Source organism: Aquila chrysaetos, chromosome Z (genome assembly GCF_900496995.4).
Source record: "Aquila chrysaetos chrysaetos chromosome Z, bAquChr1.4, whole genome shotgun sequence".
In the NCBI taxonomy this organism is placed as follows: Eukaryota; Metazoa; Chordata; class Aves; order Accipitriformes; family Accipitridae; genus Aquila; species Aquila chrysaetos.
This window is the reverse complement of record NC_044030.1, coordinates 59,431,313-59,502,695: the sequence shown is the minus strand read 5'-3', so window position 1 is coordinate 59,502,695 and position 71,383 is coordinate 59,431,313. Positions and strand designations below refer to the sequence as shown.

Sequence of the window (71,383 nt, the reverse complement as noted above, 5' to 3'; positions counted from 1 at the left end):
GCTTCTCTTTAAGCTATATAAATCCCTTTGTAATAAATAATTAAGCGTTCAATGGGCCAGACAGGGGAATGGGAAATGTAAGGGAGTGATTCTCCAGCCTGCTAGTTAGCATGTTCATCTGGGATGTGGGCAAGTCAGGTCCAAACCACTGCTGCAATGACTAGTTAATTATTCATAGAAAACAGAACTGCTTCTATGGGAGAGAGGCGTGCAATTATCCAACAGATTGGCAGTGGATCTACTCTCCTGGGATGTGGGAGACCTGAGTTCAATCTCCACTCCAAATCAGGGCAAGGGAAGTTTTGAGAATGGCCTGGTACTTTGCAAGTTAGTGCTAACTATTTGGGTGTTGGGTGGAGGGCATGCACACAGGTAATTCTGGTAACCTCCAAATTCTCCTCCCCTTGGTACAACTGCTCTCCTACCATGAAAACTCATGTATCAAGGGTGAGACTTCTTTGTTGTATAAAAATAGGTTGTACATCAATCAAATAATCTAGATTTCCTTTACAGTAGTGGAAAAAAAAAGATCAAGGACATTTTCTGAATGCAATTCATCTCAATAATAAAAAAGCAGTGAGAGAATTTCTTCTCCAGAAGTTTTAGTTAACTATAAAGGAGCCTAGAGGTTCAGTTTGGATGCAGATCTACATCTGGGAGGTATCCAAAGTCAGCTGAAAGGAGCCCCAGTCAGTTTTCCATGATGCATCTTGCACCATGATACAGCCAGTCATGCAGCAATGGGAGTGCCCTGACGCTCAGCACTAAGCAGCCACAGAGCCTCCTCTGGGGCCATGAGAGCCCCAGGCCTCGCTAAGTGGCACACACTCTCCTTGCAGTGCTATCTCCATTAGCCATCTAAAATTGCTCCTTCCTCTGTGCTCCCTTACTTCAGTCTTTGGGGTTTTTTAACTGTGCTTAAAATACACATCACAATAGCTGCCACTTTTTCTAGGGCTGACACCTAGAACTATAAAACATTGTCAGCCTGCAAAAAGACCATATAGCTGAACAGTATGTGATTTGGTTTTGGTTTTAATCAGTTTATAAATTCCAAACACTGGGAGATCCTAATTTATATGGCAATGTCAGTTAATGGAAGGACATAGTCCCTCCTTGGTGCTTGTACTAAAAACGCCAGTAGAATCAATAACTGATAGTGTGCACATCCCACTGACATTAACAGGGATCTTATCCACCCAATATGCTTGTGGCAGCTCTCTCAGTGAGACTTGCTCAATGCCCTTCAGATGGGGAAGCCACAAGTGAGTAGAATTAAATTTTTTTCTAGGTTGTTTTCAAGTTAAACAAGTAATAAAGTTACATGACTCTGTAGCCTGCATCGTGTCTTTTTTAAACGCAGTATTAGAATGTCATTGTCATCTCACAGCAGATGGGGCAGGAGTTCCTCTGCACAGTGAAGCTTCCTAGGGAAGCACTCTAGGGAGAACGTTTTGGCAGTAAAGCCCCCTGTACAGTAATGTTATCCAAATGTAGAGGTATTGCAGGGTGAGAAGCAGGGGAAATGCTTGAGTCTTACCAGTGGCAATATGGGTGCAGGATGTGGGTCAGAAAACACACTGGGCTTTGAGCTGTTGCCTGGTCTGACCTCCACGAGACAGTGCACATGTAGCTGGAGGTGCTAATGGGAAGGAGTAGAAAGGCTAATCTGACATGCAAAATGACACTTAGCAAGTACTCAAATCCAAGAAAATAATCCAGAAAACCCACACTCTGGTAGCTGCAAAGCTTGTCTGATCTTTGAGTAATTGAATACCAACTTATTCACCCTAAAATGTCCATGTCCAGTTGCCAGTGTGCACAGAATCTCACAGTTCTGGCTCTACAGTGGCTACACAGGCTGTATGCTGCTGCAGCAGATGTTAAAGTTCCTTTCTGACACTTCATTGCACCAGAGTTTAAGAGATGGGCCTTTGTCTTCACAGGCTGCACATAAGTATCTCATTCTCTGCTCCAAGGAACAAACTTGAAGGCTACCAAAAGACAGCAGGCAGTAGCTTTGGTGGCTGTGTTTTAAAGAGAAGGAGCCTGGCTCAGTTTGGCAGCCAAAGACTCTGAATCCCAAGTAATAAAAGTGCTGTGCTACAGCAAGGAACAGCAGCTTAGGCACAGCTTTGCTCCACAATTGATGCTGGTGATCTCTCCGTAAGGACCTCCTCAGTGTGTGTGTCATTGTGGCTCAGCTTCCTGCTATGCCTCACTCTTTCCAGTCACTGAGCCTGGGCTTTCATTGTGGGACTCTGATTCACCCTGCTGGGGCAACAGGCTTCACTTTCAGCAGCCATGAAACAACCGCCTTGCCTTGCCTTTGGTGATTTCTCTTCATCCATGCCATGCAAACAGGCACAAGGCAGTTCTGTGTCTCTGGTCCTGATGCTCGGTGCTTAGCATCCCACACGGCGATGCGCACTCCCTCCATCACTCACATAGAAAGGGATGTTATGGCAACTTTCTCTCCTTCTTCTACACTTTTTTTTCCCCTTCAAAAATTGTACAAGCAGTAGAAATGCACAATACATACTTTTTGCTTTGGAGCTGTATAACATAAGCTGCGCAGCAGATGTGTTCAGGAAACAGTTTGCAACTTTGCTTAACCTATAAATTTATAAACATTGCCACACAATTTTTGTGCCAATAAATAGTTAACATGAAAATGAACTACACAAATGCAGGAGTATGTGTATTTGATTTATAGAACTAGTATACATATCTTTTCCTATACGAAGCTGAACACATTCGATTATCAGTGCAATTACAGGGCAATTCTCTCTCTTCAACATCATGCGATTTTATTTTAGATTTGAACAATACACATGTATGGTTTGTCTGGTTTTTAATAGCTACCACATTGCTCATCCATTCTGTTAGTTGTATAACTTTATTTAACATTCCCCATCTCCACATGGTTCTCAATTTGTTTTTTTAAGTTTCCTCTTGAAGAAAATTGCCACTCATTGGTGGCAATTGTATTGGTTTCAACTCAGAGCCGATTTCCAAGTGCTGTTCTTCAAGCAGGTATGAACTGCCTCTAAAAGCATCCCTGTATAAATGAAGTATCTCTTCTTACATGGGGTGCACTAAGCTGGAATTGTGCATGGCATGACATTATCATTATGTTACACTGTCCACAGCTTTTTACTCTATTCACTCCATTCCCTGCCTTCAAAAAGCAGGGAAGGGGCTCTCTGTGCTTCCCAGCTGTGCTCTGAAGATATTCTCTGTGGGACCTACTTTTGGCTAGATTTGTCAGTGAATATCACCCCAAAACACCTGCCCTCAAGTACCATCAAGTAATTTTTGCCCAGAGCACCTTGCCGGGTCACAAGAAGGATTTCTTTCACAAATCCATCCTGCTGTTACTCTTAAAGCTTGCTGCACTACAGTCTGAACTACTTGCCTTGGTCATGGCTGAAATTGTACTTGTATGTAATATTCAATCTTCTCTTTGCATTTGCAAATTTAATCTCTCTTAGCTGGTGTTTATGAAGGCAAGCCCACCAAAGGATATGTTACTCTCACCATCCACTTAGAGGGGAATCGTTCTTGCATGTATGTTTTTGCGGTGATTTCTTTCCTGGAGGCAAGATTATGAAAAAAGTGACTGTCCAATGCTTTCCCACAACATCTACATTGCTTATCCTTCTGTGCACAAAACCTACCTTAGTTTGTTTCAGTCTGTGTTTATGTCTTTACTTGACCTTGTGTGATTCATCTGTTATTTCAGCTGGTTTTGTCCTGGGCTTTTTTGCCTGTTTGTTTGCTGATCAATACCAATGATCCAACTAAGTCCAGTTCCAGTGCCATGACAATACAAGCTTGGTAGCTGTATTGTTATTGATTCTTAGCACTTTCCAGTATATGAGAAGTTAATCTGTAAATCTGCCAAACTTCCACAGAAACATCATTCTTTGTTCTGATTTCAGTTTTATTGCCAGTGGATGTAATAAGAAACATTACAATTCTCTTAGGTACCTATTACTTTTCCAAACCATTCAAGATTTTGTTGGATCTTTCTTTGGTTTGGCTCTAAAGACAAAGCATACTTTGCCATATGTTCTATATTCAGTGTGGCATCCTGATAGCTGTCCTTCCTTTATCTATTTCACATAGTTTTCCATGCTTCCCTGGAAAAAGTCCATTTTTCATAAATAACCAATATATACAGATTGCACCAGGGAATGAAGTATTGCTCACAGCCATGCCTGAAGTCATTCAGTCAGCCACAGCAAAGAAGTTAAGCAGTGAAATTTATTTCACTTCTGGCGCCACACTAAGAGATGCACTCAAAAATACATTTGCAAGAAATAACAGCAGCTTTATTGAATCTACTAAGTTATGAGCAGTTCTGCATACACTAGTAGACATTGCCATTTATGATAATAAATAATTGTGCACACACAAAGCCTACACCAATGCAGATATATGGAACTCACAAGACTACTGTTTCTTCCTTGCTTATGAGAGAGAGGTTTCTGGCTGCTTGCTCAGATTATTAAAAAAGATAGAGGTGAAACAGAAAAACAGTGCAAACTGGCAAGAAAAATAACTTCCTCTGAGGGCAGTAGATTACTGCAGGAGTTTTCATTTGCTCAAACCAGTGCCATTTTTAAGCAAATATTAATCTTGAGGTGATAACATCTACCCTGTAATGCCAAGTGACTTTGAAGCTAAGTTCACCAATCATCTACACTGCTTACCTGCTGCAGATTTTGGTTCTGTTTGGGGCTGTTCAACTAGTTTGCTCAGGGAAAACCCCACGTGTGCACATACTCTAGGACACGCTCTTCTGCACTGCGGATAAGCCTCAGAAGTGTCTGCCTGGCCAGTCCCACCTGTTGTTGTGACATTGCCATGACCTGGGGGAGCAGAAAGTCACTTGCCACTTGGGCCACAGTGTTTGGTAGGAGCCTGCTCTTAGACTGTGCTTATGCTGTCCACCAGGACATTGCGAAGACACAGAGCAGGAGTTGAGAATGCTTCATGCCTTTTCCAGGCTCAGATAAAATCAGGCATAGGCAACAAGACCCAAAGCTAAATAAGAAGAGAAGCATTACCTTTGCTTTCTGGACCTGCCACCTCTCCATCTTCACCAACAGAAATCCCCTGGATTTATGTGGTATTACTATGAATAAAATAATATTCCCTACTGTATGCACAATTTTCAAACAAACGTATCATCGTTTCCTAGAGTAGAGAGTATTAGCAGCAAGCCAAGAAGGAGGTCCCTGGCGTGTCCCCAGAGCTCTGCCAATTTCACGTGTCCACTCACACACACACAAACACACACACACATGCACCCTAGAGGCCACCCAAACTCAGTCTGGTGGTAAACAATAACACGACATCCACTTACTCCACAGGCACAATTGCATCTTTCAGTGCTGTCATGGTTTAAGTCCAGCCAGCAACTAGGCACCACACATCCACTCTGATGGGGGAGACAACTGGGAGAAAAAAAAAAAGTAAAACTCATGGGTTGAGATAAGAACGATTTAATAACTAAAGTAAAATAAAATATAATACTAACAACAATAATATAGAATAATAATAATAATACATAATAATTTTAATGAAAAAGAATATAAACCCCTCCCCACAAAAACAAAGAAAAAGCCCAAATGAACAAGGAAAGCCAGGTGATGCACAATGCAATTTCTCACCACCTGCTGAGCGATGCCAGACCAGCGATCCACCCCTCCCAGCCAACTCCCCCCAGTTTATATACTGAGCATGACGTTCTATGGCATGGAATATCCCTTTGGCTAGTTCACGTCAGCTGTCCTGGCCATGGTCCCTCCCAGCTTCTTGTGCACTTTCTCCTTGGCAGAGCATGGAAAACCGAAAAATCCGCAACTTAGGATACACACTACCTAGTAAAAACTAAACCACCAGTTTGTTATCAACATTGTTCTCACACTAAATCCAAACCACACTGTACCAACTACTAAGAAGAAAATTAACTCTATCCCAGCTGAAACCAGGACAAATGCAAAACTCATTAGCAGTGATTCAGTTTCCAGACACACAAATCATGCAGTGACTTCTACCTATTCAGAAATTTAAGTGTGGTTGAGTCATTGGAAATAACAGAGTGCTGTGACTGGCAAAACAGCACAAGATATCTTAAAAGTAATTGTATTCTTTTCTTGGTGTTTGAATTATGTGAAAAGAACTTCAGCCCGAAAAATAAAACAGTCAAAAATCACCAAATTTAGAATTATTATGATTGCTTGTTACATCCAGCCATTACCTCCATGACTGACACCTTTTTCCACAGTCAAACCTGATCCTGAGGAATATTTTGATGAAGGGAGCAGAAGCTCTGATGACAGTGTCCAAGGTCTACATCTCAGAAAGATAATAAAAAAATAAGAATATTATTCACCTATTATTAGAGTGTTGCTCTATTATTGCAGTATTGCTCACCTATTATTAGCCTATTACTAGAAATACTGAAGCCAGATGCCAAGGTTGTTCAGGAGGCAATGGAAAACTGAAATCAGTTTGCTTAGTATTTTCTATCATCTCCATTCAACACGAGGAGACCTGAATTTGTTTTTTGCTGAATCTTTCTCCTCAGAAATTTCTTAAAATGTTACAATGACACACTGACATTTTGTGCAGAGAATTTAGCAGGCCTTTAAAGCACAGGGAAACTGAAAGCTTTATGTATTTTATGCAGCCATTTATCACAGCTGACAACATTTCTGACTGACTGGAAATAATTCTCTAATGACATCAAAAAATCAGGGCTGCACTGTCAACCCTGGTTGAGTATACGGACAGCTAGGATTTGAGGCTTGGTTCAGCATCAGTCCAGAAAAATACCGAAAGGGTGCAAAGAGAGGGGAAGTGATCTGAAGCAGTCATGGCTAGGCAGAACAAATTATCTTCATTAAAGATTTCTCTAAAACTACCACTCACAAAGAAAAATATTGGGTCAAATGGGCCTCGCATGGGCAAAACTCTCATTTGCTTCAGCAACTGCCTCTTAATATAAACCATTTCCACACATGGACCTCTCTCTCTACATCTGTGTTTTTAATACCTTGCCATTTGCACTCATGTTCCTTAAGGCAAAACTCTGCTTTTGGTTACACAAGTGGAAATGCAGTAGCTTTTCTCCGTATTAACATTAGCATAGCGAAGAGCAAAATTTGACCTAAAAGTCTGAAGCAGTTTTTATATATATTTTTACTGGTGTGTCAGCAAAGTCTAACAAATACACTCCCAGCAGTCAGGTAAGTGGTATTTTCAAAATTCCCATGGAAAGAACAAGAATACAAAGTCTGTTCTGAAAGGGATTGTTTCCAGCACTGTAACCAATTTCACGGCTGATAACACACACATCTACCAGCAGATAAGCAAAGAAAATATGCTTGTGTGATTAGCTAAATCTCTGATGCAATGCGCAGTGCATGAGTTGCACTTTTCCCTTCTCTTAACTTTACAGCTACTTAGCAATATTGTTCCCATTGGATTCAACAAATTTCTATTAGCTTGTTGTGAATAGGTCTTGTATGCAACTGGGCATTTCAGATTGCAGGATGTCAAAAGTGATGCCTGAAAATCCAGTGGGAGACTATACAAGCATTTCAAACAAAACATTGTTCTCCTATGTTCTTAATCTGGAGTCATCCCTAAGTGAAGTGGGGCCATCATAAGCAAAGTTTTGGCCACCCAGCTCACAAGAAGCAACTTTCCAACACCATAAAGGTCCTTATGCTTATATATGACAACTAAATTGCTTCAGCCACTTCTGACACAATGCAGAAGCAGCACTTATGAACATTCCCTAGGATCTTCTCAAGTTTTCTCTTGAAGAATTTTGAGAATATCACATATAATATTTAATTTTAATTTTAACTTTTAATTTAACTTTAAATAGTAGATTTCACATAAAGTTATATAAGATTTTCTTCCTAAAGAAAATGATGTTCAGTCTTTCATTCTGTTCTGTTAATTTGCATAAATCTCCATCAGATAATGTAAAACAAAACTATCAGTAAAACTGTGGAAGTGACAATGAAAAGACAATAAGCAGCTTTATGAATCCAGTCTAAGAACATCTTGCAGAGAAAGGGAGGAGGTTTATCTGAACATACTATTCTGGTTTAAGCCTTTTTCCAATGACAATGACAAAGAAAAAAAGATCAGAAAATCCATGCTACATCCCACCACTTACATTCCGTTAGCCAAGGATAGTGGTAAATGATATGAAAAGAGCTGACAAATGTACTTCTCACAAATGATGTCATTCTCTGAATATAAAAACTGGACTCTGGGCAGCTTCCACTGAGGAAAACATACTATGTTAGCACCAATTTCTGCTGGATGAAACTGTGTTTAGGATTTATTGTCTTTTTAACATTGCATTTTGGAAAATACGCAAGCAATGTTCTGGTAACTAAGGCTAATTATTCCTAATGTAGAGTCAGCTATGCCAGCCAAGTAGTTTCTTGCTCATAAAGCCTGTTTTGGTCATGAAGGTTAATATGTACAATAACAGTATAAGTGCTTGTTAGCAGTTTAAGTTGCATCCAACAGCTCATTGTCAGTGGTACAGCTTTACCACTACACTTGTCTGCTCACCTGTGGCCACTATAATTTTCTAACAGTGCTTGCCCAGCACACACTTCCTATCACCAAGTTACTACTGGTGGCCCACTCTAGGCCACTGCATTTCTGTAACACTTTCCTCACGTAGAGCAGTGAGCTCCCTGCTGCTGCTATCTGTTGCAGGAATACAGTGCTGAACAGGAAGAAAAAATGAAATAGGCCTATGTTGATGATCTGATAGAATATATTTCAATAACCAGCGCATAAGCAACATTCATAACCATCTGTCATGCAAGAAATATGACAGATAACTGATTTTATGATTATGCAGGACATCGGAGGGGTTAGGACAGTGTCCTGAGAAGTCCTAGATATTCCTGAATTTAAGCCAAAGTCAGACTTTCTGACCATGATGATCAATGCAATATATGCAAAAATAGCTTGTCTTTTTTGAATCATCTTTCAAGAATGAATAATAGGACAATCACTATATGAAATTATTTAGTTCAACACCCAATATCATATTGGGTGAAACAAAATCAGTCATAGCAGTTTAGAAAAGTTTGGGGCAGAAAGGATATGTGCACTGTAACCAGCTGAAAGAAGAGAAGGAGACCAGAGAAGCAGAATAGATGATGTGCGTGAATGGTCACAGTCTTATTGCTGTGCTTTAGCCTGAGATGTCATCTTTCATCTTCAGCAAGACTTTTAGGCAACTCACTTTTGGTGGGACATGCGTATCCAAGTACCTTTATACCAGATGCCCTCCCAGAACAGTTCTGGAGTACTGGTTTACTTTTAATATGTAGAGAGGAGTGCTGCTTGCTGAATCTTTCATTATCAGCTTAGTGTAACCCAGTAACTCTTCACTGCAATTTCTTCCCAGCCAGGCACTGCTCCACACTAAATCCATTTAAAATGGAGACTAACAAGACCACCCTCCAGAGAAGTATTTGCCTGTTTCAATACACAGTGTGATCAGCATCTTTCTGTGCTATCTGAAGAAATGTGGCAATATATACTAGAAGATCAAAAACTGCTCACACTGCACTTGATATATTCAGACACCATATCAGTGGCAAGGTATAAAAATGAAAGATAAGTGCAATTTTACCAAGAGGGTGAGATTTATTGTAAGGTAGACTTAGAGAGACTTCTATCCGGAGCAGATTTGCTATCCCTGTTTGCTATGCCTGTTCTACACAGTTTTACAAGGTAAAAAAGAAAAGGTGGTAAGACTATTATCCCTATCCTCAGGGTGAAGTAAAGTTCACTGTCAGTAGTTCCTGCAAAAGTTACCAGTTAACATAATCAATGATACAGGGACTGAGAGATACATTTGATTCTGGGAATGAAAGACTGAAACATATAATTAGCTGCCTCAGATAACAGTTTCAGCAGATGGGTAGGAGAGCAATGCTTCTAATGGGCCTTTTTTTGACCCAAGGGAGGTTGGCAATTGCTTTTGCTGACTGGATGCAGTATTCAGGGCATCTGGGAGATGAGTCCCTGATAAGTGGGTTTATGCAGTTTGTCAAACAAGCACATTTGTGAGCAGCGCTTGTGTGATCATTCCCAGAAAAGAATCACAAAAATCACTAATTGTTGTAAGCCACCTCTCATGTTCTGCCAAAGACATGCAGGTGTACAAAATCTTCCTTTAGTTCTCAAATAGATGTACACCATCTCCTGTGTATAGACGTTTAGCTGTCACCTTCTCCCTCTCTATTCTCTGTGCTGTTTCCCCTCCTCCCTTTGTTCCAGTTATACTACCATTTTTTAGAGGATCCTTTGTCAATTCAGAGATGCATTTTGAAAGTTCCTTACATTTTCTGTATCTTACATCTTACTTTTTAGTACTTAAAGGCTTCATAGGGTCCAAGCAACATTTAAAGCCAGCTGGCACTCAGAAGTTTCACTTTATGGAGATTAGTGAGACTTTTAGTTTTGTTTCCACAGAATTAGAAAAAAAATAGATATTTTGAATTCCCTGAGAATCAGAAATGTAAAAATACTTACTGAAATTGTTTATAAAAATGCATTTGCTATTTAATTTCAAAATAATTTGTTGATTCAGAATTATTTTGTTACTATCCTATCACTTGCTTTATTTTCCTTTACTTCATGCTTGTCACTTTTTTACAGATTAATAATCAAAATATTCTTTTAAATTTTGTTTTTGAATGTACTAAGGCCAGCTGCTACATAATACTGACTGAATCATGTTATCTTATCTTTAGATCAAAGTGTCTCCAGTTCATGCAGTAATTGTAAATTTTGACACTGATATTTTGATATATAGCGCAAGAAGATAAGCATCCGGTACACTAACAGGAGAAACAGCTGGTTTCAATATCTTTGAGTACTGTTCTCTAGGACACCAAAAACTAACATAGCAACATCTGTAAACTGAGCATGCCTGTAATATTCTTCTTTCTAGGTTCTAATCTACACCACATCATCACTGCAGCTGATCATAAATGACTTAAAGTTCAACAATTATTTCAGAAGACATGCTCCAACTGGATTTAAAATGCTGACATCTGCTGAAGTAAATCCAATAGGATTGAGATAAAAGGGCAAAATTCATCACATGAATTATTTTTTGAGATTATTCATGCAGTTAGCTATATATCAGGGTTCCTTTGTCATGCTTGTACATTTGTTGGAGACTGAAGTCAAAGACCAAAAAAAATTTTAATAGAAGTAATGCAATTGTGTGAATCACTTCCTACTGTCTACCAGGAGCATTTTTACTTTCTGGACCTGTAGGTCATTTGGCACTGGTTTTGCAGTCTTAAAACTGTTGTCATCCATGCACTTGGGCATTTTTTTCTGAACCACGGACTATAGAAACAGGGAAAGTGGTCCCTCATCTTGAGGTAAATGAAACTCAGCTGTGGTGGGTTGACCCTGGCTGGTCACCAGGTGCCCACCAAAGCCACTCTATCACTCCCCTCCTCAGCTGGACAGGGGAGAGAAAATATAACAAAGGGCTCGTGGGTCAAGATAAGGACAGGGAGGGGATCATTCAGCAATTACTGTCACAGGCAAAACAGACTTGACTCTGGTAAATTAATTTAATTTATTACCAATCAACCAGAGTAGGGTAATGAGAAGTAAAACCAAATATTAAAAAACATCTTCTCCCCGTCCCTCCCCTCTTCCCAGGCTCAACTCCACTCCCGATTTTCTTTACCTCCTCTCGCCCAGCAGCCCAGGGGAGATGGGGAATGGGGGTTGCGGTCAGCTCATCATACACTGTCTCTGCTGCTCCTTCCTCCTCAGGGGGAGGACTCCTCACTCTTCCCCTGCTCCAGTATGGGGTCCCTCCCACGGGAGACAGTCCTCCACGAACTTCTCCAACGTAAGTCCTTCCCACAGGCTGCAGTTCTTCACGAACTGCTCCAGTGTGGGTCCTTTCCATGGGGTGCAGTCCTTCAGGCACAGACTGCTCCAGTGTGGGTCCCCCGCAGGGTCACAAGTCCTGCCAGAAAACCTGCTCCAGCATGGGCTCCTCTCTCCACGGGTCCACAGGTCCTGCCAGGAGCCTGCTCCAGCGTGGGCTCTCCATGGGGTCACAGCCTCCTTTGGGCACCCACCTGCTCCAGCGTGGGGTCCTCCACGGGCTGCAGGTGGATATCTGCTCCACCGTGGACCTCCATGGGCTGCAGGGGCACAGCCTGCCTCACCATGGTCTTCCCCACGGGCTGCAGGGGAATCTCTGCTCCGGCGCCTGGAGCACCTCCTCCCCCTCCTTCTTCACTGACCTGGGTGTCTGTGGGGCTGCTTCTCTCACATATTCTCGGTCCTCTCTCCCAGCTGCTGCTGTGCAGCAGTTTTTTCCCTTCTTAAATATGTGATCCCAGAGGCACTACCACCATTGCTGATGGGCTCAGCCTTCACCAGCAGCGGGTCCATCTTGGAGCTGGCTGGCATTGGCTCTGTCGGACATAGGGGAAGCTTCTAGCAGCTTCTCACAGAAGCCATCCCCGTAGCACCGCCGCTACCAAAACCTTGCCACATGAACCCAATACAATGACACACATAAATGACAGATATGCATCTTAGTTAAAATCCAAGCATACAAGTATTTATTTTTCTTTTTAACTATGGCCTTGTTCTTGAGTTATATCTTCAGTGGTTTAAGTGACAGTATCTCAAATGTACAATGCATTGAAAAGATTTGCCCAAACTCAACTGAAGAAAAGCATGTTGTCTTATGGCTTCAGCTAGGAGCCTGCAAAGGGAAAATAAGGTATTTTTTCCCCTAGCACCTTATACAGCATATGTATTCTATCTGGGAAGGTTGTCACTTGTCTCTAAGACTGGTCACAGGTGGAGGCTGGAGTAAAGTCTGGGCTGGTGCTCTCAAGTAGCACAGAGAATGCTTTTCCTTTTTGCTGCTTGCTGTCAGATTTTGATTATATGCCACCATTTCAGAACCAGAGGAAACTATCAGGTTAATTTGTCAGGCATAGTAAGACTCTATCCCTTGCTTTCCTGCAGGGAATACAGGTTGCCATGTATACATAGGAAAGTCAAAGCCTCCCAAATTTTAGTCCAGGAGTGATCACCGTCTCGTATGACAAGCTGTATGCTGGGATCTCCAGGAACTGAGACATGGAAGACATACATCACCTGCTTCTGAAAAGAGGGAAACACAGAGCACCTGAGATATGGCAAAGGCTAGCTGAGGTCCCACTGCTCCACTGGGAGATGTGGCTAGGCTACAGATGAAGCTACATTGCAAGGTGACCTGATGTTTTTTAGGCTCTTCAGCACATATTGTCATGCAGTTCATGGGGTATTTGGCCACAGTCAGCCACAGACCATGAGGCACAGGAGCTGTACTTGCTGCTTACAAACTACACAGTTTGTGAGTCACAGATTGGTCACTCTGCTAGAAAAGTCATCTGTTTCCAGGTCTCACTCAGTGGTTTTTCAGGTGATGTTATAATCAGAGAGAGAGTTTGATGTCTATGACGTCCTCCTGTGTTTCTAAGTTCTCACTTCTGTGGGTATGGAAGCCCTGGTGCAGACACCATCTTGATTTCAAAGCTTGAAATCTTGATTTCAAATTGCATGCACAAATACATTTCTTTGCCTAATGCAGCTAGCTGCATAAGCTTGCAAAGTCCAGCTCCACTTGCTGTCATTCAGCCAATCACTCACTCAGCACTTGCCGCAGCTCCTTTCTCAAGTCCTTGATGCTTGGATGCCCCTTGCATCCCATTCTGCTCTCACACATGCCCAGGGAAATCTGCACAGGTGTGTTTTGAGGATGTGGTGTGAGAGGAGAGCAAGGCCTACTATCAAAACAAAAAGTAAAGACAGAAATAAAACGTTAGAATTCAGACAAACAGTTCAATAAATATTACACCCATTAAAAAAAAAAACAAACCCAACCCAGAACAAAACAACAAAAACCCCAGAAAAACAAAGAAACAGATGAAATTGTCTCCTATGGTCCTGGTGATTTTAAACTGAAAGTGCTTGTCATCCTCCCAACTTTTAAAAAGCAAAAGACTGCTTAGCCATGTTAATCACCGAACAGGTTAGAAGGGATGTCTAAGAAAGCTAAGGCCCTCATGGTGACAGACTATTCAAAACATCAGCCAAAGGGTAAGATGCCTTTAAATAAATCCTTTAAACCTGTGTTCCTGTTTGCATCTATGTCCATTTGTGTATGGTCAGTAGAGACAGTATGTTTGCAGCTGAAAGGAAGGCTGAGAGTTGATACAAGTTCTGCAGTTGAATGTACAGGAGTGTCAAGGGGATCTGCATAGGCAAGCTGGTATTGCATTTAGGGTAAAAGGCAGGCTTTGGATAAGATCTGTAGCTTTGTGCTGGGAAATAAGCATATTCTTTAGAGAGTTCAAGGGGAAGAGATTTGATTTTTAAGAACTATGTATTTAGAGGTATTTAAAAACAAGTACTATTTCACTCAGAGCAACAGTGGAATAATAAGTGAAATAATTGGTAAAAATAATAATATAAAGAATATAATGGATTTAACTGAGCTATATGTAAGGGACATTAAGCAAAAGGCTCTGTACAAAGATTCCATTCTGATATGGCTATAGAAAGCAGAGTAATTAAAGTGAGCTAATCCAAGCTTCTGCCTCTGTGAAGAATACCTGATTTCGTACATGTTACATTTTGTACGCATCTTAGAAAGATAACCCATGACAGTGTGCCAGAATGACCTAAGTACCCAACACCATGTCAGCAAAAGGTCTTTTAGCCACTGAGTGACGTCTGAGCCCATTGTTGTGCATCTTCACTTGCCTTTGCCTTTTTTTTAACTCTACTGGCTAGCATTTCTTTCCCTTCTGGTATTTGCCTGCAACTACTCTTTGTGATTTCTTCTCTGCAGCTTGTGGCACCTGCTATAGACTGGAACATTTTTGAGTTTGGCTCTCATAAGGCATAAAAAATGATCTGCTATAAAAATCCTCTCTTAACGGTTTGCAGATTTCCTTGAGCTGATTTTTTTCAAATCCTGCTATATTATATCAAGATATACAGAATTATAATTCTCTTATCTAGGAAAACTTTCTTTAAACAAGTAATAACACTCTAAATATTTATCTTTTACTTAAAAAAATAACCTTGTTTTTAAAAAAAATGTGAGTCATAAACCAGAATTCACTTATGGCTAAAAAAGATTTAATGCTTGGCAACTAGGTTCCGGATACAAACATTGCTCTCTCTCTGCAACACCATATATTAAGTACTTTACACAGCATGTATGGTAACTATTCCCACTATTTTTCATCCTTTGATGGTAATAAAAGTTGAAAACAATTACAGGGAGCAATAGAAATATTCACAAGTAAGTAGTGTGTATAAAAATAAGGACTGTGGGATTTGGCCCATACAGTACTTTCACATAAGAGCTCCCCTTTGCTCCTGCTGAGCAGGAACTGAAGTCTAATTCTATATGGTCTGGTTATTGCTTTGAAGAATGAAGCATTTGTTGATATATGGCAAAAAATAATGCAGTGAGGGGACTGGACTATATAGCTATTTGTATGTGATTAGATGGCAAATCTGTTTGAGGAGAGAAAACAGTTATAGCAATGCTGGTTTCTGCTACTTAAGGGCTGGACAGAATCATGTTAGAACTCTTTCTGGGTTGGTTAGTCGGTCTATGTGACCAACAGTGATCCTGTGATGTGTGGAGTTTATCTAGGAAATATCTGAACAGGACATATTAATACGGGGACTCTTTGCTGAGGCTGGAGAGTGAGAGCTAAGTCACTGGAAGTCCTGGTATGAATGGGATGGAGATGTATAAATGGGAAAGTTATTTATTTTTATGTAACGAATTTGGCTGCTAGAGTCAAAACTCTTCTACGTGTCAAGACCATGGAAGCTACTGAGCCAAAATACCTTCCTGATCCCCAAAACCTCAGAAGCTCTGTCATTGTATTAGATACTGTGGGTCTCTCTTCTTTGATGAGAGAGACTACATCTGCCTGCAATGTTAGTCTGTGACCATGGCTGAGAGATGGAGTGCTGCTGCTGCTGCTGGTACGGATAAAGGTGTTGCTGTTATACCACATTTCCACCATCTGCTTGTTGGATCCAAGTGCTGCGTCTCATGGAGTATATAAATTTTAAGGTCTTTGGGGCTGAAACCAGCCCTTTAATTTTACAAATTGGATGCACGCTATTTTATGCGGCAAACTTTCTAACTGATCGGGACTTGCAGGCATTTCTAAAGTAGCAATGAAACAGCCTTGGCCCCAGATGTCTCTTCAGAGCTGCCAAATATATATAAAGCCACTCTATTCTATCTACTCTGTTACAGGTTTCTTTCATCCTATGTAAGCTATAAAATCCCCACTGCAGCTGTTTGCTTCTGTGGAGAGTATAAACTCTGCAAATAAATTCTTCCTGACAAGCTTTGCAACAGTTTAGTGATGATTCAGGCACTTCACCAAAGAAGAAGAGATCCTGTGCAATGCATAAATTCTACTGAGACCCTGCACAGCCTGTGAACTCTCTAGGATCCTTTGCAGAACATTCCAACAATCAAAACAGTCAGAAGAAGTAAAGCTATTATTATTCTTCCCAGAATCTCCACAATACTCCCAGGCCCAGTCAACCGTAAGAACTGAATAAAGCAAAATGTGCATTTTGTAATTCCAGTTGTTGTTGAGATACTGTTTGACAAAAGCAAGCAAAAAACTCCTACCAATTTTCAACTCAAAAACATATTTTCCAATTACTATCAAGCTCCCACTAAATGATCTGCTGGCAAGAAACTTCCATGGTACAATACAAGCTGAATAGATACCAAACAACTTGGATTTTTGTGGCAATTTAATGTCACTTAAAAAGTAAATGTTACTGTTCTGGCACTGGTACTGCCTGTGCAGTTGCACAGGCAATTGCAGTTTAATCATAATATTTTAATAATTATAGCTCAAGCTTCTAAATGGAAAAAAAAAAAAAGATTACATGTTTGTGTTCAGACAAACACTTACAGGCATTAAAAAGGGCTGAGTTCAAGGTCGTGGAGGTTTCAGTAAGTTACATTGGCTCGAGCTTGGATCAAGAGCTGGGAACCCAAGGCATACCAGTAATCAGCAGAGCACTCTAAACCCAGCAATGTTCCCTCATACACAAAGATTTTAAACAAAGGACTTCAAATACACGAACATTATTGGAGAGAAAAGGCAAATGTAATAAAATATCAATTTAAAAAATTGACAGTCTAGTTATTGTGACGACCAGCATACAGCACATATTGCCAATAGCCCCCAACCCAGTCCTCACCTTACAGCTGGAGCATCAGCCGAAGCAGCTAGCTGTAATGCCTCTGTAGGTCATTGTCTAGGTTTACGGCAATCCAGCTCCTGGCCACACTGATGTCTTCTGTCTAAGGCAGTTTCCATCGTTTCACCATCAAGCTGCTTGCCTATCACCATAGTACTCGTACTTCCACTGCCTCTTCACTACCACTGCAGGCTGCCATGTTGGAGAGGGTCATCTTTTACTGTCGGCAGCTTTCATAAAATTCTTTTACTCATGTGTTTCTGGACTTGGATTTCAATGTTTTATTTCTTTCAGCATCCAGCTGGCATGTCATCTTAATAAGAAGGTCTCAAAGTCCTATGTAATACCCATATAAATAAGGTTTGGCCCATCCAAACATGTCTCCTTGCCTGCCAGCAGATACTGATGCAGAGCTAAGTGTTTTTCTTTTTCCAGCTCAACAGCTTTCTGCAGTGGGTGCCACACTCTTGTCAGCACTTCTCTTGAAGTGGATTGTCTGTCTGATGGAAAACGCTTATCTCCTCTCCTACTTCCTGGAAGATTTTCTTCTGTTAGGCTTTAGCCTTCCACAATTAAAATCAGAGCCACATCCATTGTCCCAGAACTGTCTGTGAACAAACGCACATTCGTTTATAAAATCTAAGGTGGATCAACGCACAGAGGTTCCCTAAGTTGTAAGAGCGATGGGAGCAGACAACTTTCACTTTTGCACGCAGGTTTTTTCAAAGTCCCCATTCTGAGACAGTGGAAGAGAAAATACTCAACTAGATGTGACTCAAATTTCATAATTTTGTGTAATTATGGAGTCCAGGACACACACTTTGGACAGGTGGAGGAGAAGCAAACTTAAAGAATAAGTGAATCCTGTTTAAAGAGATCTCGTCAAGGTTTCTACCATTCTTAAATATTACCTACCTTTTCTTACAGGCGCACATACTCGTGGCTGAAAGATCCACATAGCCTCTAGCTTTTCTGTGAATTTCCCATCTCTTAATTATTTTTTACCTATGTAAGAGGGTGAATTATCGGGGAAATAACATTGAGAATGAGTCCTTGGATTGGGATTGCTGTTGCAGCTCCACAAAAGCAAGAAGCGGACATATGACAGGAGGCTGCAGCAGAACAGGATTTATTTTGCACTGGCCTGAGTGTTTGTGGAGCTATCCTCTGTGGGATTAAGAAAATTTTCCTCTGGCTTCTCCATAGTTCTCTGGCTGATGGTGCTCATCACCCTCGTGCACACGGGTGTGTACCTCTGAGAGGATTTTGTGTTTTCCTTCTCCCACCCCTGCCAGTAATTACCAACACAGTACCAGGGAATGAAGAAGGAGGGAGAGCTCTAAAGGGGCCTACCACCAATTCAATAGGGCTTTGATTTAACAGCTCTGAGTCCTTTGAAAACATTTTGCCAAGAAAAGCTTGCCATCAACACGTATAATCTCTTATCAGGGGCCATTGAAAGCCTGGGCTCCGAGGTTAATTCTCCCATCGCAACGAGTTTCAATCAGTTCAAAACTCACATCGAGATGAAAGCTACGAAGCCTTCTCGCCCGGTTTGTCCCGCAAAACCCACTGAGATCAACCGACTAAGGAGGATTAGGGCATGCTCATCTGCTGGCTCTCCAGCAGGACGGGCAGGCTCAAAAGAAAAACAATAATTAGGGATAATTGCTTGTGTCCAAACACAGGCCTTAAAGCCCCTTTCCCCTTTGGTACTTTGTGAGCTGGAATGAAAAAGACACCCCCTGTTTTGACAGCTGGGCAGGCGAGCAGAGCTGGTGACAGATGAAGCCAGACGTCCCCGGGCATCCGCGGCGCGGCGCGGCGCGGCGCGGCGGGGCGGGCCCGGGCGGTCCGAGGCCGGCAGCGGCGGGGGCGGCCGCGCCTCGGGCCCGCCCCTCCGCGGGCGGAGCCGCCGCACCGCCCCGAGATGGCCGCGCCGCCCCGAGATGGCCGCGCCGCGCCGCGCCGCGCCGCCCCGCCCCGCCCCGCCCCGCCCCTCCCCGCCCCACCCCGCCTCGCGATGGTGGCCGCGCCCTCGGGCCGGCTCCGCCCGGCGGCGCTGCCCTTGCCCCCAACGGCCGTAACGGCCGCGGGGCTCGGCGGCGCCGGCACCCCGGCAGCCGGACGGTCCCCGGGGGACGCGCGGTCCCCGCGGCGGGGGTGGCGGCCCGGCCAAGGAGGCAGGCTGGGGGCGAAGAGGCGGGTTGAAGCGGCGCCCGCGGCCGGGGGCCGGGGGGTGCCGGGTGCTCGGTGCCGCGGGGAGCCGGGTATCGGGACTCCTATCTGCAAGTGCTGGGTTCCCCGTGCGCTTAATCGACAAATGCAAATCAGATGGGAAGAGTAACGCGCTTCAAAACTACTGACTAAAATTACACTCTCGAGCTGTAATGTATACAACGCCATGAGTGATCAATTAGGGAAACCCACATCCGACAAGAAAGATTTTTGAAAGGAATCTTGGAAAACACTGCAAATACAGCTGGGATCCAGATTAATACATTTATCTAATAAAGCTCTTCCCGGTCGCCGCCTGTGTCTCGCCCGGTCCCGTCTCCTCCTTCTTCTTCTGCCTCGCATGAGGGTCGGCTCAGCCGGCGCTCCGCTGCCTAATCGGACGAGCTAAACTTTTTAACACGAGATTATATTTGCATGTTAATGGCCGATATGATAGCGTTAAGGCGGTGGACACGAAAAGACGGGGAGCAGGCAGACGCTTTGCTTTTCCATTTGGGAGCTAAAGCAGGGTTATGATCTCTGCAGGCGGAGATGAGAATGGAGCTGTCTGTGTTCCTCCGGCAGAACGAGGCACGGCGAGCGCGTTTCGTGAACGAGATCTGTCGCAGCAGCAACATCACTGCTGTGGCAGCCGCGCTCGCGAACATAAATCAAGACGCATTTTTGGAATCATTGTTGGTTAGGTGGTGCGGTACTAATGCAGGCTAAACTGTAATACGGATTATCACACAAAACTGGTCTGAAGGGTGGCGGGTAAAACGAGGCGCTGAAAACGGTAACATATCTAATTCCAGTAGAGCAGCCTCCACTGCTAGAGCTCACTTCCGTTAAAAAAAATAAATTCAAAAGTAAATTTTTTTACATCTGTGTAAAATCCCAAGCACCCAGAAGCTGGTTGTCTCCGGAATACACCGAGGAGTGAAACGGATGGGAGGGTTTAAATCTCCCCATCTTATTTTACAGTAGTATGGCGACCTTACAACCGGCAGCAGTTTTCTTCCCATTTATCCTGGACTTTAAGCATTCTTAGCAGCTAATCTAAATGTCTGCATAGCCAGGGTGTCTATACATAGGGAAAAAAATTCTTAAACATACATAGAAGTGTTAAGGCTATAAAAAAATTTTTACAGTCTGTTTCCTTAGCTCCGAAACACAGAGCAAATAAGCTGCCCACCTCCGTGTTCCCGCTTCCCCAGAGCCGAGGCAGGGGCAGCACCAGCCTGGGCAGGCTGCTCCTGCCCCTGCCCCTGCCTTTGCCGGCAACGCCGCAAGCCCATGCAAAAATCAAGGTTGCAGGCAGCAAACTCTGCAAGGAAACACAGTGTGCCACACAGGGGCAATGCCAGCGAGAGCCTCCTCGGGGTTATTTTTTGTGGTTGCTCCTTTTCTCAACTGCACGAAAAATAATCAGCGGAAGTTTGGATGGAGAAACATTAAAATAAGTACATTTACCACACAAAATACAAGCCCGGTCTCACGGGAAGAGATGGAGCACGTCTCTGTACTTTCTCGAGGCGGTTGCGGTTATCTATGGAGCTTTTCTATGACTAAATCTCCTGCTACTGGACGGGAGAATGGAACAATTATTAAACCGAGGAATAATCAGTTTTAAAGTATCTCTAAATTGGTTCAAACGCCAAGAGACACCTCTTTGAGAGTCCCGGGGGTCCCCCGCATATAACAGGTTGTCATTTAAATGCGATGTATGTGGGTGTGTGGCGTGTGGTTTCTTTTTTTCTTTCCCCCAAGGGTAAAATCTTGACAGCTGTTTCGCATGACAGTCTTTCGGGTGATTTTTATGGAGAAAAATTGACAACGTATCGGCGGTATTTCCTAGCCCAAATGCCCGCTGCAGCCTCACCAGCACTCTGGCATGAGCAAACCCAATTCGACTCGATCACTAACCCGTCTCCCATCTCCAAAGTTACACAGCGAAATCCCAATCCTTTTCCTCCCTGCTTTCACTTCCTTTGATTAGACAAGTTTTGACAAGCTGCAGAGCCCTGATAGAGACCCTACCCTGCCTCTCGGGACTCGGAGAAGTCTACCCAAATCTTTTATTATGTCACCGTACTGCGGTGTTCTCTGCTGTTGGATCAATATATTTTATTGGTAGTCGTCGCAATATCCGTGGTTGTGATTATAATGGTAATAATCGTCAGTGACTTGCTAATACACCGTAGTTCGCTCTGAAAACTTCCTAGAAATCATAAGTACAGTTATGAAAAAACTAAGAGCAAATAATGCACTAAACTACCTTTCTCCAGATACGCCTGGAGTACCTTCCTACCTAGCGCAGGATCAAACACCAAACAAGAAACGATGAACTTCGGTGTAGATGGTAATCCGAAGTTTGAATGAGAGGCGCAGGAGTCATCTCAGTCTGCTGCAAGACTGTGCCTCCGAGCACGAATGAGAGGACACCGCAGGTTTGTTCCTTCAGCTCCTCTTTTCCTAAAAAGCTCCTGAATAAATTAGTAAGAAATTAAAAGCGAGGAGGAAATACCACGTACGCCGGGATGGGATTTGTCTTGTGCGGGCGTAATTCTCTTCCGATCTTGTACACATTGCAAGTATAGGGCGGGGGGGGGGGGGGGGGGTGAAGTGCCCTTTAAAACGAAATTTGAGCGGGTACTTTTACATTTCCTTTTAAAATGAGGTCACTTATTCTTTTACTACAATTGCGTGACAGCCTGCCGCGGCCAGGCGCCTGCACACATCTGATTACAAATATGCGAATCAGAACCGTGGGCTGGATACGGCACCAGCCCCTGGGGGTTTTGTTCTAAATGTTACACTTCGAGGTTTACGTTTCTGTTTGTCTAATACGATTTATGCCAGGTGGTTTTATCCCAAATTAATTAAGAGGCGCCGATCGCTGTAAGAATTAGCTTGTGTCAAGTTTTAGGTGGAAAAGGGAATTTGACAATGCCGCAGTCGAACGTTTCAACAGCCATTTACCACTAAAGAGCGCAGCTTCCAGAGTTATATACCTTGTACTACAGTTCATAAACTTGATTTATGATGAAACAGAATTGCTGGGGTTTACTGCTCCGGCCCTCCCAGCTGGTAAGAATTTGACTGCAACATGTGGGATTTACAGTGAGCGAAAACAGCATTATATCGAAAGCTTCCCCCGTATACGTGATCCCAGTCAACAGGTAATGGAAAATTCGCTGTCTTGCGAAAACACACACGTACTCAAAACCAGATTTTCGCTGTCCGACGGCGCAGAGGAGGTCTGCGTCCTCCTCCGCTCCCAGACCTGCCCGCTGCCGCACGTACAGCAAAAGTGCCCCGGCGGTGGCTGTCAAGGGGCGGCGGGAGCCCCCTCCGAGGACCCGGCTTCCCGGCCCCGGGGGCTGCCGCCGGCGGTGCGGACGGGAGCGGGAGCGGGAGCAGCAGCAGCAGCAGCAGCAGTGCGGGCGGGGAGCACTCCCCGCTCTCGGGTGCGCACAAGCGGCCGGCGGCGGCCGAGGGGAAAGGGCGGGCGCTGAATTTTTCAGGAGCAAACCTTTTCCCGAGCATCCGTGGTTGCCCTGGTGCAATCGCACGGATGCAGGTCCGGGAAGGGGGTGGAATTTGTGCCAGCTTGGCGTGCTAATATTTGTGCCTGAAAGACGCTGCCGGTGGAACCACGGAACCTGGTTTGTTTTAATGCAACAAGGTGGACAATATGCACTACTGGGTGTAAATCCCCGTCTCCCGGCTCGATCCCCTCATAAAATCATAGCCCGGCGCAATGATACCGCAAAGGACGAGCGTGCTGCAACCAAAGCAGTATTAACAAAACGGCTGAGAAATCAAGACGCCGCCCCATAGGGTTACCTCCGCAGCCCCCCACCCTCCCGAGGGGCGCACGGAGCTCTGTTTGGGGTCGTTCCCCCCGCGGAGCCGCTCGCACCCTCAACCCCGCCGTTACCGGCGGCTCCACCAGCCCCTGCGGGGGCACCGGTGCCGGCGGCTGCCGGGGAAGGGACCCCCCAGCCCGGCGCCCCCCCTCGCCCCCCAGCGAGGATCCCGGCTTTCCCCCGGCTCGACCCTCGGCTCTGGGGCGGGGGATGCTTCAGGGGACCTCACCGCTGCGGGGCTTCGGCTGTGCCCACTCTGGGGGCAGCGGGCTTGCGAGGGGGCCCGCAGCTCTCCCCATGGGCACACCCCTGCTTTCTGTCCTCCTCCAGCCCTCTCCTTTCTCCCCACGGACCGCTCTGCAGCCCTGTCTTAAAACGTGCGGCGTCTTACCGAGGCGATTGGCAGAGGTACTACCTGTCACCAGGGGAAAAAAAGGGGTTTTCGAGCCTGTGTGGAGGACATGGGGTGGCCCAGGAGAGCGGCTTTCGCTGCCTGTACCCCGGAGGGGCTGCGGCCGTGCGGTGGGAGCGGGAGCCTCTGGCAGAGCCCCGCTCGCCAGCCGGCTCCGAGCATCGCGAAGCGACACCCAGGGGCATTTTTGTGGGTGATTTGTACAAACCCGTGGAAAGCTCGGGAGAGGGAGGGAAGGAGGGAGGGAGGGAAGTACAGGACACTTGGGAGAGTGCAAAACCCGTGCTGGAGAGGGAGAGCTTGGCTTTGGAAGTACGGAACTATCTTGCCAAGGTGATAATTGGAAAAATATCCCTGCAAGCCAGCGTTTCTATAGGTTTGGTTTTCTTTTCTTCTTTCCCTTTACCCCCCCCCCCCCCCCCCCTTCTCTGGTACGGCACAAGTTCTTGTAAGCTTTCGACAGCTAAAGTCGTCACAGTTTCCATCCCTCATCCAGAAAGCCAGTAATCAGAGTTGCTTTTGCAGTGGCTATGTACAGGCAATTATAGGATGGGCATATGTTACCGAAAAGCAGGAACGAATGTGGTCTTTCGTCCTCTTTCATGCTTTTCATTAAATGGTTCTCTCTGTTCATGCACATTTAAACACTTTTCTTTTTTACTTGCCTCCAAAGCCCCTTGCTTAAAAAATACTGCCATACCAAAGGTTTTAAAGATTTAATTTTTTTTTTTTTTTACTGCTGTCTTTGGGCTAAATGAAAAGTGATGGTTTCACTTTAGACCATTCATACGCTGGCAAGAACAGTCAAATAATGATTAACGAGCGTATTTCGCTCCAGGGGGTCCCAGGGAAGGGGAAGTTTTGCTGGGCGGCTGGCCACAGGCTGGGGTCCCCTCCGACGCCCCGGCCCGCTGGGTGGGTGCTCGCAGTCCGTAGGTCTGTCGCAGGGGCAGAAGGTGCTGTGGAAATAAAGGGTGGCATCATCATTATTACTATTATTGTTGTTGTTATTATTATTATTACAATTTACGGAGGAGCAATCATGTAAACAGGCACTCGGAGATGTGAGTGAGCAACTTCTAGTTTCAGTGGTTTTGCGGGATATATGGCTTCTCATATGGTCTTGGTATTTTAATTGTTGATCCTCTCGCTGTGGAGATGCGGTCTCGACACAGATGAGTTGTTAAGTCAAGAAGCCAGCAAGAGACAATCACAGGCAGGGCTGTCTCCTTCGCTGAGAAATAATAACCGAACACATTGTAAACCCATCGTTATAATCTCAGCAGCAGTTTAACTTATGCTCACCAGTGCTCTTAGCATAGAAATGCTATTCATAAAAATTTCTCCATAGTAAAATGGTTCGTTTTCGTTTGAGGTCTCTATGCATGCCATTTCCCGATTTTCTGTGGTGTACATTCTTTGTCTGGAGTTCACAAAATTAACAAAACTGGATTTAAAAACTCCGGAATAGTCCCTTGCTGAGAATAAGCGTTGTGTTCTCGGGCTAATATCTGCTATTAAAAAATACCGTTCTTCTTTCTCCCAGCTGAGCTGTCTGGGGAACAGGATATCAGGCAACTACTCTTTGCAGCAACATGGGGAGAGGAGAATCCCCCTTGATAACACTACGGTGAGTGGTCAGGACATTCAGAAATCTTGACGCTACAACTGTGTTTTGTTTTTAATCCGACTCTCAGTGACTATCCCCTTCCGTCCCATTTCTCCACAACTCATTTTTCGCTCTTTTTCTCAGCCCAGCCTAGCATTCCCTTCTCTAGACGCAAAAGTTCCTTTTCCTTAAGCTCTTCAAACCACCCCCCTCTTTTCCCTACACACCTTTAAGACCTTCTCCGTCATTCCTGAAAGACACTCGTTATTAGGAGACATCCATCCCCCCCGGCAGTGCATTCAGTCTTGACCGCAGCCTGTGTGTCTCCAGTCTGACATACTGGGAATTCAAGAGGCACAGTGGTTGAAGGTCCAGATCAAAAGGAGACAATCCAAACGACGCTGAAGTTTGAGCTGTGTCTTTTTCCCCTTCTTTCTAAAATACTTATTGAAGGCAACAGTTCATTAATTGGAGTAAGATAGGATAGCTCTATTGATGCCAGTGGTATACCACAATTTATAGCAATTATAGATCCGTATCACAGTCAAATGTCAACCTAACAGAGGCAGACACTTCAGCAAGGAAGAAAGCCTGTTATGGGGTTGGACAGGAAGGGACAAGAACTAGAACTGGGACTTCTTTTGAAATGTAAAAAAGGAGGCAGATCTGATTCCATTTGAGGGTTGTGCCATTTCTTATTTTATCCTTGTGGTTCACCAATTCCTTGCTAAACAATAATAAACATTCCTACATAATTTGATATTTAGCTATTAAAACGATTCAACATGTTCTATACAAAATTTAATTAAGATCCCACCTTAAATCAAGCACTCATCTATAACAAGCCTAAGTCCAATGTGGGACAATTGCTTTGCTGCTTTGAAACCCTGGTGTGGTGTGTGCCCACGTTAACATGAGGCAATTCCTGGGCTGTTTGCAGCCGGTCCCTGCGGATCTGGGCCTTTCCCTTTGTTAGACATCTGCCATGAGATCTATGTGGAGGACTGGAAAGGGCAGCCTTGTAACAACATTATTTCAGGAGGATAATAAGTAGCCATCATAAATTCCTTTTTTAATAGTTTATTGCCGGTTGTAGTCTATTGACAGTGCCTGTTTTATAGCATGGAGGAAAACAGTTCCTTGTTGGCACTAGTCACTAAAACTGTTTGATAGCTCTGGCCCTTTTTAGTGCCTTCAGAGAAAACCTAGTGTCTCATGAAATGAATCATAAATAGCTGAGTTGAAGTTGAACAAAAGACGGAAAGAGGGAGGAAGAAAACAGTCTTGCACTTACTGAAATATGTTTACTTTGGACAATAATCTATTAACCAGTTTAACAAAGATACTTTAAGGCTCAATCCTGCTGTCTTAGCTGGAAGAAAAAATAAATTCCATGAGGATTGTGTCTTGGGCCTCTATAAGGAGACTGTTTAGAAAAGATTGTCTGTCTTCTAGCTCACAGAGTAGTACATGCAAAACTATTATGTACTAGACTTCACCTTTTTGAAAGCAGAAGCAATGCAGCCTAATGCTTAGAGCTGTCTTGTCATCACTATCCTGTTGTGTAACACTGGACAATTTATGCAGTCTCTTGGGGTAGGATACAATGAAACACATAGGTGTTTAGAGAGGCCTGAGGAAGAATCGGATGCCCATTGGGTCCCACAAAATCCTAGCTAGGCTGCTGCGTAACTCTTCAGATGTTTACATTTACAATCCCTACCCTGAATCATTTTACTCTGAACCCTAAGACCATCACTCTTATTTAGGTCTGTACAAAATTCAGAAACCTGGGTGTGTCAGTCAATACTGGGCTTTGCTGGCCACGTAGGAGCCCTTGCAGTCTTTATGGGCACCATTGTACAATTTTGCTAAAGGTTACTACCCAGTCTTTCTCTTTACACCTTCTCTCCCCAAGGGTTGATGAGTGCAATGTGGATCCCAATTGTCCAGTTTCAGCTTGAAATATTAATTTAAATTTTTGCCAGTTTTCTCCCTAACCAGCCCTTCTCTATGTGACCTGTCTGAGCAGGTGACTTTTAAGACTATCTAGGAGACACCAGGAAGATCTGACTTTTGACCTAATTTATTTTGGATGAAATATGCTGGCAGATGCCAGCTTAAAAGACAGGACTGAATGATGGAGCCCATTTTATATATAATACTGAGACAGAAGTGAGAGACCTGGGTTCAGTGCCCTCCTCAGCCTCAGAGGCTGAAAATTCTTAGGTGAAATCTATATTCCCCATTTGTCATGAGAGTGTCTAAGCCAACATCCTTCTTAAGATGAGCTGCACTGCAGAAATTAATCCAAAACTCAGTGTGATGGAGCACAGCTCTGGATCCTTGGTTGTCAGGCATTCAGTTATGCTTCTGGTACCTGCTTTCTGGTCTGCTAATACTTTTAATCTAATGCTTTTATTTTTAATTCCTCAGAAGAGGACTCAAAGCCCTAGAACTCCCATGCGTTCCAAGTGATGCTGGTTATGAGGCTAGAGCCATGCTTCTTCACTGTGTTAGCCTAAATCCTTCTCTCCATAAAGCTACAAGAGGAATGAGGAACGTCTATGCTTTTATGGATAGGACAGTTGCAAGTGTGAGCCACCAGCCACCGGGCTAAGACAGGAAATAAAGCCATCCTTCCCACTTTCAAAGAAAATGCTGTAGTCCACTTTTTAAAAAAAAACAAACAACCCAAACCAAACTATATAGCCAATGGTAATGTTTCCTTCACCTGAGATAATCCCCATGCTCTGCGTGGACCATAGTATCCAAGGTGGGTATTGGCCCATATAACTCATGTAGGTGAAGACAGCTTCTTACAGAGATATTCATCATGTGCTTAAACTGCAGGTCAGATAGGATTTTCACGTGCTCCCCTGTCCCTAGCATTCTTCATTAGCCCATTCTGTACAGCTCCGTGCTCCATCTTATAACTGCTTGGGCCCTCTTCTTAGGTGTGTATGCACTGCATAGGAAACCCAGGCACTTTAGGCTGAATTCTGAATTCCAGTCCAGACTGACTGGTGTCACACCTAGTTCATGACAGCTTTCCTTCCTTATTGTATTGCAGTCTCACGATTTTACGATGTGAGAATCTGTGGGATTTTTTTTTCCAAGTAGGCTCACACTGCTGTAGTTATCCCTGCCTTGTTCACCTCAGGATTAGATTTCTCTTGAGCCCTCTTTTTGGATACTTCTGAATATCATCTATTTCAATCTACTTTTCCATCAGACAACATTGTGCCTATGATTTATGACTGGCAGTCGTTCTCTGTTTTGTCCTAGGGCCAACACAAAGCATTGGCCTTTTCTGATGATCTGAAATCTTGTCCCAGTAAATGCCTCTCTCCTCATGTCATCTCTTGAGCATTGGCATTGGCTGAGTAAGAATACGTAACATCTCTGGTTTTGGTGCAGGGAGAGATATGTGCCTTTCTTTAAAAAATTTTAGTGAAGAGTTATAATGGTGGAAATTGTGTACCCCCTGTGGTATGATCTGGGGTAGACTTCTATGAGGAGTGTGCAAAGTCTGATCTGTTACAGAATGTGTTAGAAACCTGTGGAGGGGATAGGGAAGTCCAAGTAGAAGTTAATAATAAATATCAGATCCCTCCTTCATTTCTGGAACCTTTTTTTTTTATTCACTATATGCTTTGAGTAAGATCTAAGGGCATTAATAAATGAAATAAATGTTGCAGTAATCCTGTCTGGTTTTTGTCAACCATCTGAAACTGCAGATGACAGACATGATTGGTGACAAAATGAGTATGCAATGCATATCTTGCATATTTTTGCTATGCCAAGCATGAGGCTCACATGAACGGATCACTGCAGCCACGCACAGCCCCAGTGAAACCAACTGTGCAGCTGTTTGCATGCAACAGGCTACAGGGTTAGGGCCACAAGTCCTAATTTGCATGCAGTTACACACAGGTAACTTTGCACTGATGGATGGTTTCCTTTATTGCCTCTGAAGCAGAGATAATTGTCTTCCTTATTTCATTTCTGTTGTAAATGCAAGTTGCTTGTTATCTTTCAGCACTTGCAGGATCCTGACCCACAGCAATAAAATAAACAAATGATTTATTTTATGTCACTGTTTCTTTTTAAGGATTCCAGTCACCTGTGAGCATCTGGTGCAACAGCCCATGTTTTATTAGCGTGCTCTACCTTTTTTTCACTTGGGTTTCAAAGTCCACTTGCTAGACAGAGTCAGCAAATCCCTTTTATCCACTGTCATAGGACTTCTACAGTTCTCAGAAGTTTGCAGAAATGTGTTTGCATGAAGAATGAATATAGGGGTTTTTTTCCCTGTGAGATACTCTACTTTACATATTCTGCCATAATATTTTGTCTTTCCAGATAGTTCACTCAGTATTTTATTTGATATAAAGTCTTAATCCTTTTCCCTCCAGCTTTTCCTCTCGTCTTTGGGACACAGTAAGGTGTAGAAATGCTGTGCAACACTGACACCTGCCAATATCTGTCTGGAGAGCACTAACCAACTTACTAGTGTCTCCTCATAACCTGACTCTCCTGCAGGGAGGAAAATCCTCTTAACTTAAGGAATTGTTGGAGAAGACAGGCAGAAATGTTGGGGTCTTCTACCCTTTTCTCTTAAAAATATTTATTTTTCTTCAGCTGGGGAAAATAAGTGTAGCGAAGTCTTCCAAACCAAAGAGAAATTTAGAATCATGGAAGCAAAATACATATGCACCCAATGATTTCAGTGATATATTACTTTGCCTAATCATTAATTTAAAATGCCATATGAGAATTTGTAATCCACAGTAAATCATTTGGTAAGAATGATTTAAATGCACTGCTGACTAATGTAAAACAGTCTAGTTTCCACACTCAGTTAGCTGCCAAACATTGTTTAAGAAAAAGGGGGGTGTGTGATCCAAGTTGACATAAGTTATAGCAGATATAATGCTCCAATATAGTGGTGGTTTGCAGATTATTGGGTTTAAGAGATAGGAAGAAGATGACATATTATGTACCATGAGGATTGCTAGGCCTATTTTGTGCCTTAATTACGATGCATTGCAACTCTACATTTAATACTTCTCAAAGCCTGCTTGGAAATGCCTTTATGACCATCTTATCTGCAATGATACTGGAGAAGTGAAATGCTGGTTAATTTACTAACACAACAGAAAAATAAAAAGGCTACTTCTATGGTAGAGGCACAAGGTTGCTCTTGGTGTGATGACAGAGGGGTTACTGTTTAAAAAACAAATCAAGCATACTCTGTGCTGAAGTGCAGAAGGAAACAAGGAGCAGTGATAGGAGACACATCGAGTGGATGCGTTGTTGAGGAGGGATACTGGAAACGGCCTTGGACTTAAAGAACAATGATGATATGAAATGCAGCAAGCAGTCGTAAATAGTGAGTGTGAGGGAGACATCTTCTCTATCGCCAAGTCTTTTAATTTAGATTTTTCTTTGAAAGAAAGGAGAAACCAAGGATATATAAATACTATTTTAATGTAGACAACAGTCATTTCAGTGAAGTGCTTCCTATTCACTATCTTGTAACAGATATATGATTTCTTCTGTCACAATCAAAATCTTCTAGAAAATGAGCCACTTCTGGATTGGCCTGCATGTTGTATCTTTCATCTTTCCTCAGACTAAGATTGTATCAGCACCACAGTGGTGCAAGGAGGGGGGAGGAGGTCTGCTTCACAGCCACTGCAATGTGACGCAGCACAGCTGAAAATCAGCTTTGACACTCTTAGTAGTCCAGCTGTAGCATCATGGGTGAACTGTTTGAATATTTACTCAGCTTTTCAAACAGTTTGTTCAGCCCTCCATGCTGCCTCTGCTACATGATCACCAGTACCTGAGGCAACTAGCCCTAGGCTCGCTGGCACTTCTGTCTCTCGTATTGTAGCTACAGCAGTGCAGTAGATCCCAGCAATTTGGGCAGGGTGAGTATGATCTCAGATCCCTTCAGTGCATTGGAAAACATCTACCCCATGGTGCCTGTCTGCAAATAACGCCATCACAGCTTTGCCCTTGCGTGAGGTATGAGAGCATGTTCCCAGCAGAGGAACGGTACGGAAATTAGATCATTCTGCACAGTCACTATGCCGGTCCTGCAGACCTCCCCCCCATGCCATCCCCTCCAATACTCCTTTTAAAAATACATCATGATCAAATGGGTGTGACTCTTCTAGACACTGTGCAGAGAACAGTCTTTGCGAACTCAAGTGTTAATACACCAGACAGAATCAATGGGTTTACAGAAAAGCGGAGATGAACAACGTTGGGAACACTGTGTATAGGAGTATGGAAAGCAAGGCTATTCCCTAGGAAGTTAAAAAAATCCATTTCATTCATATATTTTATAGCCTAAATGGCCACAGATGACTAATGACTTCTGAATTAATAGTTTTTGGAGTACCCAGCTGTAACACCTTAAAGCTATGTGATTTTTCAGGGTGTTATTAAGCATTTTCTGACAATCTGGTTGCTTTTAGACAAGGGTACTCAAAAAGCAGATGCATCTGAAACTAGTGTTGGAGGCAGACAGCAAAGAGGGGAGGAGGCTTGTTAGAATATATTTGAGAGTAGGTGACGTTGAAGGGGGAGGGAAGGTTTTGTGCAGCAGGAAACAAGCCAGCCAGGCAATTACAAAGAAACTAAGATAAACAGTTTCAAGAGAACTATTTGACCTGTTTTGACCTACTTTCTCCCACTATTATCACTGACCAGCATCTCTACGCCCAGGGGTAACTTACCTCCCACATGGTGCAGCATGCAGTCCTATGGAGCTTTAGCCCTTGTGCTTACAAGTCAGAAGCCCCCAGCAAGACTTGCTTAACATAAGGTTGGTTGTGGCCGTGGCTGGAGTAGCAGAGCAGAGCCCTGGAGAAGCAGAAGCAAACATGACTACACCTGCAATATCAAAAGCTGTACTTGGACACAGGGACGAAGCCTTAGGGCAGATCCAACAGAGAAGACAGCAGAGGATGGCCACCCCTCTTGTGGCATTTATGTGGGTCAGACCCACTGGTGGGTGTGAGCACCAGTCTCATTGCGTGGGGTAGCCAGCCACCTTCTCCTCTGCTTCAGGCACTGCACAGCCACCTGATCAGGAGCTGGGGGGTAAATGTCCCCTGCAAAGCTCCTGACTCACATATATGTTCAAGTGTGAACTTGCTGGCAGCATTTTGGTGCCACTGCCCCTCCTCTCTCTCTTCTACCCTCCACAGGTGATGATGCAGCAGGGGTCTGATCTTGGCTAGGCTAAAGGTGGCCAATGACACCTGATAGGACCTTGAAGGTCAGGAATTGGGCATCATCTCTGTATGCCACCCATGACTATAGACAGAGGGTGGGCATGCCAGCTTTCCTTGCAGCAGAAGAGCAGAGACCTTGTCTTTCACTCTGGAGCATAAGCTCAGCTCCCTCCAGGTGTCTTGGGTTCGGGGTGTGCAGCTGCTTCCCACACATCCCCTCAGTCCCTTCAAATCTTTTTTTCAACACTTTCATAGCTCCTGGCTCAAAAGGAAGCCATCCACTAAAAGGAAGCAGCCACCACTGCTTCAAGGCTCCTCTGCCTGAAATTCTTGCCTGTCCTTCTCTGCCATTTCCTTTAATCCTGTGGCTGAACCTGCCATAACCTCTAGCAACAGAGGTTTGCCCTTTGAGGTCCTCCTTCCATCCCAGTGTGTCTAGCACCTGTGATGCTCCTAAGTGCTTGGCCTGTCCCAATGGTCTGTATTTTCACTCCTGAGGGAGAAAACCCTGCAGAAATGGCACTCTGGGCCACAGCTTTTGTTTAGCTACCTTAGAAATTCTTGTCTGCTCAGCTGATAGCCTTGTTAGCTGTGAGAAAATTAATGTGTAAAAGGGTCATATCTGCATGCATGTGCACATCACTATTTTGTCTAAACAGCGACATCTCCTGACACCCCAGCTGCAGCTGTGTTAGTGGGTTACTACTCCAATAAAGTTGTTGTTGTTGTTACACACAGTAAATGGCCTCCCGAGGGCCACCCTTAACAAGAACCATGTCTGCTCCTGCGTTTCATTCAGTGCCAAGCATGCTGTCAGCACTTAACAGCTATTAATAATAACAGAAGGAATTACAAAGCTTCATGGGATAGAATAAAGCCTGCTTAAAGGCAGTTCTTTAAGGGCTGTCCTACTTAGCTTGTATTCATACATCTAAACTGGATCTATTTAAGATGATAAAGTTAAAATTACCAATGAAATGTAGTTCTGAGTTTGAAGCTTTGCCAGACATTAAGACTAAGTTTAAGTTGCTAAGACTATTTCTATACACAAAGTGCACTTTCTAAAGGAACATTCGCTTCAGCTTTTAACTGTGATTTCCTGGGGAAAACAGTTGTGCTGTTGGTGAAAATTCAAATATGCAGCTTATTCATATGTTAATTACAAATTGTTTATAAAAGCAGCAAAGATTTCTGTTTTGGGAATTTTCTGGCAGCTATTTAATTAAAACTGGTTTGAAGAGTTCATCATATTCTTCGGCTCATATATCTGCTTGGTAAATGGCATCAAACACCTAATATGAAGATAATTATTTTTCAGATGTATTAGGCCAATCTGGCATAACTGGTGTCAAGTGACATTATTTTAAATGGTTGAGCCTAGGGAACCATGGGTGAATTTATTCCAATATTGCAGGTAATAAACATCCTAGAAGTTTTCACAGAGGGCTGAAAAACATATTCATGTATGAAGCATGAAAGGCAGTGTGTAATTTTCCACTTTTGAAACAGATTGATTTCTCTCAGTTCTCTGTGGCAGGTCAGGCAAAGTTAGTCACGCTGGTGAGAGGCAAGAGAGCTGGGTAACATAAAAGTCTTCTGTAGAGGGGCATGAGATTAGGATTAGATGGCTCTTTAGTAAATGGAAGATGGAAAATTTATCTGCAAGATACAAATTCTGAAATATTTTTATTATTACACAATATATTGTAACTCCTATTAAACTGAACAACGAAACTAATTTATGCTTTGATAAACAATGAACAATAACATCAACTTCTGAAAAATACCAATGGATAGTTTTTTCCTAATATTTTTGTTCTTCAGTCTTCAGCAACTTAATACAGATGTGAGTTAATAGGGTAAATGAAGATGTATGTAATTTAGGCATAACTGCATGTGCATATCCACTACATACACTCATGCACACCAAGATGCTCTAAATGGACATGTGACTTGACTCTGAAATCACACACTGTCTTCTGTCCTCATTGCTTGCACTTGACTAAAATATGTGTTCCAGTGCAGCAGAGAAGCATACCAGCAGAGATCCTGTTCTATGTTCAGAATCCAGTTAGCATCTCTACACCTTTGACAGCGAGTTCTTCAGACTATTTCTCTTATATTTCCACATTTATTTTCATACACTGTTGAAACAATAGCAAAAAATAATGACCAAACAAAAAATGGTTATAATCAGTTCTGTTTGCTGGACGTATAAAAGCACATGACGAATCTGGCAAACATAACAGTTTTGTTAGTTGTTTTATGGGGTCTAAGAAAAATCTCTTATTTGTATTGCTCCGTGGCAGTTTAATGGTGTTGCTTGTTACAAAAAATTGAAGGACTTAATGCTCCCAACACTAATATAAGCAACTAAGTGCCAGATAAAATGACCCTGAATTCATTAAGTTACACCTGCACCAACAATACTCAGGCTGATACTTAGTCTGAGCTGATGATATTACAAGTGAATTATTATCCAGTTAGATCACAAGCCTGGCTTTGATTATGAAGGCATGTTTATTCACGTTAAGGTTTCATTATTTGTTTGGAAACAGGGCATAGTTTTGGATTTTTTTTTTTTTTTTTGTATTAAACAGATGGAGGAGAGCTTGTTTTTTGTGAAAATAACAGAAAGGTAACATAAAATACTTGAACATGTAATGTAAAACTAAAACATCTTAGCAAAGCTACCCAGTGGGTCACTACCTCCTGGTCTGTATGGCTAAGTAAACATTAAAGATTAACACATTTGTTGCTTTATTTTGATTAACCATCAATATTAAGTGCAACACACAGAGCATGGGCTGAGAAGGTAGAGGCATTTGAAACAGGTAGCATAATGTGTAAAAGGAGTTAATTTTCCCCCCCCCCCAGGCTGTTACCTGGTTCTCCCTTTTCTGCCATGTTGGGTCTTACTCCCTCTTCTTGACTTTTTCCTACCTTCCATTAAAAGCAAGGCCAAATCCTAACTAATTTTAACATGGAGCTTGAACAATTTATGAAAGGGCTTGTGCAGTTGCCTACCACAGCAGGAGCCGTGCAAATCTTTTCCACTTTGATGCTCCCAGTGCTGCAGTCTCTCATCAATTGCCGCATTAGTCCAGTTCCCACTGACACGGCCCTACAGTAGGTGATTTTAAGCAAGTTATTCTACTCTTTGAGTGTGCATGCTGGGGTTCATGTGTATTTATGTTTGCGTATTCTTGTGCTTCACACATTTATCTAGCAGCTTTTTAAAACATAATGGAATTTATTCAGAAATGTGGTTCTAGGAGGAAATCTCAAATGTGCTTACTTGGAAGAGTTAAGAAATTACTTTTAACCAAAACATTGTTTAGGGAAGTGTTCACTTGTGTCATTTGGTGGGGTGAAGAGCTCCCTGTTTTTTTCCCTCCCCATCACAGATTTGTTATGCTTGCTCTTTTTCCCCTGCCTTTCCTCCTCCTTATAGAAGCATAAGAATAGAAGCCATCCTCCACGGGCATTCCAGCAATTCCCCATTTTTCTATCTTCCCACTTTTCTGGACACTTATGCCTTTGCCCTGTGGCTTTCTTGAAGCTGTGTGGGATTTGATGTCACTACAGTTGAGGGAAGGATTTGCAGATGTGATTGTACCACAGCTTATTCTCTATGTTCCTTCCTGTTTTTTCCCAGCATATCCAGGTTTTAACAGGCTGAAAAAACCCACAAACACACAAGAGGCATTAGACATTTCATACTACTGCCTTTCCTTACATTTCATACTACCGCCTTTTCTTATCCTACCAAGCATTCTGTGCCTCTCAAGATTTGTTAGATACAAATAAAGGCCACATTTAAGGATCTTAAAATACAAGAATAAAGTCCATATCTGATGTGATTGATTTGTAAAGATGAAGCATGTGTATATTTGTACAGCTTTTACAGACACAACTGTGCTTATTCTGTCTGTGAATAAAGGCATCTTGCCAAAAACCAACCCTGATGCAAAGGTGCTCTGTGCCCCTGTGGCAGCACAGTGCTGTCTATGGGTGTCCTGATCAGTGCCTGTCCAGCCAGCTTGGAGGGCAGGAGGAGCAAGTGCCTGTGTGTCTGCAAAAGACCAAAAAGACATAGAAGACTCTATAATAATGCAGAGTCTTGGCACATCACAAAGCACTCAAGTACTTCTGATTTTGAAGGCAAAATCTGGGAAGTGGAATATATAAGCCTTATTTGAGCAAATATGGTAAAAATAATATTTATTTTCCCTTAAAGTTTTATCAGGATTAGTAAAACCACAGTCTTGACAGATTACATATGTACACATTTGAATCTATGTGACTTCACTATTTACAATAAATTGTTTGTCTTCTTCCATCCCTTTCTATGGAAGATTTTGCAGAGAACTGTTGTTTTGTAGCAAAAGTCCTATTGCATCTCTACAATTCTGAAGAAATTAATTTCTGCCAAAGTCTTATTAGTTTATTTTCCTCCTTCCCTTAAAATGGCATAAGCAGAGTGAGGCCAACTGATTATCTAAAGAATGTGTTTTTTGAAAAAGATAATGAAACAGTTGTCATGATGCATGTGCTGTGGTAACTTCTGTCCTGCTTTACATAAATGCAGAAGGTGGCATGTTAAATGGTGAAAAAAAATTTATGACAAACAAAACCAGCAAAGAGGTGCAAACTGCAGCCTTCTGAAGCTGCCAGCTTTTGCCAGGCCTCTGTGTGAGGCAACGCTGTGTGAGCTAACTTCAGTGATGTGTGGCAGGTGCCTGGGGACACGAGGCTGTGACAAGACAACACTGCCTTGAATGCCAGCATGGCCTGTTGCTGGCTGGGTTTGGGCTGCAGAGCAGCAGAAAAACAAGAAGGGCACCCCAAGAGGTGTCCGTTAGCATGGAAGCTACCACTAGTTTCATGGTTAGAAGTTTAAAATGCACACCTATTTCTTTTCTGGTAGTCACCTACTCAGACTGCATTACTGTTCAATACTTCCTTAGGTATGTCTTCAGACTGACAAAGCCTGAAGCTTTACCTTAAAGCTATAGTACCCACTGAACTGTAAGTAAAAAGGAAGCTGCAGCTATGCAAAACATGAAAATATCAGGCCATCTACCCAGGACTGTTAAATAGCATGCCCTGTTCCCTAAGCAGCAAGCACAGCATCTTACATATAGACTGATGATTCACCTGCAGAAATAAACACAAAGCATCCACTCTCTTCTCTTTTAAAAATCTGACACAATATAACCCAAACAGGAGAGCAATAATCTCATCCTAGGATTTTATAAAAGATGTACAGCGGCTACTCTGCTACAAAATGGTGTTTGCTAAATAGTGTGTGTAGCTGCAATCAATTGCTCATTAGAGTTGCCACACATAGCACAGATACAAGCAAATGTGGCATTACTGATTTTCCCTTGACCCTGTGCTGTTATCACATATGGGGTGAGGTTCAGGAGGGCATTTTCTGACTGATTACATGAGCTAGGGAGTAATTTTTGCCTGTTCCCTATGGAAAAACTTCTCCATTGCTTTGCAAATGTTGTTTAGGAAGACACAAGCCTGCTACATCTCAAAATTGGACTCCATGTAACTTTGGAGATGTTGACATTGTGCCCTGAGACCTCTCAAAGTAACCTCCATCAGTACTGGGAGAGGGTCTCCCGTGAGCTTGCTGGTGTCAGGAAGCTGAGGCAAGCCTCTCATGTAGATCCACATCGGTCTCTGCTCCACCACATGAAACTCCTGCAGTTGCTGCAAGTCACCCCATGCCTGTAGGGCAATGAGTGTTTCTAAGTCAGGTACTTTTGAAGAGACCCTCCCTACAGTCCCCACTTGTCCTGCGAGGCTTTGCATCACATCACAGGTGTGAGCTGAACAATGTCTATTGGATGAAGCCGAACCAGAAAATACACCCTAGAAGAACAACTTGTGTATTTCAATTGCTAATCAGCATTCAGTCCACAGGACTAGGTCTGATATAAACCCCTCCAACATGCAGTGAATGTGGACACCAGGCTCTCTGCACCTGCTGTTTCACTTTGCAGACCCACTCCTGCTGAGCAGCGCTGCTCAGCTAATGCAGGCACAGCCCGTGAGATCCCACCTGGCTGTGCTGTAGGCTTCTCTGCCAGACACACCGGTGTACCCTTGGGGGTGGAGCGGCAATAGTGATGTTCAGCAAGTCCTGCTGATGTCTATTCACTCTGACAGCTGAGTCAATAATGATAAGTGGAGCCAATAATGATACTTGCAGCAGGCACAGATTATTTTATATGCTGTATACAAACAGCATGCCCTAGTTCTTTGCAAATGACTCTTGGACTACCCCCTACCCCTTCATGCAGAGAGAGGTTGGTCCCATTAGATGACAGGAGTGAGGAGGAGGAGGAGGAAGGTGCATGTGAGTGCACTGTGCAGCATCTCTCCCCAAGCTGAAGTCCTTTCAGACATCCACTCCTGTGAGAGCAGGGATACCCAGTTCTTTGGTGATTTCACTAGGTCTTTCACCACAGGTATTTTTTTCCTCAAACAAGCCAACTGTCAGCTGTGTGGGAGCCCAGGCTACTTTTTAATGGCATCTTTAGTATTCGTAGTAAGGGAGAAAATCTTCAGCCCTCCTGGCTCAAAAGCCAGGTGCTATACAACAAGGCAGCAGCTTAAAATGTACCGGCTCTGCACCCTTGCCACCTGCCGAGTCAGCGGGGACGCACGATCGCGTTCACACCGTCCAATTTCAACTTGGGCGGGTAAGCAAAAGGGGGTCCCGGCGGCGCCTGCCAGGCAGGCGGAGGCAGCCGCCGGCACAGCAGTTCCGCGGACCGGGACTGCACCCGGGAGGCCCCGGCCGCGGCCCCCGGCCCGGTCCTGGTCCCGGCCCCGGGCCCGCCAGCCGCTCCGGGACACTGCGGCGCCCCCTGGCGGCGGCGGGTCGTGGCGGGGGTGCGCCGGCAGGGCGGCGGGCGCCGGCCGGAGGTCGGGGAGGCGTCCGGGCAAACCGCTCCGGCCGCTTTCGGGGTGAAGCTGCTCGGCCGTGGCCCAGCTGCGGCAGGGGAGAGCGACGCGGCCCCGTAGGAGGCGGGGCTCGGGCTCCGCGCGGAATTGGGGGCGCGGAACAGCATCCCCGGGCATCCCGCGGGGACCCCGCGCCGAAGGCCGGCCGTGCACGTAACTAGGGCTCTCTGGAAAGGAACGAGCCCTACTTACAGGTTTATTTTTTTCCCGAGACCCCAATTTCCTAAATCCCGATTCAGTTTAAAAATATCTCTTTGAGGGATTTCAGCACTACTACCTTTGAACACCCGCTTGCACGAGCTTTCTGCTTGGATGTGTGTATGCAGGCACTTGCACAGGAGCATCAGTGGCAGAAAACAGGCACCTCTGGTGAAATTAGGCTTTTGTGAGAAAGTGCTGCAAGACCAAAGCAAAGCAAATCTTGACTCATATATTCCTGTACTTCCTCACAGATATGGCAGCACTGATGTTAAAAAACAGACTTCAGATTTAGATTTTATCTGAGAAGAAATTTGCACTCTGCAGCTGCATTTGGCATGTGGCATTCAGTGTTTTGAAATAGCTCCTTGATCTCAGAGCAGCTCTGTGCAGAATTTTTACTGCAATGAACAGCCCATGTTCAGCTTCGTATCAATAGACATGTCTACTGATTTCATATGTTAACAAACTTATAGTCAAAACCTTATAAGTGGAGTCATATTAGGAAAAAATCCCAATAACCCAGACAGTGTTACAGAGTTGAATACTCACCTACAACATTTTGTCGCTATGGCTAGAATTCAAGAGGCCTCTAACTATAATAAAGCATCATTCTGCATGTCTGCAGTAGCATTGCAGGCAATGTGGGAGAAGGTAATTTTGCTTAAAGAGCACGAATTTAAATGAAAAGTGGATTGAGCAATATCTCAAATACAATCTTCCAGCTGCTCTGAGGATTTAAATCAGCATAATCTAGCAGAGCTGTGTCAGCTCGCCTTGATTGAAGGTCTGGCCAAATAGGTTTGTTCTTTCACTCGTCATAGGGCAGAAAGATCATAATGCTGAGAGGTGAATTCATGTGATGGTTATATCACTGATCATACACTAACAAAAGCAAAAAAGCCCTAAAGATAAAAAAATTGTTAAAATAGAAAAAAGGATGAAAGTAGAAGGTGGAAGGAAGAGGAGGAAGAAAAGCCTTCATAGAATATTGCTCTATTCTTAAAAACAATAATTAGCAATCAATGCAGCAAGGAAATGTTGTCAGACTGGAGCTTCCCGTATATCTGTGCAGCATGAAAAGACTCCTACAGAATTCAGGCAGATTTCATCTGATGGGTCAAGATAATTTTAATATGTACTTATTTAAAATTATTTATTCAGCCTTCTCACTGAAAAGAAATCTAGGTCTATTTCAATGAACTTAGTGTCTACAGAAGTACACTTTAAAACCAATATGGAGTCCACAGTGTAATCTTCTAGATTTCTCATATTTACTCTGACAGTACGATTTGATATCATAAAAATAAAGCTATAATTACCCCATGAAACATGCTTATGCCAAATATTTGGGGGGGGGGGGGAGAGCAGCAGCAGAAGTCTGTGGTTTGTGACTGAAGGAATTTTCTTGTTGTGGGGGAGGGTGATCGGGTAGAAATTTTGACCCTGGTCCTGCAATTGGATCCATCAAGCCTGACCTCTGTGCTCCTGCAGTGCTTGCTGGAGTCAGCAGAACTACGTGCTAAGTGCAGGGATCTGTCCATGTGGAACTAACTGGGGATTTGCGACCTTCCAGTTTCCTGCTGTGGAGGGAGGATGAGTTCATCTCTGTGTAAATTCTGGAAGAGGAGCAAGAGATTTCCATAAGAGAAACTTGCATTTATTTTTAGACCTTCTGTTGTCTTACTCAATCCCATAGAGATCATGCTGAACACAGAGTGCCTGCTTTTCTGCAACTATACATGCCTACCTGCTAACACCAGGCCATCACTGCTGAAAATCAGTGTGCTCCGTATTTCTCTATTGAGAAATACCGTGCACATAGTTTGTAGTCACTGTCCAGTAGCTGCTGCTGCAGTTGCTAATCCAGTTTCGAGTCCGTTTAAATGTTGCATCCCAAATATGACCTCTGTGAATGTCATGTCCACCCCTATGGAGGACAGTGGTTGTCTTGTGCCTCTCAAAAATGCTTTATTTCTTGGCACCCTCTAAGTATGCAGGACAGGGAGGTCGGTGCACATCTGCAGCTCCATGCAACTGGACAAACTTCTGAATGCATCTCTCCATCCAGAGCTATGTCTCCTGATTCCTAGCAAGGCTGGATGGACACTCATTGACTTCCAGCTGCCAGGTACATCCCATACCGCCTGCCCATGCTCAACACCAGGCTTCTCCAGGCTTCAGGAATGAGATCAGTGAGGTCAATCACAGATCGATGACAACTGGCAGGAGCTGAGACAGCTGTGTTGGCAAGTCAGAGAAAGTTCATGCATTCCATAATGGACACCTGCTTTTAGCTGTGCTATTCCAGGCCAGGAGACTCACCCACAGGTACACCAGCAGCACACCTCTTGGTTACTTTGGATGGTGACCATTGCCCTCTAGATTGTTTTGCGTGGTGCTTGCTCCAGCAGGTGTGGGCTGAGAACAACTTTTGGCTTGAGCCCTTTGAGGGAGGTAGGCAAAACTGATAGGATCCTGCATGGGGAGGTAGTGACTTGTCCAGCTGTGTCAGGGCACTTCTAGGCACACTCAAAAGCAAAACTTGAAGCATATGTGGAAATACAAAATAAAAATGAAAGGACTCATGGCATTCTCATTGCTCTGGTGCTTAGAGTAAACCTTTTGGACCTTCATTCTGGATTGCAAGATTTTGCAGCTTATGCACTTCATCCTCTGTTAGATACGGCTGAAAATCCATTTGTGGTTACCAGTGCCTGGAACCATGTTGATCTTGAAAGTTGAACAATAAAGTTCACTGTAGCCCATAGTTGTCTGGATGCTCTGGAGGAACCTACAGCCTGAGTTGTGTGCCTAGGACCCAAATTCAAACAAGAAGGGACCTCAGGAGGGGTTCCACCACAGCTCTCCCATAGAGTGAGGGTGCAGCAGGGACAAGCTGTGATTGTTAAAGCCTTTAAAACTGGTAGGACCACACACCTCTGTCAAGGCTTCAGAAAGTTGCCGTTTTCTTTAGGGACATTTACCTAGTAGTTGTTAGGATTCCTCTTTCATCCCATCAGGTGGGGAAGGGAACTGAATGTGATGCATGCAGAATGTCTTAGAGGTCTGTGTAAAAATGGACAGAGGTCACTATTCATATTTTCTCTGCTCTGGGATGCTCTGGTTCAACCAGGGTGCTCAAAAACTGACTACAGGACTGGGTTGTACAGGTGAACCAAGCAGAGGAAGTCTAATCTGTAGACTGGACTTATTAATGCATGAGCTAATCTAAAGAATCAGGCAGAATTAAGACATTATAGGCACTTTCATGGATCGCCACTTGAGGACTTTTGAAGTTTCCCAGACAATCAAGATGGAAAATATATCAAGAATATATGAAGTGTTTTCTAATGTTGCTGATTGTCCGGGAGCAATCATGACCTTCCACAAACATCTTGTACATTCACAGTTCACACTGGTTTCAGCAAGTCTGAAAATCAGGCTTCTTGTTGGGGAACCGTAATATGGATTTAGATCCTTGAGTTTAATGGCTTTGCTGTTAATAGTTTTGCTATTAAATAACTAATAGCTCTGCTACTAAACTGCATAGCAAAGAGCTAATGAATTTTGAGGGAGAAAAAGAAGGGATTGGTTAAATATCTTCAGTGATACTGAACTGTGTTTCAGTGCCAAGATCTTGCTCACACTTCCTTATCATGCAAGTGTTTAAAGAAAAGATTCTTGGGGATTAAAATGCTGGCATCTCTTAGAATTGTCGTCTGTCGTCCATGGTTATTTTATGAAGACAGTGGGTATATTTCCTCATAACGTGGAGGTGACAAGTGGTCACAGGTGTAGTCTTCCAGCAGTTCTTCTGGGTCATCAGAACCATCCTCTGACCTGAAAATAGGAAGAGGAAGAGGTGCAAAAAGAATTCAGCAAACACAAATCATGCAAGTAACCTCAGTGCTGCATCCTGTCAGCCTTATCTGGGCAAAGCACTTCCTGACTTCTTGAGCAGATGCTATTAGATGAAGTTTTACTGTGATTCACCCATTTGCTATGTTCTTTTTGTGAAGTATAACGGTGTCAGGACGTGACATTTGTTTTCATGCTGCCTATGCCTGTCAAACATGTTCCTGAGGACGATGGGCCAGTCATCAGTTTTTCAAACAGACTTTGATAAATGAACTAAAAGTGACTTGTGTTCTAGGAAGGATATAATTCTGAGTAATTCCTATAATCAGAATATTTTTCCTTAGAGGAAGGAACTATATAAGATTATTTTGTGTCTGATTAAAGTAGTTTTGTACTGCTCTGTAATATCGGTGATCTTGTTTATGACCCCAAACTAGGAAAAGAATAAGGGCTAGAAGGTTGCTACAGTGGGAGAGGAGCGTGTTGTGACCAGGCGTAATCAGGAGAGAGAGCATCTGGTACCAAACTGATTCTCACATTGTCATAAAAATGCTGTTTGTGCGCTGACTCGTGTGTTGTGATTGTGTTTGAGTGGAAGCCTCTGGCTGTACATATAATAACCTTCTGGTCAACAGACTAAAGGTAGTAAGATAAGCATAAAAAAATCCCATGAGCAGCAGCATATATACTAATATCTTCAAAAATAACAAGAGATTTAGTAGACTGAAAATTGAAATGGATTCATAAGGGAATTTCATTTGGATAAAAATGTTTTCCAGAAAAAGTATGTGTCCATAGACTTTACTCAAGAAATGCTCCTAAGAAAGAAAAAAAAAATGTCTGAAGAAGGATAACACCCTGGACCAGCTTTTGTTTCCTTTGAAATCCTATATAGCACTTAAAATACTTAGAAGACTGTGTCCAAACACACTAAGGCATTTCAGAATATGTACCTCTGATTCCTGGTATTCTCTGCAGGATAAGTAGCGTAGTTCTCATCTCCGGTAAAAGCTGGATTGTCCAGGGGGTACGCAGGGCAGAAGTGAGCAGATCCTGGGGTGGGAATTGGTGAGGCGCTGGAGGAAACAGCACCGCAGCAGCTGAGCACTGGGTGCAGGTAGCCAGGACTGACAGCAATGCCTTCCTGGGCCGGGTACGGCGGAGGGATGTACTGTACCACTGTGGCACCATGAAAAGTTATAGGCTGGTTAATGCCGGTGAAGACAAAGGACTGTCCACTTGCAGTCTGATCGAGGTCTGACGTATTTTCCTCTCTTTCTTTACAGGGCTTGCACGTAAGCATGTTAAATTTACAAACAGCAATCAGAATAAAAGTCACCCCGACAGACAGCAGAATAGGCCCTAGTAACTGAGTCCACTCCAGGTGAGTAATGCCATCGTATTTTATCCATCCCATCACGGTGAAAGTGATCCCCACGAGTCCCAAAAACACACCCGAAAAGAGCAAAGTGGCACCGGCTTTATCCCCATCTGACACCAGAGCATCGGATCTGTTTGGCTGATAAGGAGTGACAGAAAAGACATTCAAGGAGAAATCTTCTACATTGTTGTTGTTCTGCTCCATTACTGAGTATAATGTATCTTCCACCTCAAGAGAAAGCAGGCTTGTAAGGGACTCCGCAGAGCATTTAAAGTCAAAGGTTCAGGTTAGTTATACAAGAACTTTGTGTGTGTATGGTTAACAGAGTCCATCATGTGAAAGAATAGACTTTGCTTAGAAGAATAAAGGTCTGGGAAGTGAAGCCTGAAGCAATCACTAAAGACTTCTTGAATTACCACCATCGCTTCCGAAATGGCTTCACCCTTGCATGGCTGCTTATCTCTTTGTTTATCCTCTTCTTTAATTTGGCACCCACTGATGCTTCCTCACTGTGCCCATGCCAGATGGGAGAGAAAGGAAGCTGCAGTCACCGCAGCTTTTCCTAGGCCCCCTGCCAGCTGATGCATCCAACATATGCACAGCATACATTCAGTCAACAGCAGTGTGGCGACTCTTGCTCTCCTTGGGCCACCACTCCAGCAACCCAGATCTGCAGGAAAATGCATGGCCATTGCTGGGAGTGCTTTGTGGTGCTCTGAAGCGTGACATTTATTGCCACATCTGGACCTCTGTTGCAGCTTGTTCTGCAGTCCAGAGCTTCTGTGGTTTAAAAAATACCGAAGTAGGCTTTCTGGTATTTTGCCAAGGGGGAGCAGTGGGTGGGTGGGGGGGTAAGTGGCAACGGGGTGGTGAGTGCTGAAGGGCCTGGGAGAGCTGCTGGTTGTGGGAGAAAAGTTATTTCAAGCCAGCCAAAGCTTTCCAGCTGTTGAAGGTAGCATAATTGCTCTGTAATTTCCCCTTAATTGTGGATATTTTTGTTGTGGGATCTCCACCCCTTCCTCAAAGTTTATACTGAATAAAGGCCACATACCCTGAATAGTGCACCACTGCAGGAATGAGAAAGCATCTCCTGTAATGTTAAACCTGGTAAAGTGAGGGATCTTATCCTGTACTCAGAAGTACTGAGAATATTTTTTTTACATCACAATGAATTGTTCTGTTGAACATATGTCCCATATATTAAACAGACAGATTAATTGAATGTTGAGATTTTCTGTTTCCTAACAGTTTCAGACTAAAGTAATTGCTGTCAGAGGGTTCTGGTAGAACAGCTTTGTATAATTCCTTAAGGAGGAAAAAATCTCCAACTACTCGATCTGTTTTGACTAACATGGCAGGGGAGTACACACAGGACAGAGATTACTACTCAGGTGGTAGAATGTATAATGCTCTTTCCTGCTACCAGCAGCTCTGGGGAAGCAAGCTTATCCTGAGATTTATAAGATAAAAATAGCCCTAGAACTAGAAAACTCACCTTTCAGACTACTTCTTCAAAATCAGTAAAGGTGCCTTTAGTCTACTGTGCATTCGTATCACACAGTGTGACAACAGCTCTCTTCTGAAAGGGGCTGCTCACCAAATTTGGCACCTTCACAATTGATGCTGAATGCAATTGCAGGTATGCCTTTCTCATTTGTTAGCAGATAGACCTTGATGAATATTAGTGCTGGAGTCCTTCAAAAAGCATCTGGGAAGTTTCCAAAGCCAGTATTATGTCTCTTCTATTACCAAGGGTGCCAAATACACTCAAGATCAGCCTTTCCCATAGCAGCAAGTCTAGTCAGGACTCTCTGCACCACTTGAGCAAAGTGTTAGGGTTTGCAGTGCAGTGGTTTTGTATGACAACTAAATTAGAAAGGGCTGAAATACTAGATAAGCTGTCCTTGTATTGGTAATTATAGCCAAAACCTAAGTCACCTTTAACCTTATATTTGGTAAACTTAATGGAATTAACTTCTGTTACTGCTCTCTGCAAGTCCAGTTTTTCCATACTATGAATCATTCTTGTCACTGTTTGCTGAATCTTCCAGGCTTTCCAACATCCTTTTAAAAGCAGCATTGTATCATAATAGCTGTCTAACTAATGGTATATACAGATGTACATACAGATGTAGTGTCACCTTCCTCCTCTCATTCATTCAAGAACTTTGCAACTGCTATTTGCAACAGGCTTATGCTGGAGCACTTCCTTGGTCCTACGCAATGGTCCTTAGATGCTGGCAGGAGTCAGAGTTTTCCAAGTAGGGTGTTGCATCATCTGGCCTTTGCCTCCGGCCTAGGACATGACTTCATGGTCGTTGAGCAAGTGCACAGCAGAGCTGGAGAATACAGGCGGTTTCTTCCAAGGCTATTTGTCACTGGAACTTTGAAAATGGGATGGAAAACAATTTCTGTCTGGTGCAGTAGGATCTAAATTAAAATTACACCTTTCCTCAAAGCATCCCCACATTTCTCCCATTATTTCCCCAGACAGTGGCAATGCTGCATTCAGGCAGCTGTTGAGGTCTTAAGAGATTACTGGATCAGATTGATTTTTTTAAGGCCAGTAGCTTCTTTTGCCAAGTAAGTGTATGTTCTGGGAATTTACTTTAAGATGCTGATTTACTAAATGCATCCCCTTTTACCTGGAATAATTCCCAAACAAATGAAAACAGTTTTGTGAAACCTAAGGAATTTTTCAGAGTAAGGTTTTTGTAATGGGTGCTGTTTTCAGATCTCACTACAGTTTTGTTCCCATCTGCTTCAGGGACCTTACTCCTGAGCACAAGCACTGCTTTGCTTTCTGTTCCTCTACATAATTTTCTATCACCAATGCAGACTTCCCCTGCAGCGCTTGCTGCTGGAAGCAGGTTTTTGTAATGCTCTGCACCTCCTCAGTTCTCTAACCTGTTTCAAGAGTCATCCTAGTAAACACTGACAGGCCTTCACTTAATCATTTTCTCCTCTCCTTCTGCTTATTTATTTTTACATACTTGTTCACATTATCAGCCTGTTGTAGTGAGGTTTTATTTTCTTACATGCCTGTAATATAGTCAGGCACTTAGTCATAGAACATGCAAAAGATGTCATATAAAAGAAAATTATACTATAGTTTTGCACACTGATTGGCTTTAAAAAGAGTAGGTACAAAGTATCACTCCATAACGAAACATTCCACTGTAGGGAGATTAAGGAGCCAATGATTTGACTGAGAGAGACTTTTTCCCAGAGAAAGGCGACTGTATGTGGCACCTTTAGTGGAAAACACAAATTACCTGTGTAACAGCAGTACCTAAAGAACCACCATGAGTGGGCCTTGTGCCTTGGGGCCCTGTACTACTGCACTGCCAGCCTCAAAGCGTAAATAAGCTGCAAGGAGCAGGTTCAGCCAGCTGCCCACAACTGAATCTACCTGCAAGGTGGTTTTATATGCTCCCAGGGAATGTTGTCTTGTCAGCAGCCACTGAAGGTATTTCCATACCTGATTATGCAGATACATGCTTGTGTGATAGAGGGAGGAGCACAGATCTAAGTGAAGGCTGCCATGGTTGCTGCAGAAACATGGAGGTATTGGTAAAAATGTCTGCCTGGACACAGAAGTGCCACACGAGCCATGACTCTGAAGAGGCAGGATGGAAAAGGGAAAGCTGGATACAGTGCTACCAATCACAAAGGGCAAGGATGGGGTGGGTGCAATCCAGCAAGTGCTGCTATCTGAAAAACACAGCATCATTGCAGAGATCTGTGCAATCTCAGTTTTTCAGATGAGTTAGCTTTCCATTTTTTTAGCTGCTGGTGATGCAGGAAGAAAGACTTCTCCTAGAGAAGAGGCAAGCATCTATATTTTTGTGAATACTTCTCATATCCAAAGAACTGCAGTGTTGCATTTAGAAGCAGAGCAATGCCAGTGCAGGCAGCAAGGAAGAGAGACCTTAACTTTACTTACAGAAGATAAGCAATCCTTACCTCCCACTTTGCCTGTTTAAGTAAGTGTGAATCAGTAACCAACTTGATTTGCTCCCTAGCATTTGTATGTCAAGCACTTAAGCTAACCTTAGGGCAGAAAGGGGGTTATAGCACCATTAGTGTGACAGTAAAGTATCTCACTTCCTCAATAAAAATGCTATTCTGTATTATTTTAAGCTACTTTTATAGTTTTACAAGGTGTTGCTTCCTTTCTAATACAGACATTTCACCCTACTCCTCACATCAAAAATTCCTCCCACTAATGCAGTTCACCCAGTGGTAGCCTTCAGTGGTGGAGGCAGATCTGCCAGCCTCTTACTCAGATTTTCTGACCTTGCTGAAACAGATTTCGACAACACAGTAAGCAAATACTGTTGTCCTGGCTATGTCAGCTGTCAGTGCTGAGCAGGTTATGGAGATGCACCGAGGACATCCACTGAATTTTCAAGGAATGATTCTCCAAGTCAAAAATAGAAGATGTCAACACAGATGTACATCAAACTATTTCCCAAGCATCTTCTCAATATGATACAGAGAGAAATTCTGTTTTCAATCCTCATTTTCAGAGGTAAGTAACACCTACACTTCCCAGAAAATTCAGGTGCTGACTCTGAAGAGTCAGGTCAGCGGCTTTCTAAAGCATGCTTTCTGTGAAGACTGCTTCTTTAGAAATAAAGTGATCCACACTGGAGACTGCAGTAGAAGATCAAAACACAATAACCTTGAAAAAAACCAAGAAGATCATGTTTCAATTCCAGAGGACTCAGCTCAGAGTCAACATAATCTAGTTGATTTGTCGGTCTCTTGGGTACATCTTGGGAACAACTGATTGAGCAAATTGCAGGCAGCCCAAAAGGTTAATACCTTCACAGTTAGCAATCAGACCTGACTGTATTTTTGTTAGGTTTTTTTTTTAAAGATGGTGACATATTTCCAGATTTATTTGTTTAAACACTTTTTGATGTTTAACCTCTTCAGCAAATGAGTGTTCATTTGCAATTCAAACAACAGAACAAAGCCAACATGGGTTTTTGTTTGTATGGGATCTTTTAGGTAAAATACCCCAGCTTCTGCACTTGCTATATAATAGCATGACAAATCCAGAGAGAGAGCCAAGCTCCTTTGACATGTGCAAGGCTTTGTATGCACAAATCATTCAGGGCAGTGGACACCACTGTTAAAAATCAGGTTAGAAACAAAAGCTTTAAAAAAAAAAAAAGTCAAAAAGATGGTAAACCATAGCTTTGATTATAGAAGGCACTCAAGGAACAGCATAACTGAAAAACTTAGAAGGTAAAAAACACTTGAGAGAAAAGAGGACAAAATGGTTGCTGGCTTTTGTGGATCCCCTTTCTTCATATAGACATTTCCCATGGCTGAGTCATGCCAGTTTAATCAGCTCCCACACACTAAATCCCTCTCTGTGCTGTGTTTGCTCATTACTCTGCATGCATAAGCCCCTCAGCTCTATTGCTGGCTAAATATACCTCCCTCACTGGCTGGTTTGTTTTTGTGTGGCTGCACAAAGAGCTGCCCTAGCACAACTGAGAGAACAACACATAGGTGGAAATAAATGGCCAAATGCAGGAGCTCCTGAACACCTCTCTAAAGAACTCTGCAGGTGAGAGGCATATTCACAGAAAGATGACATGAGGCAGTTACCTTTCCCTAGGCACAGGAGGGAACTTCAGTGCTTAATCCAAAGCTTGGCATTCTGTTACAGCCACGTTCCCTGAAATTCAACATGGCAGAACACAAGCTGAGGTGTAGCTGAGGTGTAGCTGAGGTCCCAGAGCATGCAGGTGTTCAGAGACTCAGCTGCACAAGAAAGAGATCGCTCTTGCAAGATGTTCTAATGCTGGTAAGTTCACCATGCAGAACCAAGCCCAAACAGTAGCTTTGCCACCTTCTGTTTCTGGGCACAGAATCAGGTCTGGTTTACTCAAACTCAGGGCTCAGAGCAAGTCGTAAAGCGTCAAAAGTCAGCAGCAACTAAGTTCCTGCTAATTATCCTTACCTGCTACAAGCAAATCCTTCAGTTTGGGAATGGGTGCAGACAATTGCAAAATAGAACAAGAATCTCTTGTCACTCCATCCTGAAGGCAGGCAGGTACCACTAACTTATGGGCTGCACCGGGACAGAGGAGCTAGGAGGCCTGTATTCCTGAAGGGTCTGTCAAGTGCTGTGTCAGTTAAAAACATCTGTTGCATGACTTTCCATGAAACTGCCTCTCTTGCATTTGCTGGTAAGTAATGTCTGCACTTGGAAAATACTACTGCTGAGTGGTGCTCACTCTCACAAAATAAGCACTCCTTGTATAAACCATGAATGATGATATATAACAGTAGTATAATCCTCCCGAAATCAGTCATTACCACAGTTAAACTGTTAGCCTATTAACTACCCTCAGTGTTGCCTTAGAGCTCTTAACTGCTGGCTAAAACTGATTTTCACAGGGATTATACTTACACAAGGACCAAAGAGGGTCTAAATAAAGATATGGACTGTTTGTTACCAGGCAGACCAAAAAGTAACCATTTAAGTTCTCCATAACTTATTTGGTCCCAATCTTAAACACCCCTATTTCTGATGCTCTCAGAGTACATATTAAGTCAATAACTCTGCAAACAAGTATTTTCCACAAAAGTCATACAGAAATAGAAATAAAAACACTTCCTAATTATTTCTTTTTTGAAGCTCCAACCAGATTTAATTAAAATAAACAAAAAAAGTTGGTCTCTACTTAGCGCCTCCATTATATAAAGAACAACTAAAAATAGAAACTGAAGCTGTAATGGAACAAAATGAGCATTTAACATTCTTGCAGTGAACTGAATCCCTTCAGACTACTTGCTCAGAAGCCCAGCATTATCTAATATTTCTTGAAGCCCAAATTAATCATTTACGCTTTTTGATGAAAAATTAGACACAGCCAACGTTATTGCTTTTATTACAAAATGTAAATAAATTCAAAAATTGTAAATCTAGGTGTACAACTTAATTTAAAAATGAAGTCTAACTGACAGTCCTCTATGAGCTGGTATCAGATGTGGCTAAGGAAATAGATGAAGAAGATGAAGAAGATGGAGAATATTCATTGTTTGTTATTGATGCTTTTTCTTCATATTGTGGAGGCGATTCAGAGGAGAGGTATAGCATCGGTAAAATATCTGACGGTGAGCTGCTTCCAGAAATTGTATATATGGTTTCATAGTCTCTAACAGCAACTGTTCTTCCATCATCTGCAAGCTGTGCTCTATAAAACACAAACCAGCATATTAGCATAATTCATTTCTCTACTGTGAGTGAAATTCCACTTGACTTACATAAACACACATGTATGCACACGCTCCCTAAAAATCCCTGAAGCAAAGAACTTGCATAAGCATTAGGATTTCATTCTGTGGGCTACATTATGACTCATATGAAAATTCTATTACTTCAGAGGGGATGGGCAAACAACCTCCCTTCTAACCTTTCACATCACCAGCCACAGCCTGGCTTATGGGTATTAGCTGCTTCTGGCAGGGCTATCTCACAATCTTACTAAATCTTCTTATGATCTTCGCTTCCTAATGTATCTTCCCTTTTGTAGTCTATCACATACACACTGTTCCCTTCCCTTAAGAAAGACAGTACCTAGACTTAGAATTGCATCACAAAAATCACAGTCCTTAGCCATTTGAGATCTTACATGAAAGGCAACTTGAAACTTTTATTAAGCTTTCCAGCAACCCATGACAGACATAAGGAGCAGCATTCCAGCTCAGAGCTGGAGAAACAGAAGCAACTGAACATGACCAGACTGCTAAGTTCCCAGTGACAGTCAAGGAGGGCAGCCAAGTATTCATTGCCCTCCTCTGACCATCATAACTGGATCCCAATCGGTTGCACCCACATGGTTCTGGTACCCTGCTCATCTCCCCCTGGAGTTCGCCCTCAACATATTGCTTCAGCTGCTTCCCAAGGAAAGGGAAGAACTCGTTCCTCATGACTCACTCCCAGAGCTGACTCTTGCCTTTTTGCATACATCTGTACCCGCACCAATACCGCATGAGGAGCAGGAATACAGAGCATAGTCACCTCATCTTCAGTGCTGTTACTGGCATGTGAGGGTGTGTGTTTAAAGGAGAGAGAAGAGAACATACTACAAGACAAATGCTGAAGTGCTATGTAACAGACTGCAGGAAAAAAACAACCGCTTCTGGGATCACCGTGGCTCAGCTTCCTACAAGCTCTCTCATCCAGCACAGCCTCCACCACAGCACCTGCTGACAAAACATGCAGCAATGGACTGAAGAGGCAAATCACATTTGCCTAGTAACCACCCATGTATGAAATGGGTATTCCCTTCCACCTTTGGGATCTTCAACCATCGCACTATGTTAGGAGGAACAAGGCCACTGCTTCTCCTCCATGAAAGGGCTTGGGAACCAATTTGCACTAGTCAGGATGCCATGGCTGCTACCAAGTGCTGAGACATGGGAAAACATGATTGAGTGAAATACCCAGAGGTGGTATCAACTCACAGGGTCTCTGTGAGGACCTTAGGGAGCACGGAGGGGCAACAGCTAGAGCACCACCAGCCGCAGAACACCAAAGCAGGATGTCAGCCTTTCTGCATCCAAGGCTGTGATGTTTCGTCCACTCCACTAGAAACTGCCCCAACAATCTGGGCTACAAACTGCCTCTTTGCGTACATACATTCACAAGACAGAGAAGTCAAGACAGGCAACTGATGACGATTAAGCTGATGGGATCACACACAAAGTTCAGAGCACCAGAACTGGACATTCGTGGGTTGAGGCCGTTGATCCAGCTGTAGGGGATTTTGTAGGAGAATGGGTGAAGGAAAGAGGGGTCACCTGGTATGTGCACCAGCAGGGAGAGCCCAGAAGAAGTCTGAGGAACTAGCTTTTTTGCCATTCCCCCACTGTCCTTTGTTTTTCCTTTTTCGGTTTCCTTTTTCAGTACATTGCAGGATGTACTGCTTGCATTCTTTCACACCTTTGGATAATCCACACATTTTACCAAGCACATGGGCAGGCAGCCCACTCAGGGCCTGAAATTACAGGGTAGAGAGGACTTGTGGCCCTCAGTTTTGTACATTGTACTTTTACAGATAGGTGGTACAAGTGTCACTCTGTCTCTCAGCTGCTTGTAAGGCTACAGCAGAACATGTATGTTCTTATATTTCTCTCAGTTATCCACTCCAGTCTGGTCTTCTATATGTATTTAAACTGAAATGTTTTTTAAGGGTGCCCTTAGACCATACTTGAATTGGCTGCCTGAGGGTTACCAGAGGTCCAGGTTCACACTCAGGGCAAGTCATTTCTCCACACATCCATTTGCTTTGTATGTACATCTGGGATGTACATGCCAGAAGGGAGTTACAGCGCATGCAGGAACTGTAGCACAGACAGGCTCAGTGTGGTGCCTAACTGCAGGACTAACAGCAGCTGGTATGAAACACCTTCCAGCTGTGGACGCCTTCACCCAGCCCAACAAGAACACAGACACTTCATGTAAATTCCTTCTTTCAGCAGCAGGAGTTTATTTTCTCTCCTGCTTGCTCTGGGTGCCCTTTGACTGCAGTAGTATAGTTCTGAGAGCTGATATATTTCACTTGCAATCTGAGAACAGGCAAAGACTTTTATACTTAATAAAATGTTTCTTCACACAACACTTTGTGCCTGGTCATGAGAGCCACTGCTCTCTGGAAGGCACTTTTGCTTGATCAACCCTGACATCCTTCTCATCCCCACATCTACCCTTGTCATCCTGAACTGGCAGGTGTTTAGGGCACTGAGTAATCAACAGATTCTCATCAGCTTTGTACAGAAAGTACTCTCTCTGAAAAAATTTAAGTGGAAAAACAGCAGACTAAATGAATGATGTGTGTAGCTAGGGTTTATTAGGCATTGCATCCTTCAGCACAAGTCATCAACCTCAAGCTGGACCTCAGTCAGTGGGAACCAAACACTGAGCATCTCCCTTCCCATGTGGTATGTACACAATAATTTTTTTGTTTGGGGGCCAGTCCCACTGTGCACTAGAGAGTGTTGCACTAGTAGCAAGAAAGAGTGAGTAGGGTTTTCAATAGAGAGGTGTTTATTCCATGTTAAAAAAAAAAATATTTTGAGAAAAGGCAGAAGGACAGTCTGGCTTGTGGTAATAGCAACAGAAAAAGGCATCTGCTGTCTCCAACAAAGATGGGGAGAAAATGTTTAGAGGAGGGCACTAGGAAATGGAAGACAGTATGAGGAGTTGATGGTGATTGACTAGAGAACAGTGTGTCGCACAGTGGGGCTGAGCCTCAAGAATTCACCAGGTATACTTCAAAAGATGACTAAAAAACCACAGACATGGCTGCACACAGCATGGTAACAAGAATAAGCACCATTGCCAACACAAGTATCTTCCTCCTGCAGCATTTAGGTCTTTGGGCAGGAAGAGGGTTCGTGCTTGCTTGCTTCAAAAGGAAGATTAGCACTAGAGTTTTGAAGAAGTACCGACATCAGGCACACAGCTGGTACAGCTGGTCATGGAATGCACTGCCTCATGTGAGCAGAGAAGTCTAGAGTATAGTGGAAAGCTATTAAAGCAGTGGCCCAACAACTACTACAACTGGATGCAACCAGGCAGGCTGGGGGTCTTGCTGCAGTGACGGTGCTTAGAATGCTGTAGGTACAGTCTTGTAAACTAAAGTAGTTCAATGAAAAAGTCCCACACCACCTACTGACTCACAGATCAAAACCAAGCTGGCATAGGACCTTCCAAAAGGTAAAGCCAAGTCAATTCTGGATCATTAAGGGCCTGAAAGTAAGTTGGGAGCTCTAGGCATGTGGCATCTAGCTCTCCTGGCCAGATCTAGTTCTGGCTCCTAGTATGTGGCCCTTGCAGTGACCTTCTTCACCCTCAAGTTAGCAGCCCACTGGCAGTAACACACAGGGAATAAATGACCCTGCAAGTTCTTGTGGTGCAGACAACTCTTCAGTCAGTTGCCAGCTCTTGCTCCCTGCGCTTGGTGGTGGCAGCATCTAGCAAATCAGCTGTACTCAGTGTATAGAAGGGTGGCTGCATGGGTAAGGTACAACATCTTGAGATGAAGTTGGCACTGCAACCTCCCTTTTAAGCTCCCTGGAGCCTCCTGCTCTACTCCTGCAGTATCAAGGTATCCTCTTATCTCAACACACTGCCACTGCAGCAACAAGGCAGACCAGCACGGCAGGTCTCACTTCCTCAAAGCAGTGAGATAAGGGTCACAGGGAGAACAGAATACACTAACATGGCGTTCCCAGGGTCACAGGGCCTGGGGATAGCTGTCATGAAGGGCTCGCTGCATTGATTCTATAGAGGCTTCCTAAAATCTGGCAGTGTAGATATCATGCTACTGGGGCACTGCTGTCAGGGGCACTTTCTCTTGGACAATCTGTGGAAGAAATCTAATCTAAGTATATTTAATAAGGCCACGGATTTAAGGCTTTGTTTTCACTTCAGAAGTTCTTTTCAGTCATAATAAACTGGTAAGAATTCAAGCTTCATGAAGGACACTCTGTGGTTTGTGATACCCCTTTTACACTAGGGTATTTTAATGCCATTTCAAGTAAGGTATCCAAAGTTAGTCAAGTGATACACTAGAAAACTTTGTAGTGCCTAGTAGAGAGTTAATTCACAGTGATTATTTAAGAACATTGTCTTGGATACCTTGAGAAACAGCTCAGATTTCCAAAGCCAAAGAAGAAAACGGTCTTACCCATCACTGAAGATAGAGTGGTATGGTGGAGGGTTTTCACTTGTAGGCAAAACACTTGACATAAGACAATGTGTCACAGTTGGTGACACAGCGTCTGCAAAATAAGGAGGTGGTGGAGGTGGGAATACCATTACAGCATCACCTAGGAAAAAAACACACCAATTACTACATCTGAAAAATTGAGCACTACTGTTTATTCTAACTGTATCCTAGAATATTTCCTGTCCTTGGAATTACAGTATTTGTACTTGTCTACCTTTTAAGATAAAATGCAATGATCCCACATACAGAACTGTTATATTCTGGGCTGTTAAAGTACATTGGAGTTAAGTTCAAAACCCAAATTATCCCAAAATAAAGATGCAGCATATTCATAAATGGAAGATTTCATTTAGAAAATACAGCTGTGCAGGGAACATGTTCCATCTAGCTAAGACACAAACCTCTTTACTGTTGGCTGTCTTCCGAAACTGTACACAGTTACTGTTGGCTTACTTTAAGGGTCGGCAAGTATTCAGTTTTCCTCACATATCTAAAATAGGGCAGTTTAAGTTTCTCCACATCTACTGCAGTGTTACAACAAAAGTATTCAAGTCATTAATGGTTCTGGTGATTGGTTTTGTGTGCCTTGACAGTTTGCCTACTAAATTACTTGTACCTGAAGGTGCACTACTAACATTAGTACCACGACACTATTGATACATAATTCATTATTAAGTGTATTCAGTACTAAGTGCAGCGTATCTGCCAATTTCAACTTTGCAATTGAGGAGTTTCAATTTTTTTTTTTTTTTTTTAAAAAACAGAAAGTTTGTATCAGTCACCAAGCTTGCATAATTTATATAAACATTCACAGCTGCCTGGCACCTTTCTTCCTTCGAAGTTTGTGTGCAGAGACAGGTCAGGGAGCATCAAAAATGTTGAGTGAGGTGGGGGGTGTTTTTTAGCTGAGTCACCAGTGTTCCAGAATGTCACTATGCCAACCAGACCTCAGCCTTCAGCCTTTCAGTTTTACTTTTCTTGATGGAAGAGGAATCCACTAATTTTGCTTTCTTGCCTTTAAAGACTATCTGCATTCCTTTTTATGACCCTTGGATTTATCCTGGTGGCTGGAAAACTGACTTTAAACCCTCACGTTTTCTGAGGGCCACCAGGTTACAGGTCTGTACACTGGCTTGACAGGCAGAAGGAAAAAAAGTTTTGCATAATGGATTTCAAGTCCAGTCAGTCAGATGACAGTCAACCAATACTACAATTGACTCATTAATCCTTTCTGAGAGCTAGAAAGTTACCCGCATAATCTATGCACAGAATGTATTCATGGGGTATTAAAAGCAGTGCTATATGCAGGGGAGCATTCCCTGCTAACATACCACATTTACTCAAATACTGTGCAATTAACAGAAGCATCTTGCAATTACATCTCTGACTGATGGAAGATGTGGCCATGACAAAAAAAAAAAATACAACACACTGCTTAGGAATCAGATTCTTTGTTTAAGGGGTCAGAGCTCAAGGCTAAAATAAATCTTAAATATAGTCACAGAAGTCATTAGACCTGTGATTTGCAGTGTCAGCTACACCCTTGGTGAAAGGAAGTGGGTTTGGACTCATTTGTGTCAGATGACATGGCTTCTTTTGCACAGACAGTCAGACCTTTCTTTTTATGCCAAAGGAGAGGTGTTACCTTTGAGAGAAAGGTAACTGAACTGACCATGAAGTAAACATACAAGGCAAAGCAACATTATTCTGTTTTGGCTGGTTTGACATGCCATGCCAGAACCGACATGCTTAGAGCTCAAGTGAGTAATATTCAGAGGTAAATCATGAGGGGAAAAAAAATCCCTACAAACTCTCAAATGTAAAGTTCACACATTATTTACCCACCTACTGTAACCTGAAAAGAGTCAGGGGTCTCAGGATGTTCTTCACTTTCGCAAGATTCTTGGTTGAGATTTAAGTTTTGTTTCTTTTTAACATGAGCTATCACGAAGAAACACAACCCAGTGAGCACAATCAAAGGTCCCATGATTTGAAGTGACAGGAATCCACAGCCCTGGAGGTCCACATCAGAACTGCCGGTGTGGTTGAGCTGTATGCTGTGCCAGCTGGGGCTGCAGCCAGGAACCCAAATGCCCAGGATGCTAATTAGCATTCCACTAGTTAAAAACAGGAATCCAAATATAAGAAACTGGGCAAACTGACAGCTACCGCGACAAAAAATAAGGCTGTACACCTGCTCATTTTGCAATTGTCTTTGTCTTATATACAGCCTAGCCCTTGATCGTGCCAGTAAAACACAAACCAGTCCAGTTACAGCAAGTATGGGCCCCGCAGCCTTGAGGACCTCATTACAGTCACTGAAGGTTCCAGATGGGCACGACTGGAGAATAAAGACTGAAAGCAGGAATCCAGCGCAGAGCAACACAGCTCCAAAAACAAAAAGGAAAAAAATAAGTTTCCCATGTTGTCCATTATTTCCTTCACCTCCTGGTGCAGGAACAGCCACTGGATACATTACAACAGAATCTCCTCAAGCAGATGAGTTGTTTTTTTGGTTGTTTTTTTTTTTTTTTCCTGTTAGCATTAAGTGGCAGAAAACTACAGTAGATCTGTGAACATGAAAATACACAAATCAAAAGAGGAAAAAAACCCCCAGTGCGACTAGCTACTTTATAACATTTACTTCTGCATTTGCTACTCAGCCTATATTGTACACTCCTGGTGTATTTTCTGTTTTGTAGTACCTCCATTATGGATGAAAGGGCCTAATCAAGTTTGCTGCTGTTGAATGCCGATGAAAAGACAGAACTTGCTTTACAGTTAGACTGAAAACACCTGTAATTGCTGTTGCACAGCTAAATGCATTGTTTCTTTAGATGCACAGTCTTATGATCAAGGGGATATTATTTTCAAAGGCTGAATCTTGGGAACAAGGACAGGCTAGCCTTCCCCCTGAAAACAGAAAGCTAGGGGAAATTTCTGTAGTGAATGACAGGAAGTGACAGCTCTTGAGAGAAAGAATCTTAATGCAAATGAGTATTGATAACTATTGGACTTTTTACAAAGTAAATCTTCTAATACATACCTTTTCGAAGTATATAAATCTTGCTTCTCCTTCCACAAGCAATAAAGACTTTTCTGTTTCTCTCCTTAAATCAGCTTCCTGTCCTATACTGCTGCAAGAGCAAGTACACAGAAGATTTTTCGTTCCGTTCTGAAAAGAAAAAAAAAAAAAAAAAAAAAAAGAAAAAAGCCATACTAAAGACTGTGTACTTCAAATCTCACTGATTCCATAGTTAGAGTTGGTAAGCAGACTGCTCCCACACTTCCTTTCAGCCTCCCCTACTCCTGAATCCTTTGTCTGTGCTCCAAGAAAGCTTTAAAAAGAAATATAAAACATGTCTCCCAGAAGGCTTCTGAGCCCACAGGAGTCTAGATTCAGAAGTAAAACAGAAGGTAGTGCTGAGGCCAATAACAGTCCATATGGTAGTATGGATGACAAATCTGCTGGATGTGGACAAACTGGGGTGGGGAGTACCACTCAGTGAGCTCTAGGAAAAAAAAAAAAAATTCTACCATTACCCACAAGGAAGTTTGTGCTGCTCTGACACTCTGGCCTACAGGGCTCAGATTGACACCTGTACTCCATACCACGGTGACTAGCAACCACAGAGATTTCAGTCCAAGTGGCTACTATCCATCAAAAGCCAACCTGAAACCCAGGGGAATTTCAGACTATGGAAAATAGTAAGTCTAGACTGATCATGAGAAAGCTGTCCCCCACCAAGTGTAGGAAGTACTTCAGCATGCTCATATTGCAGTGTTTTAACACTGCTCTCTTCCCCTCACCAGCAGTCTCCCATGACAGACAACTTCTTCTACAGCTTGGATTTATCAGGAAGGATATATAGGGACTAGAGGAGTTTGTCACAGATGGAAGCAGGGAATGGGCTTGTTACTACTGTTTGTTAGTTAACCTTCAGCCTTTCCTCTACCAGTTTCCACTGCCCTGCTACTAATTCAGATGACTGGGAGCTAAAAGTCAAGTTAGATTGACACCTCCTTACATATGCCTTAAAAACTTATTCCACAAGAAAAACAAAGTATTATGTGATTTCTGGAAGCAAACTGTTGAACATGTGTCAGCCACAACAAGCTTCACGTCACTCCCCAGTAACTGCAGTGCCCCACTGGGATGAAAACAAAACACAACCATAAAACCCACTAGTCACTCAAATACATAGTTATCTGTCTGCGATGCAAGGCAATCTATCAAGTCACATCACTTAGCCACTTGTAAGACTAGGACCCGATTAAAGAATCAGCTGAGCAGATACACGAATGATGAAGTTATTAAATGCTTTACTGCTGAACATCAAACCAGACCCCCAGCAGCACAGAAGAAGGCAGAGAGCAGCATGCAGGTAGAAGGCCCAATAAGCGTGAGACTTGATGGGCAAGGAAACAGGCTGCACCACACAGCAAGAAAGCCACTGCAGGAAGCAACAAAGTCTCCCAGCTCGCTATCTTGAATAGCAAAACTGAGGGGGACCCTCCTTAATGCATCCCATTACTGTGGTCAGTTAATTTGTAAACTATGTCTGCTAAGTGTTTCTTCACTGTTCTGAATTCAGTCTATCCCTCAACTAAGACTGCTTTGAAAAACTGCTAACTGAGGGTCCCTTGGCAGAAGAGTCACAGCTTCACTCTGGAAAAAAAGAAAAAATGGTTATAGAGAGCACTAAAGATAGGACAGTATGTCACGAAAAAGAAGTTAAAGAAATTCTGATAGATTTCAAACTGAAGACCTTTAGCCAGGCACACTTTTAATCCTGCATGAGCGGGAGTCAGTTTTGGGGCTCTGCTTCTGAGCAGAGAAAATGGATTAGGTTGATCACTCCTTCCTTGATTTCGCTGGTCTTTCCTAAGTTAATAAAATTGTTTCTCGTAACTGCATACGCTCCTTCATGTTTAGAAATGTTTCCCATTTTCATAATTGATCTGAGGTGACTCAGATTTACTGACCTACCAATAAATGCACAAAACTGAGAAAAGGGCCTCTGAAATAGAAAAAAACCCCAACCAACCAGAAAAGCCCCGTTTCAGACACAACTGTCTTGAGATATTTTTCTGCTGAGGCACATTAACCATTGTAACAGCAATACACTATAATTAGAGAGAACTCTGAATCCTTTCTTCGCAGTTCCTTCTAGGGAAGAAAACATGGAAATAAGTACAAGTAAATTAGGACAAAAGGAAATAATGCAAGGGAAAAAAAATTCAAACACTTAGCCCTTAAAAAGAAAAATCTAGAGATTTGTTCTCATTACTCCAACACAGCGCCTGCTTCTTTTCCACCATTCTTCTTGTTATGAGATTAAGTTAAAACACACATTAGAAATGAAGCATGTGCATATTTTCTTAATTCCTTCAGGCCACAAAAGAAAGAACATTCAGAACAGTCTGTTGTGGCTTTGAAGATGAAAGCCACAGATTTTATGCTGCAAAATCCAAGGGAGGACTAATTTTCATTTACGCTACCACCAAATTTTAATAGAAAACCCAGTGCAAGATTAAGCTTTATTTCTTGTATTTCAAGAAAAACTATTTTAAGAAAGAAGCAAGCCTTATATTGGCTATGTGAGTGAAATATTTCCATCTGATATCTCCACAGGCATCTTGACATAAAGGAATTTTCCCTTCATATTGAACCCAAGTCTGAGAGCAGACATGGAAATACCAGGTCAGAAACTGCTAGAACAAAATCCGGTAGTGTGGAGGCAGTTAAGCGTGAGGGAAGAGGGAGCTGGAAACATAGCTTGTAAAGGAAGTCTGGTTATAAGCTTAACTTGATATAGTGCTTTACCCTTTTATAAGTCTGGCTCATGCCATGTATATAGAACAGGAAGTAACATCACAGTTTCTTGTAATTTTTCTGTGTAACGCTTCTTTTGCAACTTTCACATTATGGACAACTCCAAAGATTTTAAAATACAAGTTTTAATGATGAAACTGGGACTTCTTGCTTTCTGTTTGAACCTTCAGAGTCCATATTGTCCAAGATTTCCACTGCAAACACCAGGGCTATAATTTTACTCCCCCTTACTCATATGAAATTTGATAGCCCCATGCAGTCATATGAATACAGGAACTGAGGATTAAAAGAGAGAAGCATTGGAAGAATTAAAACACTGCTGTCCCTCTGTTTTATGTTTCCCAGAGTAGGCCCTGTTCCTGCTCTTTCACTTGCAAAAGCACCCAATCATTTCATGCAGAAGGATCAGGTCTAGTCTGTATTGTTATTTCAAGAACTACGATACCCTGTCAGTTGTAGTCCACAATGGAAACCCAATTAGAAGTCACAAGCCATCCTTTTCAAGAGTTTTCCATTTAAGTGTTTTCACCCATACTTCCAGTTTTTTAACTGCTACTGGGAAGTTGCCACTGCCATTGTGTGATTTTTAATTTTTTTTTTTTTAATTTTTAATTATTTTTTTTTCTTCCCTAGTTTCAAATTAAACCATGACTCCTGATAGGACAAGCTACCTGGAAGGAAAAGTCCTCTCAACTTCATTCAGTTTAACTTCCATGTCAAAATATGAATGGCTTTCCACTTCCTCTCACTCTCTGTATCTAATTTCCTCCTCCATTCACATCTGCCTCTGTACCTGTGCCATTTTCTGTTCTTTATCATATCACAGTTTCACCACTGGATTACACTCTTGACATTCAGCAGAAACACCCATACATGAGCACAGCTGGTTAAAGTAAATTGGAGTTTGCCATCTTCATCCCCACGCTCTTCCCTCCTCATGGTGTTTTTAATCACTTATATGAAGACCTTGGGGGAAAGGCCCCACAGGATGTACATTCAGTTTTCCACTTTCAAGCAACATTAAGATTACAAGTTTTGAGATGTCAAATATATCCAATTTGATCTCATGTATGCAGTCTCTAATTAGTCCCTGATGGTGCTCATCTCACAGTGTAAGAGGGGTAACGCTATGTTGTTATTTATGACCATTGCACGTGGGGCAGAAGTCAATGTCTGGAGAAGTGCTGGAAAGCAGCTGCAGTACGAATTTCCAGAAAATGGCATGAATCCTGCCAGCCTCCAGACACGTGTGCCAGGGATCCTTCTCACCACAAACTGGCAGAGTCAGGGATTCTGACCTGTACCAGACAGAACTGCGCTCCGTGAAGAAGCTGTCAACTACTATCCCTGTGGGCTACAGGAGAAAACCAGCTGGAGTAAAAGCTGGTCCACAAACGTTCCCCCCTTACTTTGGCAGGGAAGAGTCCCAATGCCATGGTTGGATGCAAGGACCCCAAAAGGACGTCTAGACACAGAGAGGAGCTTGCAAAGCAAAGTTTGGTAACCTATTGGTTGGATGCCATGCAGGCAACTAGGACAGCACCTAGATTAAACAACGGGCTCTGAAGGGTCCCATGTATGTGGGTGGGATGCTTTTTACATGACGCACTGGTGGCACGCAAGAGCCGGGACAAAGCAACTCCTATTTTCTGGAGTACCTGCAAGGAGACTGGGGGGAAGGTAGATGGACACAGTTAAAGCCAGAGCTGACTTTGTTCAGACAAATAACACAAGACAAAGCAATTTCTGGCAAATTCTGGGAAGGTCTGCCCCATGGGGCTGAGTACCCCAAAGCAGCAAAAGACACATGCAGAGACATACAGATCTTTGAGAGGAGAGGATACGACAGTGACCACCAGGAAGATGTAGGACTCCAAAAGCTGCCCAAAGCCTTCCTGCCCCAGTTTCTTGATGTTGGCCTGGGGCATTAAACCACAGCCAACTCATGGACAAGCAATTAAGCTCTACTCCATCTGGGAAAAGCTGCATCCCATGGCATACTCCTCCTCATGCACCAGCCCAGTTTTCAACAGAAATGGACCATGCCCTGAACATGCATCATGCTGGAGCGAGGACTGGGGCAGGGCAGCCTGTCCATCACCTCCCTGCGAAGGAGCAGCACCTGGCTCGCACAGGGCCAGCCCATCACCCTAGTGAGAGCCTCCTCGCCAGTGCCTTCCCAGCCGTGTGCCACCAGCAGCAACCGGAGCATTGCATGTCAGCAGAATAACTTGCAGAGGCCCCTTCAGAGACATCCCGTCCTCTCACAGGGATGGCGTAAAGGTCACTGCAGGGAAGCAGTGTGGGGAGCGGTGGGCTCCACAGGGAGGAGATAAAGAGGCTCTTCTTACCCCAGGACATTCACGCCCTCGGTAAGCGACACGCAGGGGCACAGCCCCAGCCTCTACCCTTGAGGGGAGTAAAAAACACGGCAACGACAGCGGCCGAGCCGCCGGCTGCCGCTGCAAGACACGGCACAAACCCACCCGCCCTCCGCGGCCCCCTCACTGCGGGCAGCCGGAGGACGAGCCGCCCTCCAGCAGCGCCCGCCTCCCGACAGAGAGCCTGCCCGCCGGAGGCGTCCCCCTCTCCTCACACCGGCGTTCCCCGGCTTCCCCCCGCCCCGACCCCCGGGGGAGCGGCCGGGCACCGCCCGCTACTTTCGCGCCCGCCCGGTCGCTTTCTTCAACCCGCGGCGGGAGCTGTGCCGGCCACCGGGGGCCCGGGGAAGCGCCCCGCCATGGCGGCACGCAGCGGGGCGTCCTCCGCGCGCCACGGCACGGCCTCGGGGCCCGGCGGCCGCCCCCAGGGGCGGACAGAGCGGAGCCGGTGCGGGAAAGGGTCGGCGGCGAAGGGCGCTTAGCACCCGCCCCTTACCTGGCCGCAGTGCGAAGGACTGCGGCAGTGCAGCCGGCGCCGCTATTTAAGCACCTGCGCCAGGCGGCGCGCACCTGGGCGGTGGCGGCGCGGGGCAGGGCTGAGCCGAGCCGAGCCGAGCCGAGCCGCCCCGGGGCCCCGTGGGCGCGGCGGCGGCGGCTGCTGCGGCACCGCCTCCCCCGGTACCGAGCGCCCCGCCCGGCGGCGGCCGCCTTGGCCGGCCGGCCGGCGTCGCCCCTCAGCCGCCCCGCCCCGCCCCGCCCCGCTGCGGCCAGGGCGCTTCCCGCCCTACCGCGGCCGTCAGGTAGGGGGCGGCCGCCGCGGGGGCGGCTCCGTCCCCCCTTGCCCACGGACCCGGAACGCTTCGGGGGGCTCTGCCGGCGGTCGGCTCCGCGGGGGGGCCCTGCCAGCTGCCCTGGCGGGTGAGGAGGAGGAGGAGGAGGTGCGAGGCGACGCCATTGTTAGTCACCCCGCCTCGAGGCGCTGAGGTAACCGGCCGCCCCTGGCGCTGGAGGCCAGGCTGAGGAGATCCTCCCGGCTGGTTGTGAGCCGGCTCCGCGGCGGTGCGGGTGTGTTTGCCGCCCGGCTGGGAGATCTCCAAGCTGATGGGCTGGCGAGCGGGCGCAGTTGGCTTGGCAGGGCCGTTGCAGGCGTCTCTGGAGGCGCGCGTACGTGGCCGAGGTCTAGTGTGCCCCTGAAATACTGGTGGCTTTGAGGTGAGGCAGGTGAGCAGCCCTCTCAGGGAGGTTGCGCTGCATGTCCCGTTTCAGGAGCCCTTGTTCTTGTGGTAGTCACTTTAGCCTTACCAAGGTTAGCCTTACTTCGGCACACTTGGGAACTTACTAGGCATTGAAGACTGGCCAAGCCTAGATGTGACTGATTTCCTTCAGTGGTGAGGTGGTTCAACCACTGGAAATGGGAGAAGGTACTTTCTCTCTTGCATGGTGGGTGCAGGCAGTGTGGAGGAAGAATCTGGCTTTGGTAGCAGAGATGAGAGAGCCGTGAAGTGCAAGAAGACAAGGAGCCGGGGGAGGAAGGTCGGGATGTGCCTGCCACTTGTAAAGTGGGTGCAGCAGTGGTAGGACCTGAATGACAACAGGGCTAAAGCTGCCCCACTGGTTAGGTGCAGCGTGGTATCTGGTGAGGTGTGAGGGAAACAATTTGGGTTTATGTGAGTCAAAATGAGAGGAGCCAGAACAGGTGTGAAAGGTGGAGTGATGCCCAGGCAATAGATGACAGGAGGAAAAGGGAGTGGATTAAAGTCTTGCTTGACAGGGAGATAGTTTGATTTGACAATGAGATTGGGGGAAAATGGGATATGTATGTTTTTGGAGGGGATCTGGATTTGGGTAGAGAACTAGGGAAAACTTGGAATTGAACGAAGAACCAAAGAGTGTATGAAAATACATGTGGGGTGTAGGAAGGGAGCTTGTGATGAGGTAGAAGGCTTCAAGCTTTCCAGAGTTACAGATTCCTGGATGGTAGTGACCCTTTGCTGTCTCAACTGTTTTATTTCCCAACTCAGCTACCACTGACGGGAAGGTGGGCTTCAGTTGTGAAACACTCGGGTACTGCTGTGAAGAGTCTCATAGTAAGGAGAGACTGGGAAGTAACGATTCCTGTATTTTGTGAAGAGTGAAGTATTTCAGTGAAGGAAAAAAACAGGGAATTAAAAAAACTGAATAGAACAAAAGCAGCACTGTTTGTTATGAACACAAGCTGAAACTGAAGTCTTGCAAAGAGTGAAAGAGCATCAAAAGATAATCAGACTATTTTATGATGTGTGACAACAGTGACACAAAGAGATTTAACTATGTTTATATGGCAGTTTTCTAATACCTGATTCTGGTTCTGTTGTTCTTCTAACATAGAGCTTTAATAATTTAAAAAAAGAGAAACATTTCTGTGGTGCTCATTTCTGTATGAAGTATTTTGTCAGGCTAAACTTTCTTCAGTTGTCTGATACCATTAAATGATTGGACTACTGCTGTGATATATGTTCTCTATCTTTTCCTGTTATGTAAATTTTTTTTTCCCATTATGTAAATATTTCTTGTACCAAACCTAACATGTCTTAAGAATTTTAGTCTTTTTTTAAAAAAAAAGGTCAGTCTTGACAAAAGTTAACAAGCTTTTTGGCCCACATCTACATGCGAATGATTCCTCTCTCCAAAGTTTGTCATCAGCTTTTCCCCTTCATCCATCACTTAGGTTTCTTGTAGTGTTGGGCTTCAGGGTTTGACACCAATGATGAAAGAAGGGATTTCAGGAATATCATTCTTCAGTTCGTGAGATTCTGACTCAGCCTGGTGTGAGTTTTCAGTGGATTAAGTGGATGTTGATTCCTGTCATATGACTACAGTCATAAAACTGTAATCTTGAGCCATATCCTGTGATTTAAGATAATAATTATTTTTTAACTTTTTTTTTTAAACTTTTAAGATAGTGACTGTTTAACTATGAGTAATGCATATTTTAATTCCAGAACCTAGGTGGTAATATTTGGCAAAAATGGAACCAAAGTGTTTTTCTCCATATGGGAAAGTATTGAGAGAAGTTGTTTCTGTTAAGTCTGGACATAGTTGTATGACAGTGTTTTTTGGATGTTGATGCTAATAGAGAAAATAAAGTATTTTGGACATAGTTGTATGACTGTTTTTTGGATGTTGATGCTAATAGAGAAAATAAAGTATTTTGGACTGGCATGGAAAGCAATCTTAGAGCTATGGAAAGCTACAGTGCATTCACACCTGGAGTATGACAGGGAACCCAGAACTACCAGAAAGTCGTTGCTTTTGAAATTATTTCTGGGGTCACAGTCAGTAACACTTATGAAGACAGTGACAAGAAGATTACCATTTGGGATGATGAGCAGAGAAATCTAGTTGTTGATAATTTATTGGTTGGGAATTAGTCAAGGCTGTTTTGATGGAAGCCACTACTTATAGCAATAATCTGATGAAATATAAATGAAAATTACTAACTTTGCATTCCTCTTTTTATTTTTTTTAATTAGCAAACATGCTTATAAATGTCAAAGCCATTCATGTGGTTTGGATTGTTTGCCTAATGACGATGGTCTCTAGAAACGAGAGCACAAATGCAGTAAGTAAGACTAAATGCTGGTCACTCCTAGAATAAAATTCCACTGTGCAGAAGAGATGGTAATCTGTTATGAGCAATATGAGACTGGTCAATAAAATCTTATCTGTCAGAGTAATTTTTCTCTTTTGAGATTAGATGTGCGAAATACTGGATGTGCTGAGATTGTGCTTCAGTTCAAAACACTGAATATGATTTGCAGAACTGTTCAGATGTTTGAAAACACAGTGAGAGAATCCAGACTGTCCTAAACTGTCCTGATGAGAATGGAACCACTAGAGAGATATCTCGTGTTTATAATTCATAGTGCACTTGGAAGCTTTTTGGTTCTGTTTTTCTGCAATTGTACAAGATCCTTGAGTCAAGGCTGGTGCTACTTGCTTTGTTTCAGTGAGAGCCGACATTTTATTAGTATACTTTGAAGCAAGAGCTGCTGAGGAACACATGGAGGTAACATGTAGTAAATTTTACTTTATGAATTCCAACTTGCTTGCTGTGATGGTGTGGACCAAATGAGATGATGGGGCAGAAGTCAAGAGTGACCCAGTTCTCCAACTCCCGTTAAGTTCTGTACAGCCAGTTCATAGCAAGCACTTGGTGTGCATAGAAACCACAAAGCTCAGCTGAATAGCTAAGAACTGTGTGTTTTGGTTTATTTAAGTTCTGGTAGACTCAAAAGAGCTATACTTAGAAATATGAGGATATAAAACTGTTTATTAGAATTGTCAATTCATAGGCTCAGAAATGACAAAAGCATTGCTGCCAACATTCAGTAAGCTTTTGAACGAAACTTAATTAACCCTGAAATAGTTCTTTGCAGTTTGCCAGATAGCTACAAAAGAACCACAGAAAAGAGTATCATGCTGGCTATACTGGAAGGGAGGGTGAACTAGGCATTGACACCCTCACCCCAGAACAGCAGCTGCCTGGGTCTGTGGCATTGTGCTCATGCAGCATACCCTAGTGACCTGTGAAGATCCCTCCTCCAGGAGGAACTGAGAAAGACCCAATTACAAAACCAAGATGACTGCTCTCTTCAGGGCCTGGGCATGCCAGGAGTGTTCATGACTTGGCTGGCAGTCACTGCCTCCTCTTCATAAGTCTTCTTTCCCACCCTTCCCCCCTGTACCTCTAAAAAAGTGTGTGAATGCAACAGTCTTGGTCAGTATTTCTGTTAGTAAATCATAGAATCATAGAATGGTTTGGGTTGGAAGGGACCTTTAATGGTCATCTAGTCCAACCCCCATGCAACGAGCAGGGACATGTTCAACTATATCAGGTTGCTCAGAGCCCCGTCCAACCTGACCTTGAATGTTTCCAGGGATGGAGCTTCTACCACCTTTCTGGGCAATTTGTTTCAGTGTCTCACCATCCTCACTGTAAAAAATTTCTTCCTTATATCTAGTCTAAATCTACCCTCTTTTAGTTTAAAACCATTACCCTTTGTCCTGTCACAACTGGACCTGCTAGAAAGTCCCCATCTTTCTTATAAGACCCCTTTAAGTATTGAAAGGAAATTAAGATGTTTAGAGAGAAGTGATTAAAAATTAATAAAATTCAAAGAGGTTATGCATTAACCCTAATAAAAATCAAATAGCATTGTTTTGGCCAGGAGAGGTAGAGCCATATCTCACATCTGCATCTTAATTTGTTGGATTTGCTTATCACACTTGCATTTCATTTTTAAGGGAAAGGCACGACAGATACTTCAGCTGGTGGCGCTGGTAACCCTTAACCTGTTGCATTGCACTGAGATGGCACTGGGATCAGGAAATGAAGGTAAGCCCTGTGAGTGCTCCTACAGTGCACCTGTCAGTATAGGGGTGTGCAGCAGACACCCCTTCCCTGGTTTAAGGCTGCGCTCATGGTCAGGAGTTGAAGCCCAAAGAAGGGCAGCTTGGTCATGCTGAGGAAGGAAGCAAAGAGGGATGTAAAGCTCTTCCATTTCTTCTCATCCAGTGCACACAGAGACTCAGTCTTGACTTGAGGAAACCTTTACCCCTGTAAGCTGCACATTTCTAAAGCAGTCTTAAAAGACCTGTAATTTTCTGTTTAACACTTAATTATCAGTGCCCTTATTTAAAAGGAACACGGGGCCAGTAGCTTGGGTATACACTTAACCAGGAGAAAATGCATGTTGATGGTGTGTCATTGATTAAGTTCAATTAACTTTTAAATGTAAATGAGTAAGTGGCCCCAGTCCAGGAAAAAGGACTCACTGCAGTGAGTCCTTTCCAGGAGAAACCCGTCACTACAACCCCTCACTACAAGAAAGACACTGAGGTGATGGAGTGTGCCCAAAGAAGGGCAATGAAGCTGGTGAAGGGTCTAGAGCACAAGTCTTATGAGGAGTGGCTGAGGGAACTGGGGTTGTTTAGCCTCGATAAAAGGAGGCTGAGGGGAGACCTTATCACTGTCTACAACTACTTGACACAAGGCTGTAGCAAGGTGGGTGTTGGTCCCTTCTATCAAGTAACTAGTGATAGGATAAGAGGAAATGGCCTGAAGTTGCACCAGGGGAGGTTTAGTTTGGGTGTTAGGAAAAATTTCTTCACCGAAAGGGTTGTCAAGCATTGGAACAGGCTGCCCGGGGAATTGGTTGAGTCACCATCCCTGGAGGTATTTAAAAGACATGTAGATGTG

General features: G+C 43.7%; 2 protein-coding genes and 2 long non-coding RNA genes across 8 annotated transcripts; 2 read left to right on the top strand and 2 right to left on the bottom strand.

The window, feature by feature from the left end:
* The first annotated feature begins 24,092 nt into the window (after nt 1-24,092).
* On the top strand, nt 24,093-49,195 carry LOC115337287. Its single transcript, XR_003922074.2, has 3 exons — nt 24,093-24,204; nt 45,066-45,163; nt 48,950-49,195. It is a non-coding gene; the product is annotated as an uncharacterized LOC115337287 (long non-coding RNA).
* Nucleotides 41,063-45,385, bottom strand: TMEM174 (transmembrane protein 174). Its single transcript, XM_030005462.2, has 2 exons — nt 44,733-45,385; nt 41,063-43,761 (listed from the first exon to the last, which is right to left on the bottom strand). The coding sequence occupies exons 1-2, from the start codon at nt 45,362-45,364 to the stop codon at nt 43,659-43,661; spliced, it is 735 nt and encodes a 244-aa protein (XP_029861322.2). The 5' UTR covers nt 45,365-45,385; the 3' UTR covers nt 41,063-43,658.
* A 2,865-nt stretch (nt 49,196-52,060) lies between the features above and the next one.
* TMEM171 (transmembrane protein 171) lies at nt 52,061-65,768 on the bottom strand. 5 transcript variants are annotated; one of them, XM_030005135.2, is made up of 5 exons: nt 65,639-65,768; nt 59,972-60,100; nt 58,771-59,495; nt 56,884-57,025; nt 52,061-52,383 (listed from the first exon to the last, which is right to left on the bottom strand). In XM_030005135.2, exons 3-5 carry the CDS (start codon nt 59,399-59,401, stop codon nt 52,158-52,160), a joined length of 999 nt encoding a protein of 332 aa, XP_029860995.1. In that variant the 5' UTR covers nt 59,402-59,495; nt 59,972-60,100; nt 65,639-65,768; the 3' UTR covers nt 52,061-52,157. The 5 variants fall into 5 exon arrangements, with proteins under 5 accessions (XP_029860995.1, XP_029860992.1, XP_029860993.1 ...); XM_030005132.2 differs by having other exon boundaries at nt 59,972-61,594; nt 65,639-65,764; XM_030005133.2 differs by lacking the exon at nt 65,639-65,768 and adding an exon at nt 60,172-65,347 and having other exon boundaries at nt 59,972-60,062.
* Nucleotides 65,769-65,935: 167 nt separating this feature from the next.
* Nucleotides 65,936-68,281, top strand: LOC115337099. Its single transcript, XR_003922028.1, has 2 exons — nt 65,936-66,126; nt 67,164-68,281. It is a non-coding gene; the product is annotated as an uncharacterized LOC115337099 (long non-coding RNA).
* The last annotated feature ends 3,102 nt before the right edge of the window (nt 68,282-71,383 follow it).

Excerpts from the sequence above, each read along its gene's own strand:
- TMEM174 (XM_030005462.2), bottom strand. The coding sequence starts at position 45,364 with ATGGAGCAGAACAACAACAATGTAGAAGATTTCTCCTTGAATGTCTTT. Across the intron at positions 43,762-44,732 it reads GAGAATACCAGGAATCAGAG|GTCAGAGGATGGTTCTGATG; the intron begins GTACATATTCTG and ends TCCTATTTTCAG.
- TMEM171 (XM_030005135.2), bottom strand. The coding sequence starts at position 59,401 with ATGTATCCAGTGGCTGTTCCTGCACCAGGAGGTGAAGGAAATAATGGA. Across the intron at positions 57,026-58,770 it reads CTCTTTTCAGGTTACAGTAG|GTGATGCTGTAATGGTATTC; the intron begins GTGGGTAAATAA and ends TTTTTTTCCTAG. Across the intron at positions 52,384-56,883 it reads CACTCTATCTTCAGTGATGG|AGCACAGCTTGCAGATGATG; the intron begins GTAAGACCGTTT and ends TGTGTTTTATAG.